The following is a 72089-nucleotide window of genomic DNA, read 5'->3' as shown; positions in this document are numbered from 1 at the left end:
TATTATTACTATTTATAATATTAATTATTTATAATAATAATTATAATAATTATTATTTATAATAATAATTAATATTATTTTTGGACCTGCATAATTGTATTGAAAACATAAGTGAACAGTCACCACAAATGTAAGAATGTAGACCTATTGTGCTGTGTATTTTACACATAGGAGCCATCTCTTCTGAATAATTTAGCCTTAATTTTGGCTTATATTTTTGTAATTACTATGATATCACAGTGTATCTGTAACTAACTAAAACCTAGGAAAGTGCTAGGGATTATTGGTGTGAAGAATCTTTTTCTTTAACCAGCCATAGGATAAATATTAAACAGGCTAAGGAATTAAAACACAGACAACAAAGGCAGAGTGGCTGAGTATTTGGGTACTGACAAAGGCTTATGTTTACAAAGGACCATCAGCGGCTCATCTCTTGTCAGTGCAGGAGAAGCCTAATGAGATGTAGAAAATGTGACTTTTAGAGCTACATTTGCTTTTATTGCACTGACTTGAAAATGCAGCTATAGAGTTCAATTTTCTCAATTACTATTAGAGTACTTTTTGCATACAAAAGTTTACACAATGTCCCGCATATTAATAAGGATCTCTAGTCAGCATCTATATGCCCTGTTGGTGCTCCGGCAGCTCAAACGTAGCTCATTACGTAGCGCTTTACAAAGTCACAATCTAATGTCCAAAACATAGTCATATGTAATTATTTTACCGGGTAGGCCTAAACGTTATGTCTTCATCACCTCATAACAATCCAGGGAGCTTTTCATTTCCTGTTACTGCTGATATTCACACCCCATTCCTCTGTCTGATGTAGTGGATTCAGTGACTTGAGCATGTATATGGAAACTATAGATATGTCAATCAATGGGGAGGGTTTAGGGAATTACCTTATAGTATACCCGTGTACAACTGACCATCTAAAGTATGAGTATGAAATCCAAAACCAATAAACCTGCAAAAAGTTTACAAAAAGGTGGAGACATTACTATAGATTGCATCATATATATACTGTCAGTTCCAAGAGTAGCAATGATGTGCTGAATACAATACCCTCCAAGAACTAGTTCCATTTCCCCAGCTTCACACACAAGAAAATATATTTAGCTTTCCCCCAGCTAAGATAATTGCAGTATTGTATTCTGTAAATTGCACATTTTCTGTTATCATTAAAGTAAACCCAAACATTCACAATCTGCTTGTAAGGTAATAAACCCATAAACAGAGGTGCTTTGGACAGTATTTTTGCATAGCCAATGTACACTTTATCCTAAGCTGATAGTCTATCAAAGGTAGCACAAAGCCAACCAGGCACAAAGCTAACCATATACAATGTTGCTTGCTATCAGTAACATTATCCCATTTCCTTTCTATAATAGGTTTGCAGACTGCTACCCCTTCCAGCCAGTGAAATCTGTCTAGGTTCTTTTTGTTAATGCCCCTGCAGAACTTGTTAGAATGTGGCAGAACAAGACAGTTCGTATAATAAGGCATTTAGTGAAAATCCTGGCTTAAAGGTCCTGCTTTGTGCACAGTGCAAAGCATCTGAACAGAATCTGACATCCAGTCTGACATCTGACAACTTCCTAAAAACCATCTACATATACCCTAAGGCTGTTAAGAGGGAGCAGACACTATACCATGCCAGAACATACTTTGATTGTCACAGCCTAGCTCCCTAAACACTGGCTGAAATACACTTAGTCCCTGATGTATCCCAGGTACTTGGTGTCTGAAAAACCTGTTACTATACCCAAATATTACCAGATTTGGGGGCTTTAATTGTCCATTTATTTATTTTACTGTGTCTGCTTTTCCCCTACAGCCTCAAAAAAACTATTACCTATTCTGTATTTTTTGCCTTTTATCAGGACTGGGCAATGTGGGTATGGAGGTCTGCATGCCTAAACTTGGGCAAGTTTATGGGGGGCAGGAATGTAAAGAATTGTTGAGGCAGCTGCTATAAAATAAATCGTGTCCAAGCACAGTACAGATCTTCTTTATGGTCCTCTACCTCTCTGTATTGTTGATACATGTAGGTAAAGGCTTTTGACTCCTTAGATTTTGTAAAGCATATCATCCAAAGAACCAAAGATATCCAAATAAAACATATTTTTTTAATTTGTAAACCTTTGTCAGGCATTTATTACTTTTCATGTCCATGTGGTGTTACAAAAGGAGAAAAAGTGATGGTATCTCTTTGACAGGAGCTAAAAGAAAGGGAATAAACAGACCATCTATCAGGTTTATATTGCTCATCATGGCTTCCTATCCAGATAATATCAGACTAATAATTTCTTGCCCTGGCGTCAACATGGTTGGAACTGAAGAACCGGCTCCATCAAAAACAAAAATAAAATAGGCACTAGTTGAGCTCCAAGATTAACATTGATTTGTAAGAGCTGTCAGGTTAATGCATTTTGCTAGAATACAAAAAGGGAACAAATGCAAAGATTAGTGTTACAGCTCAGCTATTACAGAATAAACTCAAGATTGTATTCCATACCTTATATTTAGAGATAGATTGTGGTGAAGCTAAAAGAAGAGCCTTCAAATGAATTTTAGACCCATCCAAAAGTGGCATACACCTGACTCTGGTCAGTGGGCCTTCTACCTCTGTGTGTGATGTTTCCTTGTCTGAAGGTCACTGCATCTATCTGTCCCCCACTGGAAAAGTAACATTCCTGATAGACGTAAATAGGGAAGTAACATTGTCATTCGTAGACACCTCGGCCTTGTGTCCTATTCAATGTGCTCCTCCTACCTCCTGGTAATTGACTGTACCAGCCAAGGACTTACTTTTAAAGTGTTATGTGATAAGCTGTCAACACCAAGGTGCTGAAATCTCAGCCTTCATTTCCTTTTTGTATACATGCTTTTTGATCCTTTGTTCCCAGGCTCAGGCAATTAAGCGGCTAGTGTCAAGCTTGTGTCTATACAATTGTGTCTGTAGACCGCCTCCTTGCAAAACTGCAGGTATTTTATTCTACTCTTACCATAGCTGGACCTTTGATGCTGCTATATTGCTTGGATTTTATTGGTTGTATTTTTGCTTTTGAAGCAGCAACACAAAGGTTCAGTAACAATGCTGGCTTGTTCTCAAAGTAAAAAATAAACTGCAAAACTGCACATTACCCAACAGCAGCTTTTAGGGCTATTTTAAAGTTTAGTGCTCCCTGATGTCCAGGGATAGTCTCATGTCTTGCAAATTTGTCACTGGAATGTGTCTGGTTTTCACATCTGCACCATAAAATCCCTAATTTGCACCAAGTTAGCCTAAAGCTATAGTAATAATTAATTATCTGCTACTGAAAAACTGCTTGCAACTCATCACTATATTATTAGAATTTTTTTTCAGTATGCCGCAAGTGAGGTTACTCAAACTAAACCTTCAGGTAAACCAGCTAAAGGCATCAAAACTAAGGATATTCAGAGTCATACAGTTTGATTGAAAGCAAAGAGTATAAACTTGTAGCTTGTCAGCATGCTGAAGGATGCAGGGGTCTCTGCAGAGATCCAACATGCTGAGTTGGAGTTAGGGCTCTCTGAGCATCATGGAGCAAGGAACATTTGTGATTGCAGAGCTATATGCCTGACTTAGCTGGGGGTGTATTGGAGAGCTGCAGAGAGACAGCTGCTTCCACACAGAGATCAAGGGCTGTTCCTCTAAAGATTGACAATCACAGAAAATAAAGCTGGGATTGTCTACTGTGTTCCCCACAACTTTCCTTGATTCTTCCCAACCTCATTATAAGACACAGTGGTGATAGCAGGCTAACCAGTAAGAGCTGTGGGGGACCCAGGAGTCCGTCAATGATAGAAGCATAATGTCTGTCAGGCTAGGGAAGACAGGGCCACTAGGGGGTGCTACGGCTTGCAAAGTGGTGTGAACCCTAAAAAGGGCCAAGTCTAAACGGCTACCAGGTCTTCTCCAGAGCCTCTAGTGGTGAGGATGGTGTGTTGCTGGTTACTGCCAGGTTGCAGTCCTTGGGCACACCGGGGTGGGCAGAAAAATACGCGGTACCCAATCAGTAAGCAGAAGCATCGTCAAAGAAGGCTGGGGTCAGGGCAGGCAGCAAGCAGGAGAGGTCAGGTCACAAGCCAGGTGTCAAATACCAGAAGTCCTAGAAAAAGACACCAGTGACACAGGGGCCACTACAGACACAGGAACACAGGTGACACAGGGATATCCACAGACAGACAGGAACACTGGAACAGCACAAGGGAATATGCTGGAAACAACAGACTGGCCAATAAGGGGTTAACACAGGAGCTGGACAGAGGAAACACTGAATAAAGCAACAGGTGTACAGGAACTAGCTCAGAAGCTGTTGCCCACATGTGCAGGTGAGACGCCTGCGCATTAGTGAGGAAGGGGTAAGTGTGACATTGTCAAGCCAGACTCAGAGAGTCTGCAGTAAAAATAAAAAGCAAGCCTCCTTAGTGTATACCTAATAGAGGACAGGTGAACATGGACGGCATCATTCACTAAATTACCATAACTCCTCAGGATTCCTGCTACCTATTCCATAACTGCTGTTAACATTTAGAATGGCTGCACGTTACAGTCTGATTGTAAATTAAAAAAAAGTAGCATATCTTTATCAATAGGTATGGAATCTTTAAATCTACCTGACTGCAAGCAGTGTGTAGGCAACATTTATAGTACTTAGCAGTAAAATGCAGTCATAAGCTTATACCCATTTGATTTGTGACGTCTGTGGGCGCCAAATGTAATTTTGGTTTGCCAATGTTTTTGCACAGTGAATAAGACTAACGTGTAAGATAATAAATGTACAGTGCTGTGTAATATGTTGTTGCTATATAAATACTGTTTATTAATATTATTTATAATAATAATAAAGATATCAATGAGACTCATATTGGGGTGGCTCCATGATTTAGAAATGGGGCAATACATATATTTGGTCAAATCTTGCTACTCTACAGCTTCAGTGGTTGAACATAGTTTTCAGACTATAAGGAGGACAATAAAAGTGGTCATAAAATAATAATTTTTTAACATAAAAAAGCAATGATTTATAGTTGATGGCTAAAGTATTTAAAAATCCTCTAAATTGTTTTCCTTTTTGCATCCAAGTCCACCAAAGACACACAAAAAAAGCAAGCACTAAACTAAACCCATAATTGACCAAGGTGTTCTATTAGGCCTTGCACCTTTATTATTATTATTATTATTATTATTATCATCAAACAGGATTTATATAGCGCCAACATATTACGCAGCGCTGTACATTAAATAGGGGTTGCAAATGACGGACTAATACAGACAGTGATACAGGAGGAGAGGACCCTGCCCCGAAGAGCTTACCATCTAGTAGGTGGGGGAATTTACACACAATAGGATGGGAGATATGTATTGCTGGGAAGTAGTGGTGTTTTCAAAAGACAGAAGAAGACGGGTAGGCAAGTTTAAAAAAATGGGTTTTGAGCGCTCTTTTAAATGAGCAGAAAGTAGGAGCAAGCCGAATAGGACGAGGAAGACCATTCCAGAGAGTCGGGGCAGCTCTAGAGAAGTCTTGTAACCGTGTGTGTGATGAGGTTATGAGTGAGGAAGTCAATATAAGGGCATTGGAGGAGCGGAGAGAGCGGCTGGGGGAGTATTTTTTATACCAAGTCAGAAATGTAAGTGGGACAAGAACTGTGGAGGGATTTGAAGGCAAAGCACAGGAGCTTAAATTTGATTCTCAGGTGAAATGGAAGCCAATGGAGAGAACTACAAAGAGAGGCAGCAGAAGAGGAGCGGAGGGAAGGATGGATGAGTCTGGCTGCAGCATTCATAATAGATTGTGGAGGAGAAAGTCGGGTTAGTGGATTACCAGAGAGGAGGAGGTTACAGTAGTCCAGACGGGAGATAAGAGCATGTACAAGGAGTTTGGTGGTCTCAGGGGCAGGTAGAGGCGGATTTTGGAGATGTTGTGTAGGTGAAAGTGACAGGACCTGAAAATGTTCTTAATATTGGGGGGTAAATGAGAGGGCCGAGTCAAAGGTGACACCAAGACAACGTGCCTGAGGGGAGGGCCGAATAACAGTGTTGTTAACAGTTAGGAATATGTCAGGGGGAGATTTGGAATTTGAGTGTACCCGTGCCCTATTCTGAGCATTGAGCTGATCCTTTGGGTCAATGTATGAAGGGCCAGCATTTAGTATCGTAATCCCAGCCAGGAGAACGGACATAGGGGTGGCTACACTGGGACTCTATGGGTCACTGCCAGACAGGATAGCCACCCTATAGATAAAAATGGGGAGTATAGAAATTTTTATTGCTGGGGCTAAAATGGAAACCTTCTTGGATAGATAGTAATGTAATGTTTTTTTTTTTTTTTTTTTTTAATTTAAACTCAAATGTCACTTTAGGGTGTATAAAACACAAGTTAACATGAATAGATTAATTAAATCCTAATTCCGGGTTTTAAAGCAAAGATAAAGAAGGACTATTTGGTGAAATATAGATAATAAAAGAAGAAAGTTTGAGGATTTTTTCTCCCCTCTGTATATATACTAAGGTCACAAAGAAATAATATGGTTATATACACATTGTCACTGGGATAAAAACAATGATTTTTAAAAATTTTTTTTTAAAAAATTTCTCACAAGGAGTTAATGTTAACACTATTAAGTTGGTTAGACATGTGTTTAGGGAGAAGAGAAATATTCCCTCCCCTGTTTTTGGTTATTTTCATTATTTTTATAATGTACAAGATTGATAATGGATGTACACTAGGACAAGATAAAGTAAAGGGGAATTAATGAGGGGTTAAACAGGGGAGTTAACAATTAAAATCGGTTAAGGAAAACGGGGTTAGGAATAAGCATGTATGGTTAGAGAAATAGTAGAATTCATGGGATTGGTAGGTCGAATAGATGGAAAATGAAAGGAAGCAACATTTGTTTTATAATGTTGTTATCATGTATTTACTGTAGACCTCTAGAATTTATTTTGATATGACTTGAGAAAGATATAAAAAAAATGGAAAACCAAACTAAAAGCATTATGCTCTATCCACATTTCTTCTAAATAATGTTACTGAGTATTGGTGCATTGCAAAGATGGAAGGACCTGTAGAGTTGTCGCAACATCTCAACCATCATAAAAATGTTCTCAGCTCGAGGCAATGGCTGACAATGCTTTTGGATTGGTGACGGATGTGCTGACATTATGACACCCCTGCTTACTACAATAAACAAATGTAGAGGGGAGAGGCTGCCAATTGTGCTTTAAATTCAGCAGCATATTAGCAGCCTATTTTGCAGTAAATGCGGTTTAGTATACCAGACAAGATTTAGGTCCCACCTTACCATATTGAGACTCATCACTCTTGCTATGGCTTCCATTTCAATGGTGTAGACATTCAGTTTGTCATTTTAGGCTGTAGTGTGTTAAAAACAGCTATTCTGGATGAAAAGTTACATAAATGCACCCTCATCCTTCATCAAGAAATAACCCGTTGTGGAGGAAGTAATCCCATTAGTAATTATGCCATTTTTAAGAAGAGTCTAAAAATACTGAATGCCTTAAATCCATTGTCTGTAGAATATGTTTTTCTGTTTAGTACAGAAGTTGTTTTCTTTTTTTTTTGCCAAGACAAAGAATCAGCCTGGATGGCCAGTTTAGTAAGAGCTCTTGACATAACTGAGACTGGCGCATATTGAGGCTTTGTGTCAGGGGTCATGGGTCATCTATAGAAAGCTCAGATAGATGGTGAGAAGCGCATTTCCCAGTGTCTCCATTGTCTGCAGTGGTCACTTGCCATGACTTATGTCTGAGGACTTCAAAGACGCACTGAGCCCTGTTATTTCGCCCCTTCCCATACCTCTTGCCTACATTACTACCAGTTAGTAGAAATAGGCATCTTTGTGAAAGCATTTCAATATCAGCAGAGATAGTGCTGTCCAACTCTTTTGATATGGTTAGGTGGAATCCTATATTTTAAAGTTACTAATCATTGGTTGAACACAATTCTGCTGTAATCATTTGGCAACTACTACACTGTTCAATATGCAGAAACCTTATTTCTTCATAATCAAATGATTTTTCAGCAAATATGTCAAATCAAAAATCCAGCTCCAGCCATTGATTGCCCTTGGATGCATACAGGCAACTCTGATGCTGTCTTGCAAAAAATAGTCATAGTTTTCAAATTGGTCTGATTACAATATTTTTCTGTCCTGTGGTCAGTTTTAGGAGGCCATAGATATGAAAATTACGTTTGTCTTTTGACTTCTTTTATATTGCTTTGGGTTTACCTATCATAGTGTTTGAAATAAGATTTTATGTACTGCTCCAGAACAGCCTATCATATTCCAAAAAGGTTATGAAATGGCCAGTAAGCTGCCCAAGAGGTTCACCAACTTCTCAAAAGTCCGCCACCAAGCTGGCTTGCTGTGGCCCAAAAGGATCACCATTTTCTCAGAAGTCCGCCATCAAAGCTTTCTTGCTGCCAGTTTTGAAGCAGACTTCTGAGTAGATGGCAATCCTCTTGGGTCACTGGGACATTTAGCGTCCTCTGATGCAGCAATGACAGGTCCTGGACGCCCCTGTACAGCGGCTGCACACAGGTGTGTGCAAGAATCGTAAAGTATGCTGTGCATACTTGCTAACTATGGCAGAAGCTCACCACCCGCCAATAAGTTTAGTTGCTCTTTATTGAATCATGTTAAAGAGATCTCAACATTTCTCTACAACACTACATTCTCACCACTTGGCACACAGTGCTATAAAACCATAAATGTGAAGCTTGTAAAAGGACAACCACTGGCTGAAAGATATGTAGGATATACAGTGTCTGCAGCCTGTTTTTATTGATGTATTTAGCAGTGACAGCATGTTAACGTTAGATCCAGAATGGATCTCAAGGGACTTGTGCCCTCAAAGCACCTGGAGGAAAGGTTGTGTTAATTGTCATGCTAATGCTTCCTTTTGGTTTGTTTTGGGTGCGAGGGCCAGACGCTGGAATCACATTACATTTGGAAGGGATCGAACTGTTCTTTCCCATGTCTGTTACAGAGCAGAATGTCTGCTCCTTGTGTCCCGGGGGCCAGGATTAAATTGACCCTTCCTTGCCTCTGGGTCAGCTTTTCTGCTTTGTAAGCAGAAAAGGGATGAGATTCAGTATTCACTCTAATTGAAAGAGGGGGCACTTTTCATTAATACATCACATTAGGAGTCTGGAAGCTCCACAGTTTCTGTGACTTTCCCAGCACTGATTGCATTGATGAGCAGAGAAGAGCAGTCACATACATTTCCTTTTAATTCTTCTGCGTCTGTATGACTTAGAAACATGGTGTCCCCATAAAGAATACGTCTTGCTTTTATAGAAAAGGTAGCATGTCTCTAAATTTCTGAATTTGCTTCTTAGCATTAAAGTTCAAAAAGTATTCTTCTTTAACAAGTTTTTAGTTAACCCCCAAAAATGTTTTACTTTTACCCGTGTCCGGTACTTATTTATTGGTAAACACATCATCTCTTCTATAAATTATCATTTACTTTATTTTCTGTTGTTAGTGTAAATTCAAAGAATACTTTTTTCACAAACAGTGATTATCACAGACAATGCATATCCTTTGCACATATCCAGCTAGTAATATCTAAAAGAATTGATCCTAAGTATGATTTTTCCATTAGAACCCAATCTCTTTCCCTCCTTTCTCCTCAGTTATCATTCATTTTGGTCTCATTTTTAGAACTTCATAAATAAATCAACTTTTTATCTATCCTAAGTGTTATACTGGTATTGCAATAATCCTTCCATCCAACCTGTTTTTTTATTTTCAAGAAGACATGTAGTAATTTGTCAGGATCAGTTAGACATTTAGTTGTTGTTCCTATGCAGGTAAAAATGTACTTTAGACTTTATTTCCTACTTAAAAATATCTGCATCAATACAGATAAACATTTATTTCTCTCTCTCTCTCTTTCTCTCCCCCTATCTCCGCTGATTTTGGCATGGTGTTAATGGTGCAGAAGAACTGGGAAATCAACATGATAGCCTGACCCTCTTTAATGTAGCCCTGGAGAATGATATGTGGCTGCCTGGAAGCAGTCACCGGTAGTCTGGGGGTTGCAGGGGTGATAATTAGGCCGCTGCTTACCTGATTTACAATACTGGCTAAACAGAATTACAATGCATAAACATAGTTTAATACTGTATTAGGATGTTTGCTAGGAGTTCAGCTTTAGGGATTAGGGACAGGTAAGAGACATGTAGGTAAATACTTTACTCCAAAAATCAATTTACTGCCTCTGGGTGCCAGCATAAATATTCTGCTGTTATTCTTTAATGTTAAAGTTAAGTACAGGTCAACTTTAAACTAAGCCTATTGGTAAAAGAAGAAAATACACTGCATGTTGCCCTCAAAATGTCCTTTGCTCAGGATTCACAGCCAAAATATTAACAGTTGGCAAGTATTCCTGATATACTGCGACACCCTCAACTTTGACTATTATGACTAGGTTCTGCAGAGATAGAGTATCACATAGCCCTATAAACATTTCTTGCTTTGGGTGGTTGGGGAATGTAAGTTATATTCACAGATTCCATAACAGCAAAGGAAATTTTACATTGTGTGTTACAATGGCAGTCTTAACTACAACAAACAATACGGAGGAAAGTACAGTATGAGTTATTATTATTTATTAAACAGGATTTATATAGCGCCAACATATTACGCAGCGCTGTACAATAAATAGAGTTACACTAGGAATCTATTCTAAAAAACAGGGGAAATGGAGAAAAAAAATGTAATTTTCCTTCCCAAATCAATGGAAAATAAAATGTGATTTATAAAAATATTAGCGTGTGCTACAATGTCAGTCTTCCTGAGCACCGAATACTTTGTGTGGAATGCAGCGTAAATTATGTTCACCAGTTCCATATTAGCAAAGAGGGCAATGACAAGTAAATTTGGAGCCCCTTTGAGGGACAGCTAGTGACATGACTAGGGATTTTGTAAAGCGATGCGTAATATGTAATTTTTATATACATTTTTTTTTGTGCCCAGACAGACATTTAAAGTGGCCCTTTAGTTTGCAAACATTGTTTATAGTTCCCATCATTCATTCATTTCCTTAAACAAGCATATGATACACTATGATTTTCAGAGTATGAGCTGTGTTTGCCAGACTCAGGAATGGTTTGTGCTATTCTTTGCAAAGCCATTAAGAAAAGCAGTCATGAGTTTACTAATCAATCACAATGGCTGTGCTTTAGGTGGCTGGCCCAGTGCAGCATGACCCAGCCAAATGTTTGAGTGCTAAAGAGACGTTAAATCTTCCTATTAAGCAGACAAAGCCCTGGGTACTTGCATTTACAGAAAACATTTCCCTCGTATTGTGGCGTGTTTTTTTGTGTTGTTGTTCAGGCTGAATAGATAGCTTTGAAAATGTCTCCTGCGCTGTGGGGACCAGAGTACATTCATGTCATGGCGACCTGACTGAATATTTAGCAGCGTTCTCTTCTTTGAAAAAAGCGTTACGTGATTATAGGCACAGCACCTGGAACAGTGGCTAAAATTGTCTAATATATGACTGACACTTGCCTGAGGTGGAAGGAAATCTTATGTAGACGGAGAAAGATGTTTTTCGCCACAGCCAGCTCCACTTTTTTTTTGTGTCTCATCCTTATTGTAACCCAGGCAGGTGCCTATGGCCCCCAGATTTCTACAATCCCTATTTTCCCTGCCACACTGTGTACCACACACCACATCTTTCTCGGTGGTTACAGGTTGGCTCAGCCCAGGTTATTTTGCCCAAGTCCTTTTGGGTGCCACTTATTGCACTATTGGGCATCTAATGAAATGGCACAAGTTCACCTATTAGCCAAAGGCAGAACATGAGTTTGTGTCAAAAACTCCTCAACACTGGTGCATATGTCTGCCCTTGGTTTTTAGATGGACTTGAGCCATTACATCAGATGACTTCAGCTCTATTTCTTCACTTCACCTTGAACCCTACGTTATGTTGAGATGCCCCTGAGATTCTCCACAACACACGTGCAATGATAAGAAGCCATCATAGACTTCTATGGAACCATCTCCCAAAATCATTTTTCAGTATCAGTTGATGAAAAAGAAATCTAGAAGGGCTTGCCGTACACACTTAGCCAGTGCAAAAGAAGATTTTGGCTCATTGTGGCAGCCCACTGCTGTAAGATTCAGCTGGTGGGGGGAAGGTTAGGTAGTGTAATTCAGGAGGATAGGCAGGGTAGGTAAGCATATGATCACATTTCATTTTTTTGTTTCTATGTGCCCTCATAAGCCACATCACATTTTGGTTTTGCATTGAATAATGCATCTCATCAATCACAAGGGCTGTGTTTTAGGTGGCTGGCCCAGTGCAGCATGACCCAGGTAAATGTGTTAAAGAGATGTTAAATCTTCCTATTAAGCAAACAAAGCCCCCGGCACTCACATTTACAGAAAACATTTCTCTCTTTTTGTGGTGTGTTGTTTTATGTTGTTGTTCAGGCTGAAAAGATAGCTTCGCAAATGTCTCCTGTGGTGTGGGTATCAGGGTAGTAGGTAAGTGTATTTTCACACTTATTTTTTTCTACGTACACTTATAAGCAACATTACATTTTGGTTTTGCATAGAATAATGCATCTTCCAAAAAACAATGGGAAGTTCATAGATGCAAGATTCTACAGTGGAATACAGTCACAGACTTTTTTTTGCTGATATGTGGTGTGGTTTTTCACCAAACCACAGGTAAACTTCAGGAAAAAGTCTCTGTGAAGAATGTGTTTTATTTATCCCATTTATTGCACTCTTTGCAAAGTCCACCTATTTGGTGTGTGTCCCCTCTCCCATCTTAATCCACTGCAAGAAAAAAAGGGGGAGAAAAAGATTAATATATTCTTTATCCATGGCTTTCATAGTACAAGGGTTGACACTACCGTCTTTCTGGTGAACAGTGTTAACGCCTTTTGTAGATCAACCCCAATGTGTTTTAGAAGCTGGATTAGAGCCCATCTTATTTCCTGGCTGAACAGTGACTGAACTACCATCAGAAACTTCTGTACCCCATATTAGCTAATCTTCCACCCAAACATCTAAAAGTTCCATTGCAAAAGTTAGGTTGGGCTTGCCAGAAAACTTAGTGAGGGTCCCTCCTCTGTACTGGTGTCCAGCTCATGTGTCCAACACATTTCTCCTGGTGGCCACTAGTAGAAACTGCATATGCACCACCAAACATTCTCTTTATTGCTTTATAAATAGACCCCTATATCTAAGATTACTGCACAGCATAACTTACATTTTATAAAAATACCATATTGTTATAGGTAGGGGTTATTTTTAAATGTATATGTTCAGCTAGTGTGTGGAATTCCCTTTTAAAGGTTTGCTTTTAAGCAAGGAAATAAAACTCATCCTGAGCCTCCTTAGCCCCAAACATTGCAGATAATAAAAGCCATAGGTACACACAATTCCTGAAATACATTGCAGAAGTCCAAGTACCCTGCTGTGATACAGTAGACATAATACATATAATTCTTTTCCACTATAGCAGATAGAAGTGGAGAGAACTTTGTGTTCTTTGTGATCAAGAACAGCCTGTTCTATGACGCGAGGAGCAGACTTCATCTCCCTAATGCTCACATATAACATTTTTGTCTAGAGATCCCTTTCCCACCACAAAGCAATGATAGCCGGGATTACCACAGGATAATAGATGTTCACAGTAATAGAATATTTATGGCGTCCATTGTGTTATTTATTAATACAGTGTTGTCGGTACTGCACTGTTCTTTGTATTCTTGTGTTTCTCGGCAACAAGAAATTCTCTGTAGTAGTCTTGTCCATAAAGCTGAATGCCAGCAATATCAAATTTTATCTAACGACAAGTAACATGTATAATAAATTTTGGTGTCCTTTGTGAGTTTCCTCATATATGGGCAGCAGAAATGCACTTCTGTACATTGGCTCCATGCAGAAGTATACCGTAAGGAAGACTGGTTGAGTCTACTCTCCCACCTTGGCCAGGGTGTCCGGTCTTTTATCCACCCCCATCCTTTTGAGGAGCTTTCCTGCTAGCCAGCTTTAAAAGCCAAGAGACTATTTAAAATATTAGCTTCAAGTGGGCACAAGTCCATAAATATGATTTTGCAGCAAACGAAGGGACGTCATAAATGTGTCCCTCACTCTCTATTTAAAGGTCATTCCTGAATTTGCAGTGTTCATCAAATATTGACTTATTACAAGCAGATATATAGGTACATTTTCCACAAAATTTAAATGTTGGGTTCACTGATAAGGCAATAGGAAAAGGAATTTTGAATTCCCTATATTCAACCCAGTGTTCTCTCTAGCCCCTTTTAGCCGGGTGCACCTCCCGGCACTTTTTAGTTACCACCTGGCTATTTTTGGGTGGTTATTGAAGAGTTAGTGACAATACAGGGCCTGCCACCCGCCTACAATTTCTTACCACGTAGCTTGAAAAAATTTCCGGCTTCAACACTGCAACCTATGAACATTTAAAGCTTGTTTTTAGTGCTTTCTTAAAAATTCATCTATACCTTCCTCCATTATTGATTTTAATGTACTTAAACTTTTACCAAGCCAATGACATCAGATTATATTGTACTGCAATGTTGTTGCCACCAGAGCAGCGTTCTCCAACCTGCCGCACAGGGTCAGGAGAAGGACCCTACCGGGGGGGTTGCACCGGCCAGAGCCATGGAACATGTCCCCTATATGGATCGCAGGCTCAGGTAAGTGGCCCAGTTGTATCTCTAGACACAACCTGCTCACTCTCCTATCACAGGCTTAGACCTGCGACGGGAGAGTGGGCAGTTTCTGGCATCATGACATCACTATGGGGGAAGTTTCTTCTTCTTTGAGTGACACACGGCTCCCCATGCATGCGTGGTCCGTGGCTCCGAAAGGCTTGGCGATCACTGCACTAGAGGACCCAATTCAGACCCTTACCCTCAATCTCAGGTCCACCATCAAACATTTCTGGGCCCCATACTAGGTAACCTCCCTCATTTCTAAATCTTCCAGCAATGTACGAGTCAGGCTCTTTGAATTGGGTCCTGATACAGAAGTACCCCTTGTCACTCCCCTGATGGCTGCCTGTTCCAACCTAAAATGCTCTTTCCTCCATACATCTCCCCACTTATTCTCAGATACTATTCCAACTGCAACCTCTGCTCTGCACACGGCCTTCTTCTGTCCTCCATTATTCACCTTCTCAAACTGGTGTATACAAGACTTCTCATGAGCTCCCCCCCTCCTCTGGAATTTACTTCCAAAACACGTTCATCATTTTCCTACCCTTGAAACCTTTAAGTGCACCCTTAAAACTCACCTTTTTAAAACAAGCAGACAATCTAACCTAGGTCATTCTCTTCAACGTCTGACTATGCTGTGCTTCATGCAGAATGTGACTCGGACACTCATCACCTCCAGATATACAGCTTGTTGATTGATTACTTTGCGTCTTGTTTCCTTCTAAATGTAAGCTCACAAGGGCAGGGTTCTCTCCCCATTGTTTGCTGTAATTGCTGTATGTTTTTCTAGACAATGTGACATTCGTGTTGTTTGCTACCTCTGTACTATGCACCCATGTTTGCTTCTTATTCATCCATGAAGAGGATAAAGCTATATAAATCAATAATAATAATAGTAATATAAATTATAATTAGGGAAGTGGACTGTCCACAACAAACTCTACTAGGAGAATAATCATTGTATCTGGAATTCGCCACCAAACAAACATCACAATGTGTAGTTGGTAGTTTGTGATCCAAAACGACAAATCTGTTCTAAACCTGAATTTAGCCTATATATAACAGAGGTCACCCTTGGGGGGGAAAAAGCATGTAAAATGAATCAGTGGATTTAACGTTACTGGTAGCTCATGTTATATGAAAATCTCTAATTTTATTGTAAAAGGTAAATCACAACTAATGGACTAAATGTTTTTTCTAAATTTCCCTCTGGAGGTTTAAAAGAAAAAAAAAAAACACCTGGATGAAAAATTTACCTTAAATCTAGAACTGCCCCTTGCATTAAAGCTTTTGGCCACAAGAGGCCTTCAGTTTTTGGCTTTAATTAAGCCCAGCTCTACTAAACCCAGAAGATTGTAAAAAGCTTGTTAAGATAGATCATCATGGTGCTGGTTCAATGGCTATAGTGTCCCACTCTCAAGGTGTAGAGCAGTGTTCTTCCAGAGGTTGCTAAAGATTCCTTGAGCTATTAACAATTTGTACCTCTGACAACAGTGATCTGTTAGGGTGGCAATCTTTTCAATGGCTAACAATGAAAGAGCATTAATTTCCGTGATGGCCAGGCTAACTTACCAAGGACTGGGAATATCATAAATGTTGGCAGGGGTTCCCTGAGACCTGAAAGTTTTTTGAAGGGTTCCCCCATGTTAAAAAGGTTGAGAAAGGCTGAAGTTCAGTGATGCACCCCTGCATCATCCTGTGTGCACACTGCCAGGGGCACATAGATGAGATCCCAACATGTCACATGACCAGCCAGCAACCATAGAACTGTATTGGCCACAAAACAGACGAGGGTCCTCTGGAGCCCCCAAATCTGGAGTTAAGCTTTAAACTTGTCCCTACCTTTCTATCCTCTTTAGTTTTCCTATTGGATATTGGGGGCACAAAGAGCCAACAAAGACATTTCGGGGCAGCAAATGGTAGGGCCAAGCTTGACTTTTATAGCAAAAGTTGACATTTGTATAAATCAAGCTGTCAGTATTTCTGGATACACTGTATGTTACCTCTTCGTGTTCATTATTTATATTTCAAATTCAGATTTTTGGTTGACTTACCCAATTTTATAAATAAAATTTGTAAATGTAGTATTTAGATTTTTTTTTTAATAACATTTTAATACCTTTTTTATATCTTAAACCATGTGTGAGCTCCTCATGTGTTACTCCAAAGTGACAAAATCTAGTTTACAAGCTTGGGAGACTGCTTTTTTTTGCCTCTTTGGAATCAGAATAATCCCATTCCTGTTCTATTATGGCTATGTACACTCCTCCACCATTTCTACAGAGAGAGCCATGGTTGTTAGCCTGTCCTCCTGATTTAAGCTGCGTACACACGGCAAATTTTTCTCGCCCGATAATCGGTATCGGCCAATTATCGGGCGAAAATCTGCCGTGTGTACGTAGCTTTAGTCTTCAAATGGATCTATGGTAGATCTTTCTCTATTCATCATCATTTCATGGGAAAGGGTAAAAATAGTTCACAGAAGAAATCTTGGAGGGCAGATATTTGAGATTTCAGCTCACAGGAGGTGACAAGAACACCGCATTCCTGACAGGATCAACAGGTATTTTCTGCACGGTTGGCTCAGTGGCTAGCAGCTCTAGGTCACAGGTTCGAATCTGAGCAAGGACACTTTCTGCATGGGGTTTGTATGTTCTCCTTGTGTTTGCATGGGTTATCTCCGACATCCCAAAAACATGCAGTTAGGGTAATTGGCTTCCCAACAAAATTGACCTTAGACTGTATTAATAACGTATGACTATGGTAGGGTATTAGATTGTGAGCTCCTTTGGGGGACAGCTAGTTACATGACTATGGATTTTGTACAGTGCTGCATATTTGTTGGGAAATGTTGGTGCTATATAAATAATTACAATTATAAAATATATATATATATATTACAAAATAAATAAATTACAATTATAAATAAATACAATGATAATAACAACAACCACACTTTTTTATTTTTATATATTTTTAGCTTAAAAAAAAACAAAAAGAACTATCCAGCACATCTGAACTTAATTACATTTTTGTTCTAACAGTGTTGCCTAAAGCATATTTAAACCCCAGATCACCTTTCCATCCCAGCATGTGATTGGACAGTAAAGGGTCAGAAGCATAAAAGCATATTATATCTTGTATCTTATATGTGTTCTTGGGTTTAGATATTCTTTAAGAAACTTTGCTAGGTCACCTCTCTACCCCAGCTTGTGATTGGACACCAAAGGAGCAGCAACTTAAGATGATGAGCTCATCTCTTTGCTCTCTCCTGCTGTTCTACATGCTTCTTGTCCCGATTACTCCTCCTTCAAATCTATTATTATTACATAGCCATTAATACCCACAGTCCTAATCTACATACTTTATCTTTTCACTCACATTCCTGTTCTCCATAATTTAATAATATTATTATGCAGTATTTATATAGCGCTGTACATTAAATAGGGGTTGCAAATGACAGACAGATACAGACAGTGCCACTGGAGGAGGAGCAGACCCTGCCCCATAGAGCTTACAATCTGTGTTGCTGGGTATTACAATTAAAATTCAGTTATTAAATGCATTACATTTCATACATTTAATTAAACCCCTAGCTGCATTTTTTAACTTCCTTTAAACCTCCAAGCGGGGTTCAGCTTTAAATATCATGCAGACACCTGTTCTTCACTTCACGGGGAAGAAAGTGTCAAGAAAATAAGAAACATTTTGTTTTGGGAAAAATACTTCAATTTGACAAATAAAAAGTCTATGAGTCTTTTAGGACACGCTGTGTCTTAGGATGTCCGGCAATTACAGCGACTCATCTGAAGTGTAGCAATGACGTTATGGGCTCTTAATGAGAAAGAAGAGCTTTGTGTGTCTGTGCAAATCAACCGCTATCTCCTTTGGAAGCAATAAGAAGTAAATTGTGTGACACACAGAGTTCTGACTGTGATGTTCCTGTACACATTGTAAACAGTGGGGAGCCTCCAGGATCACAGACACTCTCATGTCTTTTATAAGGTGTCAGCCTGTGGTCATTGGTGACTTGGAAGTGGCTGCTGGCAGGCTGTTTCCTGTAATATATCAAAGCACACAGGGTCAGATCACACAGTAAAAGAGGAGGAATCCTCAGCCTCACTGCAGAGACTCTCATTGCTGTGCTCCTGCTCACATCACTGCTTGCTGGCAATGTGGATCTTTTTCTTTCCAGTACCTTTCTATAGAACCCTACACATTTATATATCCTAAATAGATTGCCATTGACACTCTTTTTTTGGAAGTCTAATTTTTTATTTTTCTACTTCTATGGAAGATGGGGAATTCGTACTCTGGGCAGCTGAAGACGACGCGTTTCGAGGAAGTTTTGCACAATTCCATCGAAGCTTCTTTGAGGTCCAATAACTTGATCCCCCGACCTGTCTTCTCTCAGCTGTATTTGGAAGCTGAACAGCACCTCTCATACTTGGAAGGTAAGAGATCCAATGCTGGGGTACCCTGTTAATGTTGTCACAGATACTAAATTGTATTTGTAATTTATTGTGCTTTAATCATTACAATCAGTAATAGAACTATGGGTATTAACAACTGTGTGTTATATAGGGATACTGCAGAGTCCAGACAGATAGAAGTTATCTTACACTAATTATCTCCAGCTGTGCTCTATAAAGTAGAAAAACTGTCCTAATGTAAGAGCACTTTTGGACGTGTGCAGTTTTGGCAGTTTTCTGACACATTTCAGCCCTAGGTAGGGATATTTAAAATGTTGGAGAGAGATGAATGAAAATGATTGGCAATGTGAAAAAAATGTATCTCTAGTGTGATTCTGTGCTTTTATCGTATTCATAGATTTTTATTCCTAGTTCTCTCTCCTATTTTACAATATAATATAATAATATAATAAAGTGTCTACAAATGTGTGTAATGCACAATAGTAACATTCATTAGTAATATTAAGAGGGATGGGAAAGTGAAGCTAGGTACACGGCTCAGTAATTGTCCCTGGAAACAATTGTAAGTGATTTTAATCAGGAACAGTAGAATAAATGAGCAGTCGTTAACAATCTGGTAGTAAGAATAACTAAGGAACCTTGTTGTGTTGTGCTCACACAAAACAATCATTGGTTAAATGCTTTCAAGTGATCATGTTCTATTTGCTAGAGACATTTTTTGGTAAATCATAACTCCTCATTACTCAGGAGTGAATAAATACCACAATGAAGTTCCTGCTCCATAATGGGGTTACGATACCCCCTAAATGTAGCTCAGGAGGAATGTGGAGACTGTGTTCTGAATGTCACTTGAAAGAAAGAGTTTTTATTTAAGGATGGTTGTGCTCTTTTCTGTTTGTGAATGCATGTACGCCGGGGGTGCCAAGTGGGATGGATAGTAGATTGAGATGCAATTTCAAAGTTAGTGTCTGGACAAAATTATAAAATTATATTTTTACTATTATGGCCTGAAGGAGCAAAAAATTGCTTAAAGGAAGCTGGGATCTGGGCCCAATGGTTCTCAAAGTTATTATTATTATTGTTAACTAGAATTTATATGGGCTACCTATGCCAGTGCCCACTCCTTATTATTGTAAAAAGTAATTGAATCCCAGAATGGATAGCAAAGTGTCAGGTTTAATTTATCCCCCCCCCCCATTTAGGACATGATTTTACCTTTTCTTCATGCTCCTCTGTGTAGAGCTTTGAGTGGATGGAATTTCCTGGCATATCTGGGTATGGAGGATCATATGACCAACTCCATATGACAGTGCTGGGTCACTCAACGCCAGCACACGTCAAGTCCATAACCATGTGTAAGCTACAGATCCGGCAACCCACAGGGCATTCCATTTCACCTGGAGACTGAACAGACTGACACGGGACTGAATGAACCATAAGTTTAAAGTGCACCTGTGCCCAGAATTATTCTTAACAAACAGTAAAAGAGCAGCTTTAAAACATCCCTGATCTATTTAGCTACTTTCAATATGAAGTCATTCATCCTCAAAGATCACAAAAAAAGACTCTAGAATTTGGGTTTCTAATAGCTTAGAAACATCGACTGATTATTTAGAAGACGTACAGCCTGCCAAGATTCTTTTCTCATGGAAAAACACAGTACCTCTGGTGTCAACCTAAATTTCTTCAAAATCATGATCTGGGCACAAATCCACTTTAGGCTGCTTTGAAGCTAAATATTAAAGTTAACCTGTAGGCAAACCCATAGAGATGACCACCTGGCACATTCCACAGTCCATTGCCTGTTTTTTTATAAACTTTGCTCTGTACTGTATCTTGCTTTTGTTTCCTTTTTCTTCACTGCTTCTATTCTTGTTCAGAGAACTCCTCTCTCTGCCCAGTATCACATTTGTTTCATATATTCATTCTGTATCGATAGCAAAACTTGTTCATACATATTATGTTTAAATGTTACAGTTGTAGAAATCAATATGAATAACGTCAATGATTGACTACTTTCAAAGAATTATAATACTGAGATGCGAATTTACCATTGAAAATGTGAATTTCAGATGTATCACTTGATCCAGTGAACAGAAAGGCGGCAAATGTGCTTGGTGACACACCATGCATGCAGCATCAAATAAATATTATTAGCTTACTAGTAATACTCTTTTTAAAATATGTAAAAATGTATACATAATTATATGTTAACCTGATCATACCCACAGTATGTAGAATAAAGGAAAGTTTCTAGCCTTAGAGTACAATATATAGTCCCATGTGGAAAATACAGCATGCACACATACATTCTCCTAATTCTGAGATTGCTTTCATGGTTAGCGGCAGGTTGTTTTATACTAACAACGGAGAACCAATCAGGATGGCAATCTGAATGATGCTTGATTCCTGATCACCTTGACAGGTAATGGTGATGATGATCACATGAGCTTGATTTTCGAACAAACATGCCAACAACAGCTGTCATTGAGCCCGTTTCCCTGTTAACTTTCTGTGTACAGAGGTAGAGACGCAGTGACCGTGACAGTCAGCATCCTACAGTGGGCATTACAGTGTGTAAAAATAACTTTGAAAAGTTTAAGAATTAAATTTGTTTTATTTATCAACTTATAATTATAAGAGTTAAACCACCTTTACATTACTACATATTGTAAAACATTGCCCAATGGAAGTGCAGCTCCATTCATCTGCAATCACCCCTTTGGTCACTGCTGGTGCTTATGAGGGGCAGATATCTGTTTATGCCAAAGCTTCCTACTGACTCCTTATAGTATCAGCATGGAGAATACTCCACACCTGGCGATACACTGATCCAAAGGGCAAAGAACGGGCATCTCCTAACCAATATATTGATTGGGAATGCCCTAATCTTCACTAACACTCAGTTAACATTTATTTTATCATTGCAATGTGAATGTCAGCCCTAACTCTCATTATAGTAATTTTTAAAGCAGTGATATAGGCATTCACTTAATCAACCCTTGGTGGAGAATCAATTACTTCAACTGAAACACATGGACATATAACTATGATAGGGACATTAGATTGTGAGCCCCTTGGAGTGACAGCTAGTGACATGACAATAGACTTTGTAAAGCGCTGCATAATATGTCGGCATAATATAAATACTGTGTAATATTATTGGACCTGGAGCATTCTCCACCAAAGATTGTTTCAGGGAATGCCAAATTGACTGCTTTTTAAGTAGACCTTACAGATAGGCTTTGACATAGTAAGTCCACAAACTTTTCTGTCTTCTAAATGATTTTAGAGGGGATTTCTGCAGTTTTTAAATCCTTTTGCATATAGTATATATGCATGATATATATATATATATATATATATGTATATATATATATAAATATCATGCAAACAATCTGAACAGCGCTGTGCTTATATGAGCCTAAATAACACTAGCACTCTTGACAAAGCAGACCATAGGAGAAGGAACACTTCTCCTTGTGATCAGTGTTTTGTAACAATTGATTGAAGGGGGATTCCTGTGGACACAAAAAACTTTATATTCTTCTGTGCCTTCAAAGCACCTATTCTTAAGCACTGTATGCCTGCTTCCTCCTCCTCCTTGCTTTAGGAGATGGAATTAGCATTTTCTATAACATCCCGAAATCCTGGTCTGATCACAAAGCTTGTGGTGAGTCCTTTTCATGGATTACATACCACTAAAACTAGACAAGGGTTTATTCAAAGTTCTGGATTTTACTGTTTTAGGGTTGTGTAGCTAAGGGTACTCATAGTCCTAACAGTATGAGGTGGCTGGATATGAGAATGATGCTATTGTTTTTCTTGTGGTTCCTATAAAACCATACATAATGGTATCCATCCAGGGTATGGCCAATGAATAGCGGTGGCAAATTCATCTCCACAATGTTCCCAGGTGTTAATCTGCCTCTGTCGGTGGTATTTGAAGTCCTTCTTTTTTTTTCTACATCCATGAATAGTTGGCCAGATCCCTCATTTAGTAGGAAGAGGTTTGCCCATCTTTGCTGAGAGTTCTATACTTCCTACTCCCCCCATTCATGTCTCAGCAGACGTTCAGATTTAGTCCACATGTGGTCAAAGGCTCTTTCACTTTAGTGCTGGTGTTCTGTCTCCCAAAAAGAAGCTGTCCGGTCCTTCTGAAATTTGTACCTGTTCATTAAATCTTCCTAGTTAACCTCTGTGCTACCCAATTATCACCAGATCATTATAAATGTTCCAAGTTTTGGTCAAATAGCTTCCTTTAGCTGAGAAATGTACAGAAATTCTAAGAAATCCAAACACATCTCCATCTGTATATTTTATAAACTTTTTATATCATTATTAAATGTTGGAATGATTTAGGGACATTCTTTTAATGCTTTGCAGTTCTTTTAAAATTTCTAAAATTTATGATATTACTTATATTTATATTATTAATCCATTCAATGTAATCATTTTTACAATGAGGCAAAAAAAAAAAATTTGGACAGGTTTCAGATTCTGTTTTATTTGTGGTACTATAACAACATTTTTGTAAATCAGAGCATAACAACAAAAACATGTAATGCTCATTTAAGTTATATTAGTCTGTTTCAAAATGTATCTTTAAAAGTTTGAACAAAACATGAAAAAGCATGTAACTGGTAAAATTACATATGTCCAAACACAACTAAAAATCTCATTAAAAAATTTATTGATTGATATTGATATATTCTTAGGCAATCCTTGTAGTTTTTACCAGCAGGAAAAAGTGTTTTTTTTTCCTTGACCATATGGCTTTAAGTATATATTTCATGAAAAATTCTAGGTTTTATAATAGCCTCCATCGTTCCTTCCACTATCCGTACAGGAATAGGCATAATAAACAGCTATCAATAATCAAACATTGACAAATGTCGCTGTGGCAGTTTTACTTGTTACTGCACATCAATCAATTAATCAGATATTCAGTGCGAATTAAAGAAGCAAATTAAATATGAATCTAATTGTTTTAGGGAGCTTGCTATTTTAGTCCTAAGTGGTGGAATTTTGTGAATCGTTTCCAATTGAACTAATTGCGTGTCAGACAACTAAATATAATACAGTTTTTTCAAATTGTTTCTGATTGTATTATTTTGTACTTTATATTCAATATCCTATGTGATGCATAATTTAGTATGTTAGTCAATGATAAATTGCTTGTACCTGCAGAGATGTATGGCTATCATAACATGTGTCTCCATACTCTTTTACAAGTTTACCATTTTCTACATAACATCTTAAACAAGTCATATTTATTAATCATTCATGTATATGTCCTTGTGGTGCACATGCAGCTTTCAGTTCTTGACATAAAATGCTAAAATGGTGATTTGTATTGTTGGGGTGACATCAGTGGCCAATCAACCAACATCTGCAAAAGGTCCTCCTATACACGCACTCCCACAAAGCAAACAGATCAGACAACTGCATAAATAACAGATTATTCTAGGAATCAAAAAGAGAGCTCCGAAAAGTTTCATATATGGTGTCACCATCTGACCAGAGAAGTGACACAGACTAACAGCTCACTTGTGTTTTTTTTCAGTAAAGCTTTACCGCTCCATGCTTATTTCCAGCAATTTAGGAGCACCCTTTTACTGAGCCATATAACTGTGCTGGTCTGGTAATCCTTGTTTTATTATATTGTGGGCTTCTTGCTTTCTAAAACATAAAGGGCAAACTGGAATGTCCTACAGAGCTAAAATGAACTGAAGTAGTAAAAAAAAAAACAGATTCAATGTAAATAGTGCATAACAAATTATCTTCAACAATATAAAAGTAGAAGAAGGCTCAATGAACTTACAAACATGTAAATGTTCTGTTTAATAAATTTCACATAGGAATAGGTGAAGAACATTTCAGAGATATGCTACTTCCTTCATCAATCAACAATGTGCAATCCAGAAGAGATGCATATTGGATGATGGCAAAAAAATCTTTCTGTTGGTGCTAAATTTCTAAAGATCCATTTATAATAAAAAATCTTTCTGATAGGTGGTCGATTGGACAATGATGATGAAGAGGAAGATGATGATGTGTCTGAATCAAGCAGTCCACCTCACTCATACCAGAACAAACCTCCTCCTGAAGGCTGCTGTACAACGGATGGTAAGTGCTAGAGACCTTTCGGTATTATCTGTACTGTCAATGTATAACACAACCTATTGTAATAACTACTGTATATGCTACATGGTCTATTAAGTGTTGAAAAACATTCTGATAATACCAAACTATTAAGACAATCCAGTTTCAATGGAATTCCTTATTTTTTTTATGTCACCCATCAAAACCATTCCACATTACTTCCTATGTCCTCTATGCAATATACTTGTTGATCCTACCAGTCACCAGCACTCCTTTATTCTGCGTTGCAACAGAATGCAAGCCTATTCTTTCTTTAGCATTGCCACACTTATTGTTCATGCTACCTATAAGACCTGGGAAAGTGCATGTGTTTGTGTTCTAAACCCTGCACTCCTTGCATGTGACTCCTGCTAATTAGAGTTTGTGTCGTCCAACACCCTGCACAGTTCTTCTTTTCTTGGAATGCACAAACACAACCCTTATTCCATTACAGACCTTGTCCATAATACTGCATCTCTTGACCACCAGTGCACCAAACAGCTCTTGAAGTTAAGGAAACAAAAGGCAAAAACATTTTCCTAAAGGTGGCATGCATATACCGACCTGAGAATAAAAAAAAAAATCTTTTTGCTGGTCATAGTATGGCCTCCAAAATGCTTAGTGATGCAGTAAAATGAATGTAGAATTTGATTTTCCATAATACACTGTGCTGTGGTGCATGGATACATTGCATTACAATAAAAGCAGTTTCCTTAACTTTTTTTTTGTTTTAGGATTTTGTCAGGCTGGTAAAGACCTGAGATTGGCAAGTGTAAGCACCGAACAGTTTGAAGTGCCCCCTGGATTCCTTTTGGTGGGTGCCAAATCCCCAAGTTTACCGGACCATATTCTAGTATGTGCTGTGGATAAAAGGTTTCTCCCTGATGACAGTGGCCGCAATGCACTCCTGGGTATGTCACAAACTGGATGCTTTCTATATCGGCCTTGCTGGGATTTGTTCTGATGGCTGCTGAATGCTAACATATTGCGATTGAAGTTCAAGTAGGAAGTCAGGGCAGTGTGACCGCTCGCTGAGCTAAATAAAGATCAGATCCTGAGCTTATGAATGTGCAAAAATAACTGAAAGGAGATGTTGGAGACCTTGGCTGCAAAGTATAACCTGTTGCATTTGCACTGAAATTTGTGTGTATCTGTATTTATATATATATATGCTAAAATAAAAAAGGTATAGTTTAATTTTCAAAGGGATCTCACATAAGGATGCCAACTTTTTTTTTAAAGAAAATACCATCTTTACAGGCAAGACTGGTAAAATACTGGCCAAATATTGGGCAACCAGGGCCAGTTTCTTGGTAGGGCAAAATGAGGTAGGGTAAAGGCATTGCAGTAGGAAACCCTTATCCCCCATTTAAATGCAATGGCAAATAGTACATTTCAAATTAAAACAAAAAAAGAATGTAACTCTATAAATCCCTTCACCAGTCACATCATCATTGCTGCATTGTCTGACTCTTTCCACTTTCTGCTGTGGATAATAAAATTCCAAGTGAAACTCAGATTAGTCTTTGACTTGAAAGCCAGCAATTAGTGTTAAGGAAGTATTTGTATTAATTGCACTTTAAACGGAGACACAAAAGAGCAATAATGGAGAATAGTCCAAGGCAGGCCACCAATGAGGCAGATGCAGACAGGCTTTTATCCTCCCTGACTTCCTCAATAAACATGTCTACTGGTTCTTTTGTCTACATTCCAGACTGGGATAGATAGGCCAGGTAATGGGAGACAAGGTATACAGCCAAGCGACTGTCTGATAATGGCTGTAAACACTGAGCTACATCTGGACTCCAACAGTCTACATTGCTTATTGCTCTTATTGCTGTGTGGCACTTAAAGTGTGTATGTATGTATATATAAATATAAATATATATGTGTATGTATGCATATAAATATATATATATATATATATATATATATATATATATATATATATTAAAAATTAATTCCCAAAGATTTGGACTGCACCTCTACCGATTCAGGTGGGAGAATTGGGAGAGATTCCAAGAAGGAAAGTCCAGGATTTTCAGCAACAAAAGATTTATTTAGATCCAAGTAGTATTTACGTGGCTCCAGTGATTTGCCATTTATCATTTTTCTTTACTTTTTATCACTTTTTTACATTTTTTTTTCTTTATCAGTGATACCTCTCCTTCTCCTATGTCATTGTTTTTCTGTCTATCATTTGCCACCCCTATTTAATGTACAGCATTACGTAATATGTTGGAGCTTTAATACTGCCACACCTAAATATATATAATGTGTGTGTATGTATGTATATGTATGTGTATATATCCTGTGTGTGCAGTATATGTGCACACATATAAATACACATACATATACACAATGATTGCCATTTACACATGATCAGGTCCTCAGGGATGCATATGATCTAATGAATGTACCAATACATACACTACATCCAGTTTGATCAGATACCAAAGAAAAAAACTCCCGAAAAATGATTGATTGGGTTATAATTGGAAATCTATTCAAATATGGGGTCAATATTTAAATATAAAGGGTAAATAACTTTGAACCACTTGCACAATGTGATAATTGTTTTTTGAAACAGCTTTCATTTAGGTATGGTATACAAGGTATGAAAAATAGGATAGCTCTGTGTACAATTAATTTTTTAGGCTCTATTTAGCAATTATGTAGTAATGCTTGTTAAAGTATATAACATGCAAGCAGCACAAAACCTTGCCATATTGTTTTTTTGAACTGAGGCCACAATATATGGCATCCAGGGTTCTGCAATGCAAGGGAGTGAGTTGTAGAGTTAGTTAGGGTGTACTGCCAGGCTAATTATTTTTAAGGGAATGCCTTAATGCATTGCAGGTTCAGATACTACATAACATGCACTATTGCAATGCTAGAATCTAATTGGGCTCTCAAAGTAATTGGAATCTAAGATCTGCTGGAGTGGGTTAGAATCTAATTAGTTGTTATAGACAACAATTAGGCTTGTGTCAGACAGCAATAGATTTCAAAGCTCATAAAAAGACTTTTATTATCGGTCATTCAACAAGTCCTATGTGACCTGAACAATGCAAATAATGCCTGAAACGGTCACTTTTCGGCAAAGCCAACTTTACTGGCAGTGAGCGAAATCACACGACCCACCCCATACCTCCTGAACATTTTCCAGCTGCTACACATTCAGTGATGGGGGAACACAAATATCCCTAAATGCTGGGTGATAGCAGGGATTTATTTTCCTTCGGGAACTGTTTGAAGGTTTGCAGCCTGTTGTAGAGCTGCAGATTTATACTTTTATTTTTTCTTTAATCCCTTTCTGGCTTTTGCAGCCCAGTTAATCTTTGTCAGAGTGTATGATCTGATTTCACAGTTCTGTGTATCCTTTATTTCCTGACCTGGCGTTCAGATATATAATATTCCACATGGCTGACGGGTTCCTGCTGGATGTTAAGCAGATGGCTTGCAAATACCTTGATTAGCACGGCGGATTGTTCTGCTGTGTCGGGTTGGCTTGACCTAAGAAGTCATCGTGACCTGTAGCAACCTGTATAACACAGCATGTGATGCTACCTCCTGCATCCGCTAATGCTTCCAGCACTGCCCGGTACCCATAGAAACTAGACCGGCTGCTCTATCAATGAAACCTATTAAAATGCCATCTAAATGAAGACGGAAGCATCAGAGCACCACCACCTTTCAGTATACATTGATTTCTTTCTTTTTTTTTAATAAAGTGTCCTGTTTTTTTCACAGAACGAGTTCTCTTGATTTGACATGAATTGATGTATTGGTGAATGCACCACCTTGTAATATACTGAGCACATTTTGTTCAGTATTTAAAGGGATGCACCCCCCTTATACCAAACTTAATTAAAGTGTATCTAAATCCGAGAGGAAAAATGTCACATTGCAGATTACTGATACTGCAGTAAGTGATGGCATTAGTTTTTAATTTTGTTTCCTTTCCCTTTAGCTGATTATCCTGCCACACTACCCAGCCCAGCGTATTAGTTTTCACTGTACTGAATCTATGGAGAAGCTGCGCTGTCACCCTACAATAGGACAGAGGTGTTCTCTAGGTTACAGAGTATGCCTTTTAATGCCTATTATGATAAAAGTACAGAAAGCAGTCACCTATTTACACACTAGAGGGAAAAAGTAGGTTCAGAAGGAAATCACAAAAATATCATTGTAAAATTTGCAGATTTACCTTAATAATAATTGGTGGTACCTCCCATTTTTTGATGCCTGCGTACTTATGGAGCCGAAACCACTTGGTAGTTCCAGCTGCATCTCTCTAATCATGTTTTTAGTTGTCTAAATAGGTAGTTCACCAATGGGCACCAGTTTAGGAGGCTTTTTTAAAGGATTGACCACCAAAGATTGTTTTTAGTAGGGGTTTTTAAGACCAAAAAAAGTATTTAAGCAGTTCCTCAGGAGTACAAAAGTGGAAAATGGCTGCTCTCAAACAAAGCAGCTGTGCTGACACTTTATGGTCATCTATAGTCTCTATAGCACCCATTCTCAACCAGGGTTCCGTAAAACCTTAGGGCTCTTGCAGAGGTTGCTATGGGTTCTTTGAGCTTTGGATGGTAAACTAATAGTTTCATAGCCAATGTTACCTGTTAATAGCATGACACCAATTTTTTTTTGCTATTGGTAAGGGAGCCATTTTTTCCATTGACCACAAATGTAAGGTGTTTTTTCCACTTTTGTTTGTTTTTTTACTTTTGTTTTTAGCAGGGGTTCCCCATGACCTGACACTTTTTTCAGTGGTCCCTCAGGGGTAAAAAGGTTGGGAAAGGCTGCTCTAGGAGGAGGTAGGATTTCCAAATAAGACTTAAAACTACTTTTAGATTTTAGTTATTGGGTTTACATCTATTCTAATGATATTATTTGAAGAATGCAGTAGTTGGGGGTAAGCACCGTAAGATGGCTGAAAACAGCTCCATGTTGGTGGTAACAGAGTTCATAATATAGCTGGAAGATCTCTGGGGACCTCAAGAAAGATAAGGGATAAATGGGTGATTCGACTCAGCAGGTTCCACTTCTATACATTTTTGGTAAGCCTACCCTTTCCAACCTTTTTTTAACTCAGTTTGTGGGGGCTGGGTGTCACAAAATTTTGCTGCTTTCCAGAATGCAAGTTCAAATTTTTGCTGCTTTCAAATGTGTGCGTGTATGTCCTCTGATTAATATGTATACAAATTGTTTTTATTTTGGAGAATTGTCCTTCATATTATTTTGTTACCTTCTGCCTTTTCTACCCCATACAGGATTTAGTGGCAATTGTGTTGGATGTGGAGAGAAGGGCTTTCGCTATTTTACTGAGTTTTCTAATCACATTAACCTCAAACTGACCACCCAACCCAAAAAGCAGAAACATTTGAAGTATTTCCTGGTCAGGAATACACAGGGGTGCCTAACGAGAGGAGCTCTGATATCTTGGAAAGGTACAGGTAAGCTGGTGTCACAAACAATGCTTAAATGGAAAGTATAGCTGGAGGTCTATGTCAAATTATTACTAAACTTATGCTATTTGTTTTCCCTGTGTAATTAAAGATGTGTCTAGCGTTGTTTATATTATATAGATAGTGAATTTTGCATTTTTTTGGGCATACGTTTTCTCATTTCTATGTGAAATGTCATATTTGTACATCAGGTCATTGCCTTTAGGCTGGTCTGCTGAGAGGTGAACGTCTGTGCTGTATTTGTAAATGCTAATAATAAGTATTCATTTATCTTTTTAAAGAGGTGCGGAGCCGGCACTCCTCATCCAGTATGTGCTCTAGCAGCGGGTTAGCTCTGCAGGACAATACAATTCCCATGGTGAGCAAACTGGTTGACTCCATTCCATATATGACCAGCACCAACTCTCCAGCAGGTAAAGGACAATGGCGAGCTAAGAGTTTTGGATACTGTGCTAGCGGTACAGACTGTGCAAAGAGCAGTAATGAGGTATAAGGGCAGTAAACCATAGCAGAGTACAACATTTTTTAATTTGTAAAAGGTTTCAAAGCCTAATGAGGAAATAGTAACTTGCAATATAGTACAATATCACAATACCGCTAATAGGTCATATAGATTATGCTATTGCACAATGCTAAAAAATCATGTAGATTATACCATGGCGTGATGCTAATAGGACAAGTAGAATATAACATTGCACAATGATAACAGGTCCTATAATATATACCATGACACAGTGCTAATAGGCCATATGGATTGTTCCATTGCACTATGCTTACAAGCCTTATATTATACTATGGCACAATGCTAATAAGATATGTAGATTATACCATGGCGAAATGCTAATTTGACGTGTAGATTATACCATGGCACAATGCTAATAAGATATGTAGATTATACCATGGCGCAATGCTAATTTGACGTGTAGATTATACCATGGCGCAACACTAATAAGACATTTAAATTACACCAAAGGGCAATGCAAATAGGACATGTAGAATATACCATAGCGCAACGCCAATAGGATATGTAGATTATACCACCATGCAATGCTAATAGGACATGTAGATTATACCACGGTGCAACTCCAATAGGACATGTAGATTATACCATGGCGCAATGCCAATAGGACATGTAGATTATACCATGGCGCAACGCCAATAGGACATGTAGATTTTACCATGGCACAACGCCAATAGGACATGTAGATTATACCACGGTGCAACGCCAATAGAACATGTAGATTATACCATGGTGCAACACCAATAGGACATGTAGATTATACTACGGCAAAACGCTAAAAGGACATGTAGATTATACCACGGTGCAATGCTAATAGGACATGTAGATTATACTACGGAGCAATGCTATAAAGACATGTAGATTATATCATGGCACAATGCCAATAGGACATGTAGATTTTATCATGACACAATGCCAATAGTACATGTAGATTATATCGTGACACTATGCTTCCAGCCCTTATACATTATACCATGGCACAATGCTAATAGGACATGTAGATTTTACCATGGTACAATGCTAACAGGCCATATAGAAAATACCTTGGCTCAAATCTACTAGGTCATATAGATTGTAACAGGACACTGTGGTAATATTCCATTATACCATGGCAGAATCCTAAGCCATATAGTTTATGCCATGTCACAATGCTAATAGCTCATTTTATAGGTGATATAGGCTATAGCAATAGACAAGCACAGTAATATTACTGTATCTCTCAAATAAGTGAAAATTAGAGTTTATAATTTGGCAGGATACTAAAAGCTGTTTTAAAGATTCTATCTATACATGACCTGTGCTAATTTCTCCCTCCTATATAGGTGATAATGGATATCCACCGGCAAATGCTGGAGCGTCATATCAGAATATGAATGGCACCTGTTGCACCCAGCAGCAAAGTAAAGTGAATCCAGGTGCTGCCAAACCCACACTGTTAGGTAGGTTTATTACATTCATCAATATGCCCTCCTTGTCTTTGTCCAATCTCTCTAAAGGCCATGTAGAGCCATGGTGCAGAACTCAAGTAAGTGTCATTAAAAGCTTAAACATTTGCTGTTTTACCTCTTGGCTGATCAACAAACTGGCAGTGTTCTCCCCAGCACCTTATGGCCGGGCGTACCAGCACCCAGCACTTTTCAGAAACCACCTGGCTGTTTTTGGGTGGTTACTGAAGAGTTAGGTCAAAATACACTGGCTGCCACCCACCTACAATTTCTTCCCACCTGGCTCAAAAACAATTCTGGGTGGAGCACTGAACTGGATTTAGTTTGTTTTAGTTTTTATGTTAAACATACTGAGCTTTGTGCTGATCATATATAAATAGGGCTCTGATTGAATTTACTGAAGGGAAGATAATAAACTAGTGCATAACTAAAAACCTTCATTAATTTTGAAAGAGTGGTTCTCTTTTCTTCTTACCGGACCTGTATAAATAAATGTACTACATGACTGTCCGGAGTATTTATATTGCCATAAACTTTCATACAATTACCATACAACTTCCATAAAAGTGCTTTGCAACATGTAAGTGCAATGACACCCCAGTTTTTATTTTTCAGCCAAATACAAACATAGCACAGAGTCTGGCATAGTGCTAAGGACTAATATTTTTCAAAGCAACCAATCATGATCAGCCCTTCATTGGAGAATACCATTTGAATCTGAAAGTCTAATTTTGACATGTAGCTAAACAATTGTTTCTGGTGCTTTGGTGGTTTAAAGTTGTAATTATATTGTGTTTTTATATTTCGAAAAAGTGCTCACTCAATTGAGAAAAGCATATCAATGGGGAATATTTTAAAATCCTAATCTAGAAGAACCGAAAAGAGTGTTTTTAAAAAATTTTATGCAAATGTATAACCCAAACCTTAATTCTGCCTGCTAAGATTTTCGCTGTGCAGAGGCACTTTTTAAATGTGTATGTAACATGTGGTTCCTTCTTTTCTTGGCTCTGACACTACTCTGCTGTCACCATGTGGATAGTTTTTATAACAGCAGCTTAAGGTGATCACCAAGGTACTATTTATGTTCTGCAAACTTGCTGCCGATAGGTTGTTGAACAGGGGCAGGTGTTTCTTAAAAGACATTAGATGATCATTAACCGTTAATTAATATAATGATATTTTTAATGATCATAATAAACTCATATTTGACCCATAAATACAAAGCTTCGATAAATCGATGATCATGTTTAAATCACTTTCTTGTGGCTTCCTAATCATTTAAAACTTTACATTACAGGAAATGTAACAAATTCTGGTCCTCCTAAGAAAAGGCATAAAGGATGGTCCCCAGAGTCCCCCTCCTCCATGGACTCGGGCTTTCTGCAAAACAGCACAAATACCTGTGGAAAAGTTGGTAAGTAAACTAATATGTATTTCTGTTTTACCAGGACTATGAAATTACCTGTTTGTTTAAATTGTAATTTACCATTGCTTAAATTATTCCTTGGAAAAAGAGATTACAGCCAGATATATAGGTACCTGGGACTCTTGTACAATGTAGAATGGAAAAAAAATCTAGCTTGTAGCATCTAGAGCAGCGTTTCCCAACCGTGGAACCCTATGGTTCCTTCAGAGGTTGCTAGGGGTTCCTAGAGGAATGAGCAATTTGTGTCTTTCCGGTCAGTTATCACTGACACCAATGATCTATTTGGCTATCTGTAGGGATGTCTTCTCAACAGCAGCAGTGCAGGAAGCATTCTTCCCAGTGACCACCATGTTAATATACTGTGAGTTGGAAATATAGTAATTATTCCAGGGGTTCCCTGAAGACCTGAAAGTTCTTTCCAGGAGTTTCTCCATGTCAAAAAGGTTAGAGAAACACTGATCTACACACTAAACACAAAACTGCTAAAATAAATGAACCTGTAAAGCTTTGTACACATGCAGAATGTTCATTGCCAGAATGAAATGTACATGATCATATCAGGTGAAAATCTGGCATTAGTCTACTGATGTAATTTTGTCATCCACTGGTTGCTGTGGGTAGAACGCAAGGGGGTCCTTGCTGATCCTCCCTGCCTAATCCTGTCACTGACGATTGATTCTGACAATATTTGAGAGTGTGTAGCAGGCCTAAAACCGGGCACTGTGAGGGCCCTTTCATATCTGATTACCCACAAGATTTGCTTGCAGCTGCAGTGCAAATTTTCAAATGGCAACTGTGCAGCATATAGTGCTTAGCATTAGTAGTTTTTCTTTTACATCATATGGTAATATATTCTAAATATCCTTTATTATATTTTAGACTCTGTATCGCAGCTTTGTACCCCACAATCCACTCCTGGGAATGCACTTTCTTCTCCTCCAGTGGCTACAGGAGAGCCGGTCTCCGTCCCTGATAACCTTTTCAAGTCGTGTATGATCACACCGGTCATATTTAAAGGTATGTATTCCACTGATATAAAGTACACCTGCCTTTCTCACGTGTTGATTTTTTAATGCTGTCTGTGTCAATGTTTGTTTTTTTTGTAAGTGTTGCTCATTTGCTTTGCAGGACATGGGAACTTCCCGTATCTTTGTGGCAATGTGAATGATGTTATAGTCAGCCCTCTCTTATTTAATTGCTACAAGAACTCCCAGTCTATGCCCAAGACCTATGAACAGTATGGACCCACCGCCATTCAACCCATTTCAGAGGAAATGCAGCTTCTGCTGACTGTGTATTACCTTGTCCAGCTTGGTAAGTAAAAGAACACTAAATGAAGAAATTTGTAAAAGAACAGCAGCTTTCTCTTTCTATCAGTATGTTTCTTTTGTTGTATGTTAACCTATTTTGCAGTTAGCACATCTGATTGGCGCTTCCTCTTCGTCTTCTCTCTCAAATGTCTAAACACGTTGGCAGTTCAAGTTGTAAATATGTTATTTAATTGTTTTTTCTTAGCTCCTGACCAGGTGCCTCTTATAGAAGACCTAGAACAGGTATTTATGCGTTCCTGGCGGGAGACCCACCTTGCTGAGATTCGCCAGTATCAACAAACCATGTCTCAGCCTTTTCCGCACTTCCCGAACCCAATTACGATGGTGACGGCCTCCCAGCTGCCCTGGTTGGCTGGCTTGGCTGCCAGTTCCTGCAACGAGAGTGTGAAGATCATTGAATGCAACTATTGCTTAGCAGAGGGACTGTCCGAGATGTTCAAACTACTAGTGGAAGGAAAATTGACCAAGACCAATTACGTGGTAATCATCTGTACGGCAAGACCCAACTGCATAGACTCCTGCGTTGCTATAACAGGTAGTTATCATCATCTGTTGACCTCTGTACTGATCTGGTGCCTTTGCAAAAAAGTGTTGAAAGTAAAAAACACAGGTTTACTAAATTAAAAATGCCCTCCTTTAATAACCCCTGCCGACTGAATCCTGGTACTCGCAAAGTCTCATTCTATTATGCAAGATTCCATGTATGTGTGTTGGTGAAGGTGTTGCTGTACTTAATTATTTTTACCCTAAATCTAGTTATATAACTAAGGGACTTTGTTTTTTATACCTTGAATTAGCTAATAACTTATTAATGCTTAGCAACTTTTTCCAAATACCAATGCACATTTGTGTTGGTTATTTTACATACAGGTAAATGCTGTTTCTATAATACCAAGGACAGGTAAACTTCGGAAAATGTATCTAGCTCAGATGTTTAGATATCTGTTCCTTTTCTTATTCTGTTACTCCAAAAATTCCCTAAATATCACCTGGTAGAAAGCATTACTATTTCTTTAGGAAGACACAGTAAGTGAAAGAGACTGACATTTTTATGTATTTTAGAGATTAGCACCCTGGCCTTTGCAGCGCTAGGTCCCAGGTTCGAATCTTGGCCAGGGCACTTTCTGCATGAAACTTGCATGTTCCGTGGGTTTCCTCTGGGAACTCCCGTTTCCTCCCACATTCCAAAAACATGAAGTTAGATTAATTGGCTTCCCCCAAACTGACTTTAGACTGCATTAAAGACATATGACTGAGGTAGGGACATTAAATTGTGAGCCCCTTTGAGGGACAGCATGTGACATAACTATGGACTTTGTACAGCGCTGCGTAATATGTCAGCGCTAATAAATATTGTAGAAGGTTTGCAAAGTGGAAGGGCAAAGTGGAAGTTGAATATTGATATATATATATATATATATATATATATATATATATATATATTATTTTATTATTTATAAAATTATTTTTTTATTCTGTTGATCTCTCTACAGGAAAATATCAGTCCCGGATGTTAATGGAAAGTATGTACACTCCAGCAGAATTCCTGAAAGCGGTCAACTATGAGCTGGTTAGTGGCAAAGTGGAAACTTTAGGATCCTTCTTCACCAGTCTGAGTCCAGGTATTTCCAAGTAACTATACAGCATTGTAAATCAAAATGCCCGAAAAAAAACACAAAATAAATCATAAAATTTAATATAAAATCTATTTATTTTTTTAGCATTTGATTGGTATTCTTAAATCAGAATAGCTTTAAACCTATTTATGTCTATCCTCCAGTCTTTGTGGGATGTGAATACTGGGATGGTTTTTGCTCATAAATTCCCAGATGGAAGTTTTATTGTTTGTTTTGAATTGCCTTGATTAAATCGATTATCTACCTTCTCTCTTTAGAAGGGGACATAGATGTTCTTCTGGACAAATATTATCAAGAAAACCACAGCTTGATTTCTTCAACAACAAGAAAAAGCAGCATAGATCCCAAACCAGCTACATGTACTAGTAAGTCACAGCAGCAGTCTATTTATTGGAGTTATATATCTCATTAAAAACATATTTTGAGATTAATAAAATTTAAATAGTCAAATGATAAAAACACTAATATATATAAAATAAACATTTCAAATAAAAAAAATGCTTTATCACAGTTGACCTTGTTTGTTTTAGTGATTTTTTTTAACCTACATGCCATCATTAGTATCTGTATAAATTATCATTTAGACCAGGTTCACCCTGTTGCAACCACAGTAGCACACAGTAGTCATTTAATTCATACAGATCAACGTCATGCATTGCAGTAACATCCCTCATTCATCTGAAACGTCTGCTGTACACAGCAGCACAGCAAAAAAGGTGTTGCAACTTTTTTTACATTGCACGCACAATGCATGGTAGTCCTTTGCCAGGACGTCTTGGGGTGCCAATCAGAAAATATGGCATGTTATCGAACCAACGTGAAAACTACATTACAGGCACTTCAACAATATAAATAGAGCCTTAATCGTGTAATGCACTACATAGTGTCTAAGTGTACCTAGGAGAATTGATGCTTTTTAAAAGCTAAAGGTTGGATATTGATATTATTGATTAGGTTTCCTATTAATAATTGAAATCATGCACTGAAAGCAATAAATTACATCTTCCTGCGTTTTTAAGTATCACCACCAGATGGTGCTCAGACATTTTTAAAGAAACACTGAATTGTTTTACATATTTAAAAAAGCATTCCCTCTATAATTGTAATAAACATTTGCCAAGCATGCCCTTGTGTGTGTTTACATTGATTGCCAATTCCCTTTATATGTTGTTTCATGTTTGCAAACAGTCCCTTATGTTTTCAAAATAAAAAATTAATGATCGCATATTTAATGTAATTGCTTACTAAAACATCCGTTTATCACACTAATTTTCAAGAATTAATACAGTTTTAGTGTTAGTTTTTATCAAATTCATTTTTTTTTTTTTATTGAATATCAAATATTTACCTATAATAAAGACACTTCCCTTCCCCGGTCTCAAAGATCCTCTGTGTATAGCATTTCCAGCAAAACCTCTCTCCTGGAATCTGCATCTTGTAATGTGCTTAGATTTTATTTGTTTCAATTGAAAGTTATTTTCAATTAACAAGAAGACACATTGCGAATGGGCTTGTTGGTAAAGTAAATGTAGTTTTTGCATGGACTCCATTTTGACCCTATTCCAGCGACATTTATTGGGGCCCCTATGTTTTTATTTCCAGCATTGTGAAAACTCAAGCTCCTTTAACCAGGGCCCAGTACAGAAGTACCCCTTTGCTAATAATGGTGGCCATGAGTTTGTGGCATGTATACACTGTGGGTAGTGTTATGTAGAATTTAAAATATTTTAGTAGTAAGACAGTAAGCTAACAGACAATACAATTTATATTATGGTTACAGATAAATAGGATATATTGTGAAAAACTTGGAAGAGTATAACAAATGAGAACTAGTATGATAGTATTAAAAGAGTGTAGTTACAGATAAATGAGATCAAATAATAAATTTTGGAAGAGCCACACTATTATTATTACAAAGTATTACGCAGCATTGCACAAAGTCCACGGTCATGTCAGTTGCTGTCCCTCAAAGGAGCTCACAATCTAATATCCCTACCATCCGTCTTTAATACACTCTGGGGGTAAGCCAGGTAACCTAACTGAATATTTTTGGAATATTGGGAGGAATATTGGGAGGAAACCCACGCAACACACAGGGAGAACCTGCAAACTCCATGCAGATAGTGCCCTGGCTGAGATTCGAACCTGGGACCTAGCGCTGCAAAGGCCAGAGTGCTAAATACTGAGCTACTGATAGAGCATGAAAATTCTGGAAGAGTAGTTACAGATTAGGTAAAATTGATTATGAAAGTACTGTAAGTGAATGGTTACAGATAAATGATGGCTTATTTGGCAGATGAAGTTACTGTTATCAGATCATTGCCTTGTCTTGGTGAAAGATGCTGGGTTTGTTGATGGTCTCTTTCACCCTCAGGTTAACATGTTTTGTTTATTAGATTATTCAATATCTAGTCTTAAAAGTGAATGTTCCTAATCACAGGTTATAATCTGGAGTGGCACCAGCTCCGACCCTCCCAGCTTGCTGTGGCACAGAAGCTGTTGTCTCATGTGTGTTCTATTGCGGATTCAAGCACCCAGAACCTGGACCTGGGCTCATTTGAGAAAGTTGAATTTCTGATCTGTGTCCCTCCATCTGAGGTCACTTATCAGCAAACGCTATCCCATGTATGGAATTCAGGTAAGAAATAGACTTTTATTATTAAAATAAAAAATTATGTTTATGTTTTACTCCAGCAAGTGTCAAAATTTAAATTCTAAATATAGGAAATTCATCCTACCCGCCAATTTCTTCTTTTTTTATCTTGATATTGTTTGAGAATCACTGGTGTAAAATAATGTAATTGGAGGTAATTCAGTATCCTGATGATTCCTTATCCCAAGCCTAGGATTTTGTAACAGATTCTAAACGTCTGTTTCTGATGTTCACAATGACATTCCCAGATATCGCATCTAAAAGGGAGCATTTCCAGTCTTGTATAGAGAAAGTAAAGAAAATGAAAATAAACAGGCTTGCTGTATATTCCCCATGGCAACTTTTACAATATAACATCATTCCCACCTCTGCTTGAGTGTGTGCTGCATTTTTTTAACACGTTTTGCCATTCATCCTTATGGAAGGGATGAAAGTTTTCATGGGGTTTTTAAAAAACTTGAAGCACTAAAACACAGAGGTGTGATTGCACCTTTATTATTTAATAAATGGTTAATTCACTTTAAGCTTGCAAGATTTTAATTATTGTTAGTTTTATCATTGAAAATCATAATTTTAATTTACGCACATTTAATTATCATTTTTTGCATTATTATGTATGTATGAGGCAGTTCACAGAGATTATGCATGTATTATCACTGCTTGAAAAAAACAAGTATTCAGGAAATATGTCATGCCGACCTTCTTCAGGAAAAATAGTTGCCTGGCTGTCGTGCTGATCCACAGACTTAAGCTCTTTCTGAGACAGAAGATATATGTTGATCGAATCTGGTATAATTCTGATCAGCGTGCTTGTGGACAGCATCTTCCATCACAGTTTGTTTCTGATGGGGGGGAGGAACCATATTTGGATGGAATGCCACTATGCATAATGTATAAGTTCACAAGACAAAAAGTTTTATTCTTATGTGCTCAAAACTTTTTAGACAATGATTTTTACTTCCACTTCTAAATGGCGTGATAGGTAAACTGAGTCTTAGTTCTTTTTTTAAGAAGTTTACAATACAACAATGATCTGTAGCCGGGTGTGGAATCCTTATTGAGCTCACTTACATACCAAATGTAAGCTGGAGTGATTACTAGGCGCAAACACACTTAAGCCTCAAACACATCAGATAGACGTCAGATGATTATTTCTGTTTCCAGTGATGAATAAATGAGCACTGTACACACATCACTCTTCAGTTCTGGGGAGGGGATAGGGTGAACAAGTGGCATCCCGCTGTGCTTTTCATAGAAATGCACAACAGTTATTCACGATCAGTCTTTCATCAATTCGCCATTGCTTCGTTTTACAAAAGTGCTTATTTATTTGTTTAATGCATTAGAATGGGAGAATGTATCTAAAAGGAAAAAAAAACAATCTGAATTGTACTTGATTGTACTTGAAAGGTTTTAAGTAGACATAGGTGAATGTACTGTAATGTGCTTGAAAGTAATTAAGTGCACTTAGGTGAATGTACTGCGATATACTTGAAAGATATTAAGGAGGCATTGGCAAATTAATTGTAATTGACTTGAAAGGTCATCAAACAGACATGGAGGAATGTTCTGCAATGTACTTGAAATTAATATATTAGGTATTTGTACATTTTTTTTGTCTATACATTTACAGGTGTTCTTGCAGAAATTGGTTTAGAGAGGAAGCAGCTGACTAGGAGTTGTTTGGAGCAGTATATCATGAAGCTGGACACAGAGGCTCCCAGTAAATTCAAAGTTTTCCTACAAAAAGCCATGCAAAACCCACACACATTGTTCACCTTGATTCATGACCATGCCCACTGGGATCTCACCAGGTACTTAAAATTTACATATTAAGTAATGTACAGATCAGTTCCAACTAATCTATTCTATTACAAGTATTTTTTTAATTCTATTAAATCTATTTCAATTCATAAAATCAATAATTTGCCACTGAAAGCTTGCCAGTTTAGCCTTAGTCTTTTGCATTAAAGAACCCTAAAACCCTTGTTGATATTGAGGAAGGCTAAAACCAATACAACTCCAACCCAAAATAACCTTATTGATTCCTGAAGAAGCATTAGATCAAAGGTCTATTTTTTAATAGATATTATTTTGTTTTGAAAAATCTACATAGCTGACTAGAATTAGCTGCAGGCTGCCATTGTATTTAGTGCACATGACCAGAATCACTGACAATTTTTACATTTGAACGATTAATCTGGTTAGTTGCATTTACATTGTAGCCCTCAGCTACAATGCCTATCAACAATAAAGTTAATTTGCAATGTAGTTGTCCAATCTGTGGATGTATTCATAGTTACAATCATGATCCCTTCCTAAGTTATATCTCTGAACACATTTAGCTGAGTCACAAGTTCCACACTTGAAGCCTTTGTAACACACCAGTTAGTCATAGCACTGCACCGAATACAGTCGAGTCTAAAATAGGCAATCACATAGATATGTTCTTTCCTCTAATTCTGTATAATAAAATCTTGGTATTGATGGTCAGGAGGCAATGACACCAGCAATCAGTGCGTTCACTTATCCAGAAGCTACTTGACTATATGACCTGCCATCTCTAAGTGAACATCTAGGGTAGAAGTCATGTTCCTTGTGACAATGAGACACGTACATTAGCGGGTAATGCCATGCAGCCTGTCTCCCACATTAGATTCATCGTCAGTGAATGTGAGTCTACATATGCTCTCAACTAATGGTCATCACATCTCACTGTAACCCCTTCATGTTTGTTGCTTTACAGCTCTGTCTACAGTCCATATCCTCAGAATGAGTCATCCATTGGGCTGGTGGACCGGCTACTGAATTGCAGAGAAGTCAGAGATTCCCCCAACATTCTGATTCTTCATGTAACCTCCTGCCCCTACGCTCTTCAGACCCAGAACACCCGAATCAGTCCATATAACGAGATCAATTGGCCATCGTCTCAAAGCCATGTAGGTATTGTGTAACAGGGATATGTTGGCTGTACATTTTTGTGATGATGTAGGGGTGGGAAATGGGAAATGTACAGGCAATATGGAATCCTTTCTATAAAGCCCTTTAAATATTACTTTTTACCCATATTGTTTTATTAAGCCAGGGGGTCAACCAAAATGGAAATAGTCCTAAACCCTAAAACAGACACCCAGAATAATTTTTTATAGGCCCTTATTGTTTAAATATTATCTGCGGTGTTAAAACCCCACCACTAATAATTATAATAATTACATTCTTTCCATATGTGTATGACACAAACACAGGACAAGACAGGAAAAGATAATACAAAAAATTTGGATAGAAGTTTTTTTTATAGTGTTGTAAGGAGTTAGAACCCTTCTCACTTTTTGTTGTGGTCTATATCACTGTTTATTTGTTCATGTGACCCCTGTCACCAAGTGAAAAACAAACTAAAATTGTTGTTGCTTTAATACAAAAAGAGAAAAAAAAACTTCCAATGGGGCCCAATTTGCACTATTGCATGATGGTAACATTAAAGTGGACAGGTGTAAATGGTCCCTAAGGGGGGATATATTTGTATCTACAGAAAGCAAAGGGAAATTTCCCATGTGGAACAGAGATGTCAGTAAACTTGATATGTATTTTATCATTGCCTCATTCTCTAAATTTATAATCACTTTCTATAGAACTACAAAATTGTTCATAGTTTATATATAAAGATCACAGCCATTAGAAACTAAGGAAAATACAATACTGAGATTTTTTTAAATACACCTTATATACCATAGATAAGTTTTCACTAATTTTAACTGTACAATATTATATTTATTTATATACTATATTATATTTTTTTATTATGTATTGTATAAGTAAAAATAGCTACAGAGAATGAGAATGTTTGTACCTTACTCTATACTATGTACATGTCACATCAGCCTGAGATCTCTGAGATGCTGAGATTAATGTTTCACTATGTATTCCTGCAGGGAATGGATCTGTACCATGAAAAAAGGAAATACTTTGGCCTTTCACAGTACATCGAATCCACACTGTCTGGTCACAGTCTTCCTCTACTGCGTCATGACAGCTCTTTTGAAAGCATTGTGATGGCATTAGGAAAAAGGTCAGGCACTTTCCTCCGACATTAAAGTCTAGGTCTCTATGACAGAAATATGCACTGTTTTCACGTTATTCTGAAAAGAAAATCCAAAACATATGTTTTTGTATCCTGTCATTGGTAATTTTTTTTTTCTGTGCAGATACCTATCAGATTGGTTGAAGTCATACAGGCTAATTCCATGAAAGGCATTTAGAATTGTGAATTATTTTCTAAAGTTAAATGGGAGTAATACATCATAGAAGCAATGCATTGTGCTTATACCCATTTATTGTTTGACAGTATGTCTCTGTATTCTCTGGATTATATCTCCATAGAAAAATAAATATTCAGTCCTCAGTTCATCAGTAATGTATATGGAGATTTTTATCACCAGGTGATGTAGTGAACATCTGTGGAGGAGAAAACTCAATAAAATGAATGTAGATTTGCTTCGTAATATAAATCATGTAGACAATATACAAGAAAAGTAAAAAGTATGTCAGGTTGATGCACGATCTAAAATTAGATTTTCTTGTTAAAGTACACCAGGTATGAGAGAGTCGCATAGGCTGTCAGAGGTTTCTTTTGAGGATTGCTAGTTGCCTGACTTCCAAACTTTGGCTAAAAATTTGTGTTTTGGATACAAGCCCAACTGAAGCCTCCATTAAAATTGCATAAACTAACCCAGGCTGCACCTAATACTCCCAGCCATGCTCTTAAAAGCTCCCAACTGTATAATAGCGGTTGAGAATAATTTTGTGCACACAGTTGCATTCGCATTAGGACTGGTTACCTTCAAAGTGATATAATCTCCTTCCTGCGGCTCTGCCTAGCTGACAGCTATATGGATGGGAACAGCAGGAGCGCCAGAGGAATTTTTTGAAGGAACCCCACAGTGCTGGATCTTAGCAATTGAATTAAAAAAGTGTTAAGACTGTAATTCATATTTTACATTCAGGTCTAGGTACAGAATACTCTGCACAAATTATTGTGGTAATTATTCTCCTTTAGTTGGTGTTATTGTCTTTTCCTTAATACAAAGTTTTATGTTTCATTATCTAATGAAGAAATCATTTATGGTAGGTTTCCCAAGCTCCACAGTGCTGTGATACGGACATTTCTTCTCATCCAGCATTACTCCTCAGCATTGATGGCTGTGTGCGGTCTCTCTCAGATGAAGAATTACACCACAGTGGAAACCCTGGAGATTGTTCAGAACCTCCTGAGTTCTCCAAAGCAATGTGCAAGCGGACACGGGCTAATGGTTCTTTTACGGATCCCATGCATTCCACTGGCCACCTTGGCTTATGAACGTCTCTGCCATGTTAGAGAACGCCTTGGTCTACAGCATGGATTTGAGGTTATTCTGGAAAATGCCAATTCATCAATCACTGTTGGAAAGCATTTTGTAGACCAGCTGAAGGTATCTATCTTACCTGTATCTAGTGATGAATTATGATGGGCCCTGGGCCATGATTTTCCACTAAAAAAATGTTTCTGAGCTTGGTCATCCACTGAAACAGTCCTGGGGTACATGAGACATAAAAATGGCAGTTGAATTAACTTCAGATTTATTCCTATTTTAGGCCATGTTTATTATTTATTGAGCTTGCAGGTTAATGCAGTCTTAAATTCATTTTTAGTCCTTTTTAGTGGAATTTAGAGGAATAAAAACAGACTGCAAAACTCCTATTTAAAAGAAAAAAGGTTGTCATATAAATGCATGTCTGTCTGCAAATGACAAGCCAGCAGGACCCAAAACTTTGAAACTGAATGCACAGAGAAAACACACTGAATGCTATGTAAAGCAAGTTTAATGCTAGTGTATGGACACCCAAGTAAATGCATATAAGGAACTTCATAAAATGGCAGAATGGGTGATAGCTAATTAAATTTACTGCTGAAAAATGTAAGGTTATACATCTAGGATTTATTGATAAATGTTCCTTTACATGAATGGAGTACAGCTGGAAAACACAGAGGGAGAAGGATTTGAGAACTGTAGTTAACAGTAACCTGAAGTATCTAAAAAATACCTATTCCTGTGACAACTGCCTAAAAAAGATGTTTATCTCCTTTTAGAAATTGTAACAATTCTCTACTCAACCAAAAACAAATGTTTTGGCTTTAGATACATTTTATCAGCAGCATCTTATGCTAGTTATCAGCTGAAAAATCAGAATTTGTATATAGTACCTCCCTATAGAAATAACTGGTAAGGCCACATCTAGAATAAGGAGAACTTTTTCAGGAAATATAATATAAAAAGTACATAGAAAATTTCTGTGTGGGTAACCTAAAACATAAAAATAGGATAAAAAATGGGATGCAAAATCTCACCCACAATGAAATGTAAAAAAAATGTTCACTCTAGAAAAGACAAAATGTATTTATTATGTCTAAATGTATCCAAAATACCAGTTGCAGAATAAAATGTTATTGTCTTTTATGGAAATGCCTCTTGTCAGAACGCTTTGCTGCAAGGAGTAATGGCAAAAATCAATAACGGGATTTAAAAAAAGCACTTTCTTACAATGAAGCGTATCCACAATGTTCATAATAAAGCCTTCTTACCCACACAAGAAGAATGCAGCTCCTGAGCTTGCTTTGCTCCATCGAGCTCTTCAAACACAATACATCCGCACTCTAAAACTGTACATGGCAGAAATGTATTAAATGTAAAAGGTGATAGTGTGTTTTAAATACATAACACTCCAAAATGTTTTATGCTGTATGTGCATATTCATAGAGTAAGCGTGACTAAGCACAGTGTGAAACACGCAAGAGGGTTTTTTATTTAGCTATTTAAAGGCTGGAGAGAACACACTTTCATCAGTGAAGGTGGGTAATCCGGCAAACCTGGAATGGATCTGGTCCAGGATTCAAAACATTTGCTAGCAAATGACTTTAAAGAAATCCATTCCAGAGTTCCTGGATCACCCAGCTTCACTTATGAAAGTGTGTTCTCTCTAGCCTTGGAGTGCTTTAGTAAATCAGACCCAATTACTTTGTTAGCTTAAGCACTGTGCAGCGTTAACAATCTTTTTATGCTTTTTATTAGCTCTGTGCTGCAGTTTTCATGCAGGCTTTTGGAACGGCTAACTCCCTAAATGTATAATCCCCAGCACCTATTGCATGTCATTGTACAGGTTACTCAATAGTGCAGTGTGCATCAGCATGGCCACTTACATCCTTTAATGGAAGCACATGTGGCTGGGTGACACAGTAGAGTAGTTGCAAGACAAGATGTTTTTACCCCAAGACCTTCATGTAGGGATCACTAAATATTAGATTTTACATTATGTGAAATTTTAGTGGTTTGGTTGAAATCTACTGTGAAGACTGTAGGTGAACTGCTAATTATACAAAAGTGAAAAAGTAACAGCAGTTCACTTTTCTGCTCTCAGTTCCCTGGTCCTCCAGGCCAGCACCTGATGTATATTTTTTAATTTTTTATAACCTCATAGGTCTGGCAGAAGATTGAAGATGAAGACTGGCAGCCTCGGACTTATCTAGAACTGGAGGGTCTACCTTGTATTCTGATATGTAGTGGCATAGAACCTCTTGGAGAATCTCTACCAAGGTATAAATGTCTCAGTTTTGGAAGAATTTGTATTATAAACACAAAAGGGTTGAATCCAGCTAGGATGGATGGACTGGGGGAGGATTGGGGCAGATTGGAGGAAGTTATATATTGACTTTTTGTACCATTTTGTTTTCAATGTCTAGGTCATTAAGGTATTGTGACCTCCGCCTAGTACAATTCAGTACATGGGAAAGAACAAGAGTTGAACAAGAACTGGGATTTGCTTCGTGCTTTATAGACATTGTGACGTCTCAGGACCCAGGGCATGGACGGGAAATGATGATGGATAGTGACCCAGACAAACTAAGCAGCACAGACAACGAGGATGAAGAAAATATGACTGATTGTAAGTCATTCTCTAATGGTCTTGGAACTGTGAGCAACCTATGTGGTTGTGGAGGATAATGCCTGGAGCAGTACTCACTTCTCCCATCTTGTCATAAGCCTTCTTTTTCTTGCCTTTTTTTAGCATTTGCACATTCATTAAAGTCCAACTAAACTCTCATATGAAATCAGATAAATACTTTTTACGTATATAAAATAAAAAGGTGTGCAAACATTTTTACTCAGTCTAAGAACAGGAGACTATCTCCAGCCAACATGCTGTGGTTTAGAGCATTTCCTTCATTTTGAATATCCATTGCTTTTCTATCGCAAGAGGATGATTTCCAGTTAAAAAAGCTGCTGCATAAAAAAATAACAATTATCACAATTTAAAACCTCTTTTCTTAAAAAGTCACAGAACTTGGAGCAGTAGCTGTAATTAGGAAGTAGTCGCTTTGTTTCAGGTTCACGCTGCTTCTAAGACACATATACTTTTTTTGCCCTGGAGTTCCATGAAACATCACAAGTTCAGTTAATTGGCAATGTCCCAATTCCCTAATGACATTAATGATGTTATGTTCCATTTTCTACATAAATGGCATTTATTATGAGTTCTGAAATGTATTCTGTCAAATGTTTGCATAATTGGCGATTATGGAAAGATGACATCTTAAAAGCACTAGATATGTAATTGCACTACAAGTTAAGCGGATAATGGCTTTGTATATGGCTTCAGCAATGTCTAATAGGTTTTCTGTTCTTTCTACCAAAGCAGGCTCTACTTCAGAGAAACCGAGCCCCAATAAAAGACAGAGGTCTCAGTCAAATGATTCTTCATCTGTGTGTTCGAAAGCTTCTGGTAAGATTCTGGCTCATTTCAACATTATGGGGCCTATTCTTAAAATCTGGAGTGAAGGAAATTGGCAGAAAAGTGTAGTTTTGGCCTATAGCAACCAACCAGGGAACAACTTTTATTGCATGAAAAAATTATTAATTTATTTGATTGGTATGGGAAGCAACTCTGCTTGCTTCCTTTAAGTTCTTAAACATTTGCTTAATAATTTTCTCTCCCATTTTTATTAACCTAGGAATCTAGTGAATCAATCCCAGTCTAAAAATATGTTTCTCATGTAAGCTGTAGACTGGTTTATTCCTCATATTCAATGTTTTCAATGTTTCTGGGGAAAAGCCATATAGGTAGTGAGTCAAGACATTCCCCAACCCAATCAGCAGCCCACCACAAAATCAGTAATGGGTATCACCAAAGGGATTGGTAAAGGTTGAATTGGGCTTGTGATAGCGGGATATTGCTTTAGTCTCTGTTAAAGCAGAACTCCTGTAAAGTGTTTTTGGTTTTGAATAAAGTATCACTTTATATTGTATTTTTTTCTAGGTTCCATTGCAGACAGTGAATCCTCGTACTCTCCTATAGCAGAGGATAATGTGAAGCTGACTCAACACTCAGGAGTTTCTAATAGTGAAGACTGCACAACGGCATCAGAGAAAATAAAATTGTCACCTGATAAGAACAAGGTTGTCACAAGTGAACAACTGGACAGCAGCAGCTCCTCTAAGCCCATAGAGAACAATCCAAGCTTTGTTTCCACAACTTCTTCGCCATCATCATCATGTTTTAACAATAGCAGTGGCCTGAAAATCTACCAGTGCCCTATGTCCAAGGCTTACAAACAACCACCTGTGGTGTTTCTCCCCAAACTAGTATATGATACCATCATTTCCACTGACAGCAGCAGTCTATCTAAGTCATCATCTTTCCTTCCACACTGTGACGTGGCATGGGCCAGCTCGTTCCGTCCTCTTATGAGTAAAATGATGACCTTTACGGAACAATCTTTGTACTACCGCCAGTGGACAGTGCCAAAACCAAGCCACATGGACTATGGCAATGTAAATGAAGGTAGAATGGACACTTTCCATCCTAGAAGACTGCTACTTAGTGGGCCACCTCAGGTACTTAGTCTTATATAGGCTACCACTAAAAGGCAGTGTTTATTTATAGACGAAGACAGGTTGGCCTTGCTCATAACTTTTTGTGACCTTTTGGTTTCATGGTTTCTAGTCATTTTCATGCCAACCTTGGAGCTTTGAATGTTCCAACAGTGGTTCCTCTACTCCTGTTGCATACTACATAATATGAAATTAATAAAAATCCAGCAGAGAGAGTTAGGCCCCCTCCTTGTCCAATTCAGATTTGCACAATGCACCACTGAGCTCTCATCATTTAGCAAATAAAAAGAATCCAGTTTATAATGAGCTTCTCAGCAAGGTGCACAACATTGCTGGAAATACTTCATACTGTGCTGGCTTTTTTACCCTATTTAAAAATACGCAGAGCACAGTGTGGAGCATGCAATGTCGTGCAGTGCATTCTCTGTACATGTAAATACACAGCGGTAATTTATAGCTGTCTGGGGAGCAATTCTCCTTAGAAGTGGCATTAAAGGGATGCAAAGTGAGGCATTTATTTACACAGTGGATTTTTTTTAGGACAGGAGCAGTATTGCTGCAGCTAGAACATATCTCTGTACCATAGGTAGAACATACCTGTAAGTAAACTTCTAGAAAACTGTAGTGGGATGTAACTGTCTTAACACCTACCAATATCTCCCAATATATCTTGGGAGAAATAACTCCATAGATGTGGTCACATCACTAAAATATTTATTTTCCGCATGTACTAAAAGATTGCTAAGTAGAAGCTATGACAGATCTTCTCACAGCTCTACCCTATTCTACCCTGGTTTCATGCAACCCTCTCCCCAAGGACTACAAGACAAACCCGGATGGGTATATTTGTCTATCTTTGGTTAGTTTTTGTGACAATGTGGGCGGATGCATTGCGCTGGGGCGTGGCAAAGAAAAAGAGAAGTATTTAACTGTCCTAGAACATCAACTGTTATGGTACATCATCTACAAACCTGAATACTCCTGACAGCAAAAGTAATTACCGATTCTTGATATTTTATGTAAATGAAAAGCTTAGACCTGCCTCATTCTATCTCTTAACCCCTCTACTGGTTTTTTTTTTTATATATATGAAAGAGTCAGGATTTAAGCAGGGGTGGGGCCAAGTTCTACTTTTAAAGGGAACTGTGATCTAGTCCAGGGATATTGCTCAATACCTTCCATCTGCTTTGGTGCCAGTCAAACCTAAGGACTCCTGTCTTTGTTGTCCACCATTTAAAATGTTATCACATTTTTACGTGAATCCAGTATAGCAGGTTGTCTTTTCTGTTGTGAAAAACAAAGCCCATAGAATGCTTGAATTATATGGCTTTGGGGCACTACTGTTTTTACGATAAATGGAGTACAAGAAATGTGAAGATTTGCATAACATTTTGGCTCCCTTTATTTCCTATTGTACTGACTGTCATGCTAAAAAAGTTACCCACGGATTTTACTTCTGCTTAGTTTGAATTGACCTGGTTCATAACAGATGTGCTTTCATGTGTAACACCAAGGACCTAGAAGATTACTTTATCCATGCAAACTGTTCTACAAAGCAAATAATGATTCTGATTATGATATTTGGAGATTCTAAATAACAACGATCTAACAACGTAACCTACTAGACAGGGAACATTCATATAACCTTATGGCATGTAGAACTAGAGAAGGCCCTGAGCTCAAATAAACCAAAATCTATCAAATGTGTCTATTTAAAAAACACTAAACCTGATATTTACCCAACATTCTTTGGTGGAGAATCAATCATGGCCATTAAAAATGTGGATCTAGATGAATTTCCACAAGAGAATGTTGGCTGATGTCAGGCTCCATTTCTTTAAATGGGCTCCTAAGAATTTTCATAGTAGAAGAACTAAATACTAATTCCATCTTGTCTTTCTATCCTTAACGTCTTTTGCCCCTTTCCTCTCCCACACCTTATTTATTACTACTTCACATCTTCTTTTACTTTACAGGTGTGCATTAACATTAATCCTCAACACAGCATTTTATAATATCAGTCATACTCTCATAGGTATCAAAAAGGTTAAATAGATTCCAGAAATTAAATTGTTTTGGTTTCTTAGGCAGGGAGGAAATTGGAGAAATCCCATGTGTCAAAGAGGCACCAGTAAACTGTCTGTTTCCAGCTGGGTGTCTAATGAACTTTACAAATGCGTTTAATTAGCATAGACCATATGGTTCACAAATCCCTAATGAAACACCGCAAGACGATAAATATTATCATTCTTTTTTTTGGTGGGATTATTTATGTGCTTTTATTTATTTTAGCTCCTCGTGGATTTAGTAAAATGCCATATTAACGCACTAATGGTGTCTTATAGGTCGGGAAGACAGGAGCCTATCTGCAGTTCTTGAGTGTCCTGTCAAGAATGTTGATACGACTGACCGAAGTTGATGTGTATGATGAAGAAGAGATAAACATCAGTGAGTTTTTCATTAATGATGTGTTAGGAATTATTTTAGTTGAATATACATTTTCCAGATGGTATGTATCCCTAAGATTTAAGAGGGAACAGTACCAGCAAACAGGTGCATTGTCTCACCAGCATTGGAGCAGAATACATACATTTTATGGGATTTTTTAAGGTAAATCGACCTGTTGGAAGACTTCAGGAAAACAAGCATTATATATATCTATATATATATATATATATATATATATATGGGTTGGAGGACATCAACCAACGTGTCATTTAGCACCTTTCTCCTCTCCTTAGCAAGTGAGATATAGCCTCCAGGTTGGAAAATATTTACCATCATCCACCTCTTCTTTTCTATCCTAATGTCTTTAATCTTTCCCTTTTATTCATTAGATTTTAGTACTTTCAATCATGGAGACTCAAGGCCACATGTGGGTGTAACCTAAAACGGTCCATATACAAATACCCACTCCTCCATTTCTCCAAAGTTCTTCTAGACATATACCCTAATTAGACTCCCGCAGTCCATCTGGTGCAAATTGGAGTGTAAGAGCAAACACCCAATCAATTGCTCATTAAAGTCTTTATTCCCAAATACCAGTGAACTGAATTTCATAAATATGTGTATGGGCCTGATTTATTTAAAGCTCTCCAAGTCTGGAGAGGATACTCTTTCATCAATGAAGCTAGGTGGTCCAGGAAACCTGCAATGGATCTAGTACAGGATTAAAAACATTTGCTAACAAATAGAAGTCCATTCCAGGCTTTCTGGATCACCCAGCTTTACTGATTAAAGTGTATCCTCTTCCGCTTTGAAGAGCTTTAATAAATCAGCTCCTATGTGTGAAGGGATGATAAGCCCCCTCCTTTTTAAAATTTGTCCTATAATAAACAGGTTAATACAGAGTTTAGTTGAAAGAAATTGACAACACAGGTAGCTTCTACATTTAAAACGTTGGTCAAATATATTTGTGGCTTTGTAGAAAGTCGGGGAATTATACATTGCGCCAATTGTCTTTGAATACACATTGTATATAGACAACAAAGAAATTTGCAATTTAAAATGGAGCTAAATCCATCTAGAGACGCTCCTATGAACCATTTTGCCAGATATTGAAAATTTCCTGTCTGATAGAGACTCCCCAGGGTACAGTGACATATATTTTGCTTATGGGCAGTCTTGAGGGCTTAAATTTAGTTTTCAGAAGCTGCTATGACATTTCCAATATGTATTAAGCTTTTGTTCCTTTTTTGTCTTTGTGTCTAATTTCTAGGCCACAGGGAGAAGCCTGAGCAGATTTACCACCAGGCCTTGAACATGTGGCCCAGTGAGGATTTAGTGAAGAAGATGGACTTTGACTATGTGCTGCATGATCCCAAATATGAGGATGCAAGCATCATTGCATCTGACTTCCTCAGTTTAAGCACTGGAGGTAAAATAAAATATTGCTTATTACATCAGAATAGCTCAGAATGCATATGTAAATAAATTGCTTAGATTAATTTAATTTACTGATTCACAGCATACGTTCATCTTTCTAACAAATATGATACTGTGAAGAGGGCCAGGAAGGTGTAACCATGAATGTTAGCCAGCTCACCCACCATGCATGTAAATACTTTGCATCCTTTAAGAGAGCAGCATTAGGATAAATTGATCAACACATCAAATATTAACAATTTCGAGCTGTCTTTATTATCCAGCAGGGGGTACAACATGGAAACTGCTTATACATTTAGTTATTTATAGCAGAAAACTCTGATAGCAACTGAAATGTTAATATTTTTCATGGCTAATGCTGCATATTTTAAAGCCATGCATGACCATGACGGAGCGGGTAATAAATCATTTTTGCAGTGCATGCTGTGACCATCTGGATTTAGTTTATTAGTTTTTCATTATCATTTACTTATGTTTCCTGGTTGAAAAATGGTTAGATTATAAATAACATTCATATTTCCATAATGCAGCCTAATGGTGGAATTATCTATAGGGGCCCACATACATTAAATATCAGTTGTGCTGCAATTCTGAGATGCTCCTAGGACAACAGAACTATACACAGGGCTATGGTGAAATTAACCCCTTATTGCCTTTATATATATATTCTACCTACCTTTGTTCCAAAAGAGTGTCATCTGTATAAAAACACAGTTGCCCTATTACATTAGTGCTGGTAGATGCCGTAATGCATAGTAGGGCCATATTGTGTTCAGAGAGAGATATACATGTCAGAAAAAATATTTTTGTTCCTTTCTATTAGATCACTTGTCAATCAAAATCTTCCTGCTTTGTTTATGGAGCATTTAGAGGCTAATCTGTTTCCATACATCAAAGAAAATAATATGGGGTACAGCACATTTTCTGACAGCGCAGAACCCACATGAAAGAAAAACAAAATCAATTCAGCCATTTCAAGCTCCTATATTTAAACATGATACCGTTCCTAGAAGTATTAATAATGTGGCAAATGCATTGCAGCAGAGGGTACATTTTAGACTTCTGCTTTCATGACACACCGCAGAAAGTTTTTTCCAACTTGAGGTTTGCAATATTTCTCTACAACAAAGGCTAAGGGTATTGCAGCAATTCACAAGCCTACACTTGCCTGTGGATTAGGGATGCAGATGTTTATCCATTTCATAAATCTCTTACAGTGGACAAATTGTTTCTTAGTGACTGAGGCCTGTTTTATGTTTGTGACACGGTTCACTGAAGCTTGTTATATTTTTTAGTGTGGGTTTGCTGAAAAATCTGTGATCTGAGACATCTAGGTACTGGCAGCAGTAATAATGAAGGTCTTCGGTGTAGGAATAAAGCACCAGTGTCAGGAGTCTCAACAGAGATAGAAGGTTTAATTAGTAGCTATAAATTGCTGCTGATGACCACTTTTATTCTACCTCTGGTGCAGATATATCATTGTGCCTTCTGGCATTCATAAAATGTCATGTTCTTCCCTCCAATTCTGCCTTTTTTTCATTCTCTCCCTCCTTTGGGCCTGATTTATTAAAGCTCTCTAGGGCTGGAGAAGGTACACTTTCATCAGTGAAGCTGGGTGATCCAACAAACCTGGAATGGATTTCTTCAAAGTCATTTGCCAGCAAATGTTTTGAATCCTGGACCAGATTCAATCCAGGTTTGCTGGATCACCCAGCTCTACTGATGAAAGTGTATCCTCTCCAGCATGGGAAAGCTTTATTAAAATAGGCCCATTGCAACTTTCTCTCCTTTGCTTGTCCCTCTGCCTATCTTTCCCTGTTTCTGACATTTTGCTGGTTTTACTACTTACCTAAAAGTTTCAGGCACCTATTAATGTATGGTGACAGCTGTCTCCCAGGTAAACCCATACAATGTTGCACTTTCCTATGCACTCCTGGAGGAAACAAGTCATACTGATACACAATGCTCAGGTATGGTCCACAAACATAAATATGAAGACAGCAAATAGCTGAAAGTGGCTGATTAAAATCAGCAGCTCTGAGATCCAATAAAAGAATAAAAAGGCGAAAGCCATATTTTATAAAAATGAAGGGTACAGCTGCTATCTAGTATTTGCCAGACAGTTGTAACAGCAAAAAAGAACACAATATCCTCTATGCACAGGTACTGCTAGATGAAATAGACAAGGGATAGCAAGGGTCACTTTAAAATACATATCAGATTGAGGCATGGATCCAATTTGGTATTACGGTTCACCTCCATTGCTCATAACCCCAGTGATTGTGAGACGTGCATGCAAACGTATCAAACACAGAAAAAATTGTATTTCTGTGTTAAACATCTGTTTGTGTTGTGAACAGAAATAATCAGCCTTCGAAACTTGATAAAGCAAAAAAATGATGCAGCTTGACATCAGAAGCCCCAAGGTGCTACATCCTACTGGTGGTGTCACCACCTGTTTTCCTAAAGCACTACTACAGCCCTTCAAATATCCTCTGAAAATACTGACATCCTAAATGTTAGTTATTAAATATGGCTAAGAGTGGTCCCCATGTGGTAGTGCTGGAGTATAGTGATGGGTGTTTCATGCACCAAGCCCTGCATTGTGGTAGGTGGGTTAGGGTGTGCACGCTCATAACATACCCATATGGGCTGGGATTATTACAGGGGGGCTGTGATGCTTTGGGTAGAGGATATCAAGCTAGGATGTGACACGTCATGATGCTTGCAGTCCATCATCAACATAATTTGCTTTTTCAGGTTATATATACGACCTGATCTATATATATATATATATATATATTCTAAAGAAATACAATTCATGTGTTCACCAATCTATGCAAAATGCCTATTATATGATAATGTTCTTTCGGTATATGATATATATGATAATGGACAGTGCAAAGAGAAAAGAGCTCTGTATCCTATCCTAATCAATCAATCAATTAATCAATCAATCAATCAATCAATCAGAATCTATCACGTACTGGTCCTTTCATGAGGTATATTCTTAATTTGGCTTACTATAGATTGTTATATTTTGCTTTTTGCGCTATATACTGAATAGGACTGGACATGTTTCAGTATAGATCTCCTTTAATTCATAGTGACAGCTCCCCTGCCCTGGTAAGCAGGTGTCACATAATGACAATGTAACGGTAGCAGTGTATACAGGAATGTTTTCCCCTAGGTAATATATTCCATTTTCTATTGAATGATTTGATGTGCTTTGTTGTTGATGCTCCCCATCTGACAAATAATCACAGAGGCCAATTCTTTCTGTGTGTCCCATCTCCTATCTGGTCTGATACGGACTTCTGGCTTTATTTAGAAACACTTGTTATATTATATTGGTACTGAAGCTATTATTGTGTGTAACTGTATTTGGTGGTGTATGCAGGCTTCATTGTGCATTCCTTCTTGTATTTTTAAAGGATGGAGGCAGATAGGCTGCTTACAATTGATGTAGCCATTCCTGAGAAATATCTGATTGGTAGCATGGATTACTTTTAGAAATGCCCCACATTTATTAGTTATATGAATCAAAAACTGAAAAAAAGGGGACCAAAATAAACTTTGCACCTAAGGGTAAATTTAGAAGAAAATTTCATATTGATTTGTGCAACTAACCCAAAACAAAAAAATCACACTTACCTGTAATCCCGCAGATCAGTCTATCTCTCCATCAGGAGTTTTCTTCCATTTGGGTGCTGCGTCATCCCAGTATCCGGCACAGAGGCAGTGCCAGGCACCAACATCTTCTCCTCTCTTCTTCCGGGTTCTTCTTCCTATGTCACCCGACAATTCTTGATCACCCAGGCTTACTTTACATAAAAGTATAGCCATGTTCACCCATGATAGTCTATCGTAACCAGTCTTGAAGAGCTTTAATAAATCGGGCCCATTGTGTGAAGCTCAATGTGATCTACAGTGGCTATTCACTGATTGACAAATTTTACTTTTTTCACATCAGTTAATTTAAATTGGTATACACCTATATACATTGTGGATAGGGCTGACAGGGCCATTGTCCAGGACCTCACCTTCTCTAGGGCCACATCTGACAAAATGGCAAGGATGCAGCTTGAATGTTATGCATTTGTTGCCACCATTTCTTATTTACCCAGAGCCAAATTTTCTCCAAAGCCACGCCCTTGATAATTAGTCCACTTTATGTATAAATATAGGTGTTGTGACAAAAAAAGATATGTAGGACCGGGCTAAGCTTCTTAGTATCACACCCTCTTGGCTTCTCTCGTGACCACAACCCAAACCAGCTACCAGTCCTGTATGTAATGAATAGGCATAATAAAACACCATAATGTAATATTTTCTTACAGACAAATCAACAAATCGGAGAAATGAAGAACTATATGTACAACGCTCCACAACACGCATACGATTATCAAAATATGCCTCCTATAATACTTACCACCATTGTGAGCAGTGCCACCAGTACATGGGATACAACCCCAGGTTTCAGGTAAGTAACAAATGGGAAGTATAAATACTTAGATATAAAGTTGTTTGTCTGTATAATTTTATTAGATTAGAATTTCTACCACCCAGGACAGGGTCACAGGAGCTTATGTCCATAGGCCTTTGTTTGCATACAAGTCTATGAAAATGCAAAAACCTGTAGGCCAGAAAGAGAACATTCACAACTAAATTACATTTGTCAATGAATTTTAAATGATCTCTCAAGTGTTTGGCCAGTCATTTTGCCTCTGTTGAAGAGGTTAGCTCCTTTTTAATTATGTGTATGGCAGCAGAGAACAGAAAATTTATATTTCCTTAAAAAATGTTTCTTCTTTTGTTACCAGATGTATGACTCCACATTACATGCTTTTGCATTCTCCTATTCTATGCTTGGAGAGGAAATACAGTTACACTTCATCATACCAAAGTCCAAAGAGCACCATTTTGTGTTCAGCCAACCAGGCGGCCAACTTGAAAGCATGAGACTACCGCTTGTCTCTGATAAGGTAAGAGCAATCATGTGACCCCCAAACCAAATATGTTACTGTAAGAAGTTCAGTGGTCAAACTGTTGTTTAGTGTATGATGAATGAAATACAATACGTTGTATTTTATATAAGTTTTAACACATTTTGATTCAGACCTCCGTGAGCCTATATTCCATATTTGTTGTGAATTGTAGAATATAAATTCAGTAAATCACATTGATACTAGGTATAATATTTCCTATGTAACATAGACTTTCTTCTTTCCAAATGTCCAGAGCATTGACTGTGTGAAAAGCCCCATCTTCACACCTACCACAGGCCGCCATGAACACGGCTTGTTCAACCTGTATCACGCTATGGATGGCAGCAACCATTTACACATCTTAGTTGTTAAGGAATATGAAATGGCGATCTATAAAAAGTACTGGCCCAACCATATTATGCTGGTGTTGCCAAGTATCTTCAATAGTTCTGGAGTGGGTAAGTGCTAACAGTAGCTAGCCTTCAAGGTGTACGCCATTGCGTTCATATTCTGGGTTCACTGTTTTGCTACAACTAATTCTGTTGCCACATTGCCACAGGGGGTAAATCTAAAATCTTGCTGGTTTGAACCATTCACCTCTTTGCCAAAAATTAAAAAAAAGTCTTGCAATTATTTACCTTGAAACATTAAACTATGAATCTAACTTTTAATTCTTTCATCATGATGGAAAGTAGTATTGCTGCTCCCAAGTTATTATAGAGATTTCTGCTGATCTTTGCCCAGCATTCTGTGACTAGACTATTCATACTAAAGTATTTACTTGTTCTGAACAAGCAATAAAAGCACTTAAGAATAAGCCATCCTTGGCTTTTGTATTTGTGAGCCTTGAATAGAAATTAGTTTTTAAAGTTTACTGAAATCTTTCCTATATAAAAATTTAACTGTATCCCGACTCTATGAGGATGAATTACTTCACTGTAAAAAGGACTAGACTGGTCAGTGATGGCTTGTTTAAAATCTTCTTTAATACCTAGGTAGCTCATTGACAAGAATTTTGTACAGGCAGTAGTGATATCAAGGAATATTAAGAATTTATGTGTAATAATTTGTAATGCCCTGGTAAATTCTTTACTTTATGTTCATTTATTGTAAAAGTTTCTAAAGAAACTAAAATCCTAGATTGTAAGCTCTTTGGGGCAGGGTCCTCCCCTCCTTCTTTGTCACTGTCTGTATCTGTCTGTCATTTGCAACCCCTATATAATGTACAGCACTGCGTAATATGTTAGCGCTATATAAATCCTGTATATTAATAGTAATAATAATAATAATGTACCATAATCGGCTTTAATATGTATAAAGAAAATGTAAATCATTTAATATCTCAGTACAAATAACAGGTGCGCTTTAAGGGAAAAACTTTTTTTTTTTCACTATTTTACTTCTAGTAGAGTATGTGCTTTTTAGAGAAGGGCTCAGCATGAACCTGAGTGTAGACAGAGGTACAGCAGGGCAGAGAATTACATTGATTAACTGAAATCAGAGCGTGGTGCAGACGTAATAATACTGACCTGTTTGCTGATAACTGGCATTCATTATCAATTTTGTATGATTTGTCTCCTCATTACAGACACGCACATCAGTGACATCTCTGACCTTTACTGTTCACAAGATAATCAAGACGCCCTTTTCACTAACTTCTATTTTAACTTATTTCTCACTTTTTTTTATATTTGTTGTTTTTTTTTTTTATACTTTCACTGTTAATTATAAATGTATCTCTGCATGAACTGCTGAATGCTGGGAGGCAATTTAGCGTAAATACATTTTGATTTACTTGTCGATCATCACAGTGCCAGCAGTCACATAATCTTTTGTTAGATATTTGGCTGTGATATCTCAGTTTGAGTTTTCCTAGCTCTAAACTATAGGGACAACTAAAACTGGCTACAGATTACTATATTAATAAACAATCTCTAAACAATCTCCTTGATGAAGGTCAAAAGACAGTATGAGAGGTTAAAAAATAAGCAGTTTGTTTTGTTAAACCCTCACACTGCTTGCTTGGTGAATCTTCAAAAGATTGAACGATAGAAAGATAGAATTTTTTTACAACATATTGTAATTGTAAGGTCATCTTAAGAACAAAGAGAATGCAAATGTGCAATAGGGTTCTTTTAATAATAATAATGATATATATATTTTTAAAGCCAGATCTCCTCCACTTATTTTACCCGATAAGAATACATAAGCATAAATCCAAAGCTTTTTGTTTGTCTTCTGTCTGTTCTGTCTGTTTGTACAATGTTAATGTTTTTAAGATAAAAAAACAGGATGACTGTTAGGGTCTGTCTACCAGGCTATCAAGCAGCACGAATAAAACATGCTGCTAAATATTTCTGTGTGCACAGCTAAGTAAATGCACCTGCAATATAGCATAACCTTTATTATGTATGTATTGGTTTGTATAAGGATCTCTCTGTTCAGCACAATAAAGTACACCGTCTTGTTTGCTTCTTAGGAGCCGCTCATTTCCTCATCAAGGAACTGTCTTATCACAACTTGGAACTGGAGCGGAACAGACAAGCTGAACTGGGGGTCCAGCCCCAAGACGTCTGGCCTTTCATAGTCATAGCTGATGATTCTTGTGTGATGTGGAACGCTGTGGATGTTAGTATGACAGGGGACCATACAAGGTAAAAGCCAAAAAACACATATTAGGACCCATGCCTATAACTGCCCCATGGGGCACTGGAATTTTATACCTACACGTTTATTCCCATAGTACTATGGTAAATGTTTCTTGGAAATTATTACAGAATAGTAAAGCAAAACTCAATTTACTGCTATTTTACTAAGCATAATGCTTATGTAATTTCAAAAATCAATCAATTTTTTTTTCTATTTTTCTAAAAAAATCAGTTGTGGGAGATATACAACTGAAAGAGAAAACAATCTATTTTCTTTGAATGCTGCATATCTGAAAAAAGGCCATCACTGTGCATGAACAATTTGCTCCATCAATAGTCATGCAGAGTCTTTTGTATTCATTTTGACATCATCATATACGCTGCTAGGCCTTTGTTAAAGCTCAACTCCAGCCCTGATAATTATTTTATTTTGGATAGACTGGAGGGGCTTGGAATTTATATCCGGTTTTAAGAGCTGTGCCTGTTAAGGAGGTGTCCTCCACTTCTGGATCTTCTTCACACACATAACCTGGGCAGAAAATAAAGAGAAATATAAGGGAGTTCTGCCTGACTTTTGCCAACTGGACAGGAAATAAGTCTTCCAGATGGGGCTCTGTCTATGTCACCCTCTACCTAGACAGGAAATAGTGAAATCTCCCTCATGGGGTTCTGGTACACATTCACCACCTGGACAGAAAATCAAGAGAACTCTTTCTAATGAGTTTCACTTGACATTTACCACTTAGGTAATTAAAGGAAATTTCTTTCATAGGATTTAACCCTGTCATCTGCCATCTGGACAGGATATGAGGGGAGATTTGCCTTAAATTCAACACCTAGGAAGAAATTGTGAAATCTCATGGGACATAATATAAAATCCGGCTAGGGATTCTAACCATTCCCCACTCTGCTAACAATTGTGCTTTTTATTGCCAGCTGTGTCTACATTGGAAGTATTTCTCCTCATTCCCACCTTTATAAATAGCAAGCGGGAAGACTTTCTCTAAGTCGCTGTTCTAAATGACATGTAGACACCCAGGGAGTGGGGACAAATAGGGACACACTGCAATTAAAAGTGTACAGTGTGTACAACCTATCAATAGTTCACAACTGTAGGAAGTCAGTTATTGAAGGGCGATAGCTCCAGCAAAACTTCTTTCAGCAAAAACATAAAAAGTCTAATGAGAACACCAGACCAAAGATCTGAGACTGCCAAATCTTTGAATATTAGTATTTGATCATAATAAGGAAATACATTTTGGGACACCAACAATCTTCATCAGCCTAAAATATTTGGTGAGTTTGAAAACAGGACTCAGCTTGGGTTGATACATTTGATGAATAGGTAGCATGAAACAATAATTGAATTTATGGTCATTTTCACAGAAATGATTTAATGGCCTCAGTTGCTGGCAGAATCAGCCATTAAATCATTTCACTAATAAAACTTTGGAGAAGACTCATCATTTAACCAGCTTCCACATAAATTGGTCTTAGAAAAAAGATTCTGGGAGCAATGACTAATACTAATGATTTGCACATCATGCTCAGCATGTTCTTTTATATACACAGACTTTGACAATCTTCATATTGAAACCTAACTTTAGAGAGTTTTTAGGAAGTATTTTGAAAAGTTAGACTCTCAACTTGTTATTTTCTACATATATAAAGATTTTAATGAGAGCACCAGTCTAAAGGACTGAGAGGCTGAAATCTTGTAATATTAATATTAAATTATAACAAAAAACTATAAATAAATTATAACAAAAAAACAAGAATTCCTGACCAAAGATTCTGAGATTCCAAAAAAATGTCATATTTGCACACAAAACGATTGCTAAGAGAGAAGGGATTTTTAGCCGATGATACATGAAAATTCTCTTCTTCCACATACCTCTACCTTCTAGCAATATTTTTACTTTAGTTCTAAGGAATAACAATCACAGACTATAGTCTTTGTAAATTGAACTTTGTATGAGTTTCTTTTTTATGATTCTTTTTTTCCAATGATACCCACTTTATTATACTGCAGGGAGTGTTCATGGGCTGAAAGAAATGTATCCTTGAAGTACATCCTGCAGCATATGGAGGGGACGCAGAACATCACTCAGTACGCTATGCTGGGAATGCGGAAGTGGACCAGTAAGACAAAAAGCAAAGACCTGAAAGAACCTTTTTCCCGCTGTCACCTGCATGACTTCCTTCTCCTCAATGTGGATCTGACGCAGGATGTTCAGTACAACCAGAACAGGTAGGACGAGGACACGCCACACACATAATGATGCAAAGGAGCTCAGAGATCTGTCAGTAGGAGGCTGACAATGACATAGGAAGCTCTGAAAAATTTATTTTTAATTCAAAAGATTTTTTCCTTATTAACTAGGAAATGTACCCTACAGAAAGTGAAAAATGTATCTGTATTTTCACAGACAGCAGTCACTTCCAAATATCAACTTCCTAGTACACATTACAAAAATAAAAACGGAAATCTAATTTTCTTTGACAGAAATACATTTTGGTCATCTTATTAAAAGTGGTATGGTACTCTGCATGCACAGATTTAATTTTTATTTCACCAGACATTCATAATACAGGGGGCAAGTAAGAATTTTATAGGATGCTGTGAAGTGTAATATGTTGCCGCTTACCATGCATAGATATGATGGCTGCATTTCTTTTCTTTTACTCTTTATTTCTTGGGGTAAGTTAGTATTTTAATGACAAATTAGAGCAAATAGGACCAATTTATTTACAGATTCCTAAACCCAAAGGCTAAGTTCAGACAATCAATTCAGTTGTGGTGCAGTTACAGCCTCTTTTTGCTTGGGAACCATGTCCATGGTTGAGTTGCACCTTGTAGCATGGGGGGGTGGTAGCGCCTGACTGTGTCAAATGTTCAAAATCAGGTTCATTAGGAATCTACACAGAGTTGAGGCCTTGCCAGCGACCCATGAATCACCATTCCACCACCCATCTAAACCTAGCCATTTTCCTAGGGCATTTTGAAAACCCATCTCCAATAGATCAAGCCCTATCTTGATTGTGATATTTCAAATATTCTGAGTAAAAAAAAAAGTCACCTATAAACATTGCAAACATTTTTTCCATTAGGCATCCTCAGTGACTTTGCTTGACCTCTAGCTCTTTGCAGCAGCAAATAGCCAATTATTAGAGCACAAGCATAAGGATTTGGAGAAACCATATCTGCAAATTAATACTATTGAGTTCATTGCAAGGAAGGATGATTTATTTTAACATTTAAAAAAAAAATCATAGCTGGATTCAGACTAAAAACAGATTTTTAATAACAGTAGTTTACCAACAAGTTTGTATAGCAGATATATGTATTTTACACCATGGAAGTGATATACAGTATATTTGTTTCCTTTTACAAGTATACTATAGGCTCCTGATGATTTTTTTTGTTGTGTCCTTCATTCCTCCAGGTTCACTTGTGATGACGTTGACTTTAATCTGCGAGTCAACAGCTCCGGCTTGCTCATTTGTCGATTTAATTGGTTTAGCGTCATGAAGAAACAAATTGCTGTTGGCGGACATCGGTCCTTACATATCAAACCAAAAGTGAGAACAATGGCATATTCAATGTTCTGGGAATCTCAGTTTTTTTGAACTTTACAAAAAACAACATAAAGTCTTATGTATATTAGCTGATGGGAGACCAGTCTGCATTGAAACCACTTATGTGTTGCTTTTAATTACATGTTTACACTTGAAAACTGTGTGGTCCAGGACATTTTTTTTCTTTTGCTCTAATTTTAAAACAGAACTAAATAATTAATGAAACAGATATAGAAAGTATAACACAATTCTGCAGAGAGATTTGCACTAATTATATGCTTTTGGTAATCCCCTGATCCTTTCAGCTCTGGCATGACTAAACAATGATAGGAAAGTCTGTGGACATCTTAACATTGTACCGGGCAATCATCTCAACAGGCATCTCGGGGAAAAGAATTCCCTAATTCCTGGTACCAGACCTGCATTCAGACCTGGAAAATGCTGAAAAATAAAGTATACTTTGGTAATTGTAAACACTTAGCATTGCCTTTTAGGAAAGAAATTCGTGGTCAAATCGTTGACTTTCAGAAGCCATGTTAGAATTGGGAAGTTTGAGAAAGGCTGTGAATGGCTAATCTCAGGAAAGAATAAAACCGGGGAATGTTTTCTCCTACCATCCCTTGACTGATTCCTGGTTCACTAGTATAAGGAAGGTTGTATCTGGATAACCTTTGGGCCCTGGGCTCATTGTCTTGGTTTCAATGTGGATGATCTGGCTCTGTCCACACATAAACTCCTATTTTTTACCTGTTTATTTCAAAGTGTTGTTGTAGCCAAGTAAACAGTAGGTTCCAGAGTGGTGAACATAAAAACATAATGCATATGCTGGAAAATTTCTAATGCTTTAAAGGCAGATTGTACAGTTTTCCTTTTCTCTGCTTCCACCATTCTACCTTATACCAACTTTGAAAGTCTTTTTGCTGGTATCTTAGCTAGACAATGAATCTTGATTTCTTTGTTTATCCTCTAGGCTCTCGATTCGTCATTGTCAGTCTCAACAGCTCATTATATCTGTGCTCCTGACAGCAACCACACCATCTTGGCTGCACCAGCTCATCTACTCCTGGAGAAATACCTACAATTTCACAGCCAGCGATTCTTCCCTCTATCAGTGAATGACTCCAGCCATCCGGTGCTGGTGGTAGACTGTTACCTGAACCTAGGCCCCCAGGTACACAACACTTCCACTCTATTATTTGCCTATCTTGGATCTGCTTCGAAACTGTGTCATGATCTCTTTGGTTTGACAGCAGACTGGTTATCTGGAATTAATGACAATATTGGATGTTTCAACATCCAATATTATCCACAACTGGGAGTAACTCTTTGCTCTGCCTTCTACTTCTCTCCGTGATCTGTAGGGTTTGCAAGTTTTATTTGGAGAGAGACAATGTAAAAGTTATCTTCTTGGGCTGTACTCTTTCTTTAGAAAAGCAATAATACTACGTGACCTAGAGTCATTGGTTTATTTCTAAAATATTTTAATAATAAATAGTTGTTCCTAATTTATATTATTACTAAATTGGGCATAAACTTACCATTGAATGTGTGCTAATGCAAAATTGACTTAAGGTGTATCGGACTCTATATACAAATTTATCATATATAGTAGGTTGCTTGTTCTTAGCAGTTTGTGGATCATACAATAGAGAATCCAACCTTGGTACAACCAGGTTATCTTTATCACTTCCTTGATGTTCTAATGAGTGTCCATCAGCCAAAGTTGATTGTAGTCAAACTGCTTGGCCATAGTTAACCACCTTAAGAAAATATCATTCATTTAGATGCAAATACTCATAAATGAATTATTCAAGAAACCTATTTATATGCAACTTACAGTTAATTTTTATCAGTTACTTATCACCTTTTTTTTTTAAATTTCAGATTGCGGTGTGCTACGTCAGCTCGCGGCCTCACTCCATCAATGTAAACTGCACAGGGGTGACGTTTAGCGGACTCTTGCTCCATCTGTGCGATTCCTTTGTTGTAGCCAGTTTCTTGAAAAAATTCCAATTTCTCAAAGGTATGCAACACACAGATATTGAAAATGTTGTTGTCATATCATCAAAGTCTGTCTAATTCTAAATAGATTCCTGTCATGGCCTTTATTACTGTCTGTGTATCTTTATTGTCCTGGTGACCATTGTTACCAGCACCAAAAATATTAGAAAAAAAAATAATATTTTTCACCAAATGGATTTTTTTGATGACACCCATTCCGATGACAACTATCTAAGGAATTTCCTCTTTCTCTGTAAAAACACACATGCACTTGTTGTTAAGGCAGGACACTTTAAATATAATATAAAAAATGCATTTTAATACTTTAAGTAATATATTTTAGTTGGCTTTTAGTGTTTTGTGCTTTTTTTGGACATGACGTGTCCCCTTTAACGGATAATAATTTTATCACCAGATGCTACCAGTAGCTACGGTTATCATGATGTTATGTTGTTTTGCATGCCATAGTAATAAAAAAACTATTTCCTCGATTTCGAAAGGTAACCTCTCTCCTAGCTACCCCTTCACTTTGACCCAGTTCCTGACCTACCACCCAGTGTGAGAATAATGTAGAGAAATATACATAATAGCACTGAAGGGGACGTTTTTTTTTTGAGAAGTAGGATTCCCTACTGGTTCTCTTGATTAGCTATTCTTAACCAGGGTGTTGTGGAAACCTAGGGTCCTTTCAGAGTTCGCTAGGGGTTCCTCAAATTGTAGTTGATTGACCTCCAATTTGATGATGCCTGCATAGTTTTTGGGCCAACACCACTTGGTAGATCTAGCTGCTTGAACTTAATTATGTGTCTATAAAGGTGTGACTGACTAAATTCACCCCTGTAGGGGACATTTTTTCCACTAGCCACCAATTTAGGAGACTTTCTTATTCATTCCCAAAAGATTGGTTTTAGAAGAAGTTTTCTTAGACCTGAAAAGTACATTATGAGTTTCTCAGGGGTAGAAAGGTTGACCTAGATACAGACCTATTGTACCTGTTTATAGTTCTGATCCCGGTCACACAATTTCAAACATTTCTCTGCATTTCATGTTTGCCAAAAAGGTGAAGTTTGCCTCTTGGGTAACCAATCCCAATTGTCTAGAAGCCTACTTATTTAATTTTTTTTTTCTTTAGATGCCACGCTATGTGTTGTTTGTCAGGACCGTAGCTCCCTTCGGCAGTCAGTGGTCCGGTTAGAATTGGAGGATGAGTGGCAATTCCGTCTACGGGACGAGTTTCAAACAGCCAATGCCAAAGAAGACAAACCTTTGTTCATCCTAACTGGGCGCCATGTTTAACCCCAGCGGACTTTAACAAAACAGTACTATGGCAGGACATGCTCCAAGTACATACTCTATGAGGCCTTAAAAGGACCGGTCTCATTTCTGTTGCACTGAAGAAGCACTGTATTAAAACAAGCAACCAAACCTTGCATAAAATATATTATGCAGTGGACACAAACATTTATGACCTTTCCCGTTCTTACTTAGTATTTAATAGGTATTTGTGTATATATATAAATATATATATTTGAAGCACTGAGAAATAAGGGATTTTGGACCTTTTATTTTTCTTAAATTGTAGATCATGTTTTATTTTTATTGTGTCAATATGTATTGTTAGAGTATTTTAATTTTAATGGTGTGTATGTTACAATGTAGCATGAAGGAGTTGGCTGACATAAAGGCAGCAATTGATTTGGTGGTAATATACCACATAAACACCTGGACCGCATACTCTGGTAGCTTTACAATCCATCACGTTAGGAATATATATTCCAATGGAGATGAGGTTGTTCTTGCACTGAAATACAGCTATGTGTTCCACCTGCATAGCTCATTTTAAAAGGGTGTCTATAAATATATTGTATTCCTTTGGTGTCTCTGTGAATGTTATCTGTATGTTTTCCTGTTATAATCAAGGCAAGCAACTGTTTATATTTGGCTGCATTGCTGCCAGTATAGACACCTGCAGTTACCATAGAGATTCATGTACACCTTTAGTTTTGCAGGAAATGATATGCAAAGGAAGAAAGGACAGTAGCTGCTGTTTTCCCTTTTTGTAGGTATTCGAGATATTTTTAAGCGATTAAAGTCCCAATCTGCCCTCAGTGCCATTATCCATATACAGCTGAGATGAGACAATGGAATTGTTTGGCGTTCCATATACAGTATTTATTTTAAGGTTCTGATTGACAGTTGAGCTGTCATACTAAACCCCTAATCGGCTTGTATCCATACAGATACTCAATAATTTTCACCTACAATGATCATTATTATGTCATTTCAGGTGATAGTTTTATGAAACAGCCAAAGGAAGGCTGCTCACATATAACCCATGCAGAAGTGAAATAAAATGAGCAGGAGGCTGCCCGCTGTGCGGACAACAGATTTTAATCAATAGCAGTTATTAATGTTCTGATGTTTAGACATTCCAGCACAGCACATCACTAAATTATGTTGTAGGACAGCAGTTCTGATGCTAGATTTTCACAATTAATTTTCATGTCCCCCTCTCCAGTTCCAGATTCAATATCAGAGATCAGCGATAGTGAATCTGCTGGATAAATATAAAAACAGAACACCCATCGTTTTATGAAAATTTACATTTATGTACCTAGAGAGGAAACACTGATGCCAGCTCAGCTTTAGCTGGTTATTTGGGCAGAGTTGGCAAAGTGCAAAACACCATGTAAAATGTTTTGTTGTTTGATCTCTGTAATAAATGCGTTGATGAGAAGAATCAAGATAGACAGAATCCTAATAGTCCATCTCAGAGTTTCCCTTATGTCCAATACAAGCTGCTTGAAATTTATGTTTGTAGAGAAAGGTAGCTGGCTGTAACCCATCTGCAGTACCCACATAGCTGTCTCAGACCTCTTTTAAGCAACACATTCAGGTTCTTCGCTCTGGTGTCTAGAATCAGCTTCTTCTCTCTCTGGAGTAGGCATTTGGTAAACTCCATATTGGCTGCCACCACTATAGTTGCAAACTATAGATGACATTTTCAGAAATCATGTATCTTGTTCTTCTAATAAAGCCTAAAATATGTTTACTTTGCCATTTTGTACAAAGCTAAAATATATTATTTACTTTGAAATGAAAATCCTATTGTAAGTTGTTTTGCCTTACATAATATCCAGCAGTGGTAAATTATGACTGGGAGATCTTGTTTACGTGGTTCCCTAAGTTAAAGTTTGTATATATTATATGTGCAATTTCTTTGATCTTGTAAGGATTTGTCTAATTTAATATGGTAATTTTTAAATAAATGCATATAATGTATAGTATATATTTTTATCTATCTATCTATCTATCTATCTATCTATCTATCTATCTATCTATCTATCATCTATCTGTCTATCCATATAACATACATTGTGCCCTGATCGGGCAGCTTTACAGCCATCCAGATCATTTTTACCTAACAGCCTGCACCCGGAGTATTAATGAAAACAAGCTCTGGCTATTGTAGCTGGCATGAGGTTTTTCAACCCTTACATTTTCATGGCATGCATGGTACATGATTGTCAGCAATAAGGGCTAAAGCTATAATAATCATGTCAAAAATCCTGTGATCTTTTTGCTGTTGCCTCTGCTACAATGAAATCCCAAGTGGTGTTGTGCTACACCTGCCCCTCTCTTTGACTTCATTCCTAACAAAACAATGCTGCCGTCTTGATATTCATGAGCCTGCCTACATATTGGTCCAGATTTATTAAAGCTCGCCAAGGCTGGAGAGGACACACTTTTATCAGTGAAACTGAGTGATCCAGCAAACCTGTACTGTATTGGGTCCAAGATTCAAAACATCCATTCCAGGTTTCTTGGATCACCCAGCTTCACTGATGAAAGCGTATCCTCTCCAGCCTTGGAGAGCTTTGATAAATCAGACCCAATGGGTCTGATTAAATAAAACTCATCAAGACAGGAGAAAATAGAATATCATGGGAGAACCCAGGTCATCCAACAAACCTGGTGTGTGCAGAGAAATAGATCTTGTAGTAGCAGATGTAATTTTGGGGAAATGCCTAGCCATAGAACCTTGCTTACCCCTGCATAAATTTTGTGATGTCACAAACTACTAAAAGAAGCATTTAAAAAGTCTTTATATGAAATATGGAATGCCAAGATAGTAGAAACATTTCACATCAAAAATGTTACAGTAATAACTCGGTATAATATAAAGTTACCCTCAAGAACTCATGTCTGCCTAAAGCAGTAAACCATACCCAATCACAGTTTTAGAGCAAATGCTTTTTTGTAAGAAAAAAAAGAGCCAACAAAACTTGGACAGAAGTATCTTTGTTCATGTGAACGGCTGCTTCTCCTATGCATTTGATCTTTAAGTAATTCAAAAAAAAGGGGAAATGTTTAGTTCCCAAAAAGCATTGGAAACTTTACCAGCTTGGGAGAGTATTGGGCACCACTACGTTTTTTTTTATATTTCTATTAGTTGCTATTTGTTTGGACATTCAAAACTTTGTTAAAAAACAAATTAAGTAAAATGAAAGTTTTTTTTTGGATTTGATCAGTGATGCCCCATATATAGTAACTTTGCCTACAGATAAAGGCGATATGTGTGAAAACAACACAAGGACAATTTGCTTTTTTAATCATTTATTAAACAAAGGTATCAATAGATGTAATGATGTATTATGTAAAAAGTAAGAATACTCTTGGCCTCAAAAAATAGCATTGGTCTCTTTAGAGGAAATATTTACTGACCCTACAGTCTCCGACACATTCAAATCACCCTCAATGTTTCAATGAGATTCAAATCAGGCTTTAAATAGGCCAGTCCATACCCCTTCATGTCTTTATTTTAGCCCACTCCTAGGTCGATTTGCTAGTGTACTTTGAATCATTATCATTTTGAAAGGATAATTTTATCCTAACTTTAGCTTTCAGACAGACGATCTCACATTTTGATACCATGCAGATTGCATGGTAAACTCAATGACTGCCCATGCTCTGAAGCAGCAAACTATATCCCAGGCTACAAAAATGATATACAGTTGCTTTGTAGTCCTCCTAAAATATTGTCTACAGTTTTCATCAAACAGGTCTGCTGTTACAGTAGGCAAGGTCTGGTTCTTGGTGTCGAATGGGCAATACTATTCTTGTTCTAGTGGATGCACTTTAACTCCAGATGTTGCAACTGTTACACGAGGATCCCTTCGTGTAATTTTTGGGGTTCTTGGAGACTAGTTTGAGCATTAGGCCATCAGCACTTGGGCTGGGATATC

The 72089-nt window shown here is 37.6% G+C and overlaps 1 protein-coding gene across 1 annotated transcript; it reads left to right on the top strand.

Annotated features, from left to right (window-relative positions):
• Nucleotides 1-18992: 18992 nt before the first annotated feature.
• On the top strand, nt 18993-70096 carry GREB1 (growth regulating estrogen receptor binding 1). Its single transcript, XM_072407522.1, has 32 exons — nt 18993-19216; nt 25211-25324; nt 26074-26250; nt 30616-30798; nt 31092-31223; nt 32653-32769; nt 34073-34189; nt 35081-35218; nt 35330-35515; nt 35717-36067; nt 37026-37154; nt 37427-37534; nt 39610-39807; nt 41456-41636; nt 42569-42761; nt 43752-43888; nt 44948-45287; nt 47332-47447; nt 47594-47796; nt 48547-48633; nt 49168-49745; nt 52088-52190; nt 53461-53619; nt 57968-58110; nt 58451-58612; nt 58869-59073; nt 61095-61269; nt 63296-63514; nt 64710-64845; nt 65813-66013; nt 66727-66865; nt 67976-70096. The coding sequence occupies exons 1-32, from the start codon at nt 19060-19062 to the stop codon at nt 68137-68139; spliced, it is 5748 nt and encodes a 1915-aa protein (XP_072263623.1). The 5' UTR covers nt 18993-19059; the 3' UTR covers nt 68140-70096.
• Nucleotides 70097-72089: the final 1993 nt, after the last annotated feature.

The sequence above is a fragment of the Pyxicephalus adspersus genome, chromosome 4, assembly GCF_032062135.1.
Source record: "Pyxicephalus adspersus chromosome 4, UCB_Pads_2.0, whole genome shotgun sequence".
NCBI classification, from domain to species: Eukaryota; Metazoa; Chordata; class Amphibia; order Anura; family Pyxicephalidae; genus Pyxicephalus; species Pyxicephalus adspersus.
This window is presented reverse-complemented; position numbering and strand designations above follow the sequence as displayed.

What these genes read in the sequence shown, in the direction of transcription:
- GREB1 (XM_072407522.1), top strand. Translation starts at nt 19,060, where the DNA reads ATGGGGAATTCGTACTCTGGGCAGCTGAAGACGACGCGTTTCGAGGAA. An exon ending in CTTCACCAGTCTGAGTCCAG is followed by an intron (nt 37,155 to 37,426) that starts GTATTTCCAAGT and finishes TTCTCTCTTTAG; the next exon opens with AAGGGGACATAGATGTTCTT. An exon ending in CTTCAATAGTTCTGGAGTGG is followed by an intron (nt 59,074 to 61,094) that starts GTAAGTGCTAAC and finishes TTTGCTTCTTAG; the next exon opens with GAGCCGCTCATTTCCTCATC.